This window comes from Lethenteron reissneri, chromosome 65 (genome assembly GCF_015708825.2).
Source record: "Lethenteron reissneri isolate LAM-NWPU_2019-01 chromosome 65, ASM1570882v1, whole genome shotgun sequence".
Lineage (NCBI taxonomy): Eukaryota > Metazoa > Chordata > Hyperoartia > Petromyzontiformes > Petromyzontidae > Lethenteron > Lethenteron reissneri.
Genome location: NC_083843.1, coordinates 13,232,509 through 13,298,224, shown reverse-complemented (window position 1 = coordinate 13,298,224; position 65,716 = coordinate 13,232,509). Strand labels below are relative to the sequence as shown.

Genomic DNA, 65,716 nt, shown 5'->3' with positions numbered 1-65,716 from the left:
GTGAGCGGGAATCGAACCCGGGTCGCCGGGTTCATAGCGCAGCGCGCTAACCGCTACACTACCGCTCCCCATATGCACACGCGTTAACACACGCACACACGTGTGAACACACGGAAATGCATTACACACACACACACGTGTGAACACACCCACACGCGTATTACGCATGCAAACATTTACTCACTCACATATTTACCAAAAAGTCAATGATCTCCCCTGTGCCGCCTTAACAGACTGTTGTCACAGGACAGAACCAGGTGCCATGCCATGGGTTGACTGTTGTGCCAGGCTAGGTGCAGGTCACGAGACGGACCCTGCAGGTGCCATAGGTTTACTGAGATGACTGCCAGATGCACCACCTGTGCCCGCGACTGTGCCACTCGGTCCACAATTAAAAAGATGCCCCGTGTAGCCTTCCACAGACTGTTGCGGTCAAGTGCTGTCAGCAAGCAGCATCTACGAAGGCCAGCACGGCACACGGGGGGATGGGCAGCTAGCAACACGCCCGACCGTCTTTGTCTCCCCAGTTGTGATGTTTACTACACACCACTGCACCGGGGTACTCATCTTTGACGCTGAGTCAACCTAGGAGAGGCTCAGGACCGGTCGGATCGTCGTCACTGGTGTTGGCCGTGAGCGGGCATTAACTTGGTTCCGCTGGTGCTTACAACCAGCTTCATCAAGCGAGTCTACAGGGGTCTCTGCGTGAGTCTACAGGGGGTCGCTGTGTGAGTCTACAGGGGTCTCTGCGTGAGTCTACAGGGGGTCTCTGTGAGTCTACAGGGGTCTCTGTGTGAGTTACAGGGTCTTTGTGTGAGTCTTCAGGGGGTCTCTGTGTGAGTCTCCAGGGGGTTTCTGGTGAGTCTACAGGGGTCTCTGCGTGAGTCTACAGGGGTCTCTGTGGAGTCTACAGGGGGTTCTGTGTGAGTCTACAGGGGGTCTCTGTGTGAGTCTACAGGGGGTCTCTGTGTGAGTCTACAGGGGTCTATGTGAGTCTACAGGGGGTCTCTGTGTGAGTCTACAGGGGTCTCTGCGTGAGTCTACAGGGGGTCTCTGTGTGAGTCTACAGGGGTCTCTGTGTGAGTCTACAGGGGTCTCTGCGTGAGTCTACAGGGGATCTCTGCATGAGTCTACAGGGGGTCTCTGCGTAAGTCTACAGGGGTTCTCTGTGTGAGTCTACAGGGGTCTCTGCGTGAGTCTACAGGGTCTCTGTGTGAGTCTACAGGGGTCTCTGCGTGAGTCCTACAGGGGGTTTCTGTGTGAGTCTACAGGGTCTCTGCGTGAGTCTACAGGGGTCTCTGTGTGAGTCTACAGGGGGTTTCTGTGTGAGTCTACAGGGGTCTCTGTGTGAGTCTACAGGGGTCTCTGTGTGAGTCTACAGGGGGTCTCTGCGTGAGTCTACAGGGGGTCTCTGTGGGAGTCTACAGGGGGTCTCTGTGTGAGTCTACAGGGGGTCTCTGCGTGAGTCTACAGGGGGTCTCTGCGTGAGTCTACAGAGGGTCTCTGTGTGAGTCTACAGGGGGTCTCTGTGTTAGTCTACAGGGGGTATCTGTGTGAGTCTATAGGGGTCTCTGCGTGAGTCTACAGGGGGTCTCTGCGTGAGTCTACAGGGGGTCTCTGCGTGAGTCTACAGGGGGTCTCTGTGTGAGTCTACAGGGGGTCTCTGCGTGAGTCGAGAGGGGGTCTCTGTGTGAGTCTACAGGGGTCTCTGTGTGAGTCTACAGGGGTCTCTGTGTGATTCTACACAGGGTCTCTTTTTGAGTCTTCAGGGGGTTTCTGGTGAGTATACAGGGGGCCTCCTGTGTGAGTCTACAGGGGTCTCTGTGTGAGTCTACAGGGGGTCTCTGTGTGAGTCTACAGGGGGTCTCTGCACGGTCTGCAAGCGCCCCTTTACGTTGCCTCTTCGTCCTCCGTGCATCGCCACCTCCTTCCTCTTCCTCCTCCCCGTCCACTCCTCGTCGGAGTCGCTCGACAGCCCGCACTCCGCTCTATTCCCCCTCGCCCTGCGCTTGCCGCGTGTGCGCGCATGAACTCGGGCTGGGCCGGGTTCATCCCTGCGCAAGGAGGCAGTCGGTCATTGTTATTTGTACCGTATTGGCAGTACACCCGTGCAGCATAGCAACACACCGGGTCCTCGTAACACAGTCCTGACGATGTGATTACTATCAGAGGCTGGTTTGTTTGCGTGTTCAACACAAGTACGCGTGGTTAATGCAGTAACTTGATTCCTTGCAAAAGGAATCATCTATTTGGTGTGTGAACATCTTAACAGCTCCTGTTTTATTGCCAGAAAGGGTAAAACCGATTCCTATTTTTATACTTTGATTCTGGCAAAAAGGTCCAATGATATAGCTACTCACCCCGAGCTATAAATGCTCTTGACACTGCATTGTCTTTGTACTGGTCGCCTTTGGTGTGTTCTCTGGTCTGACACTGGTGAGACTAGGCCATGAAGAAGGCTGTCTCTGGGGTAGACCAATCAGTATCAAAGACAATGATTAAATGTTATCAGAGAGTGTTTGTTTGCGTGTTCAGTACGCGTGGTTAATGCAGTAACCTGATTCCTTGCAAAAGCTATAATCTATCTGGTGTTTGAACATCTTAACACCTCCTGTTTCATTCCCATAAAGAGTAAAACCGATTCTTATTTTTCATAGTCCCGACGATGTCGCCGTTGCCCCTTGAGTGAGCTGCAGGACTCTCCATCAGAAGTTGCACTCAGATTCAGCAGACCGCGTCCCCCATTCCGAACGTGCGGTGGCGACACCACGAGTCGTATCGAGGCACCGTCCGACCGAGTCTCTAGGGGCACGAGGAGTCCAATCTTGCCACTGGAGCACGGAGCAGCCGATCGTCATCAGACTGGGCGCCGCTGTACGGCAACAGACTGCGAAGCTTCGTGTTCAGTGCTGCCTCATGTCACGTTCCGTCTTCCCACCGCTTTGGCATCACGACAACTGATTTTGACGCACCACCACCACCCCAAATATCCTTCTGTCTGGGGTCTCGAATCGCGAGGAAATAAATAACTTTTGCCAAAAATGTGATGATTATTTCATACAGCGCAACGGTGTACCGCTACTACGTTCATTTATATTATTTGGCTGCTACAATAACTCCAAGCAATACAGTAAACACGATAGGAGTGCAAAGTATAGAAAAGGTAAACAAATTACACACACACAAAATACATTTTTTTGTAAATATTCTTTGGTTCTTTCGGCAAAGTCACGTAGATAGAAAAATAAAGTGAATAAAAATAATCAAAAACCACAAAACGTTCATCCTCACTGATGTTGCTGACTGGTATCTTAGCGCTTTTGAGGGTTGCAGCAATTTCAGATCTTGTAACGTCTGCAGCGATGCGCCCCAAACCCTTAAGAGCGACATCGACCTGGGCAATAACGTCATCCACTGGAATGTGTTTGGGGGTGACTGAGAAGTTCAACCCTTTAGCCAAAACCGACTTTAGACCATCGCACATTGGGCTATTACTCAGATTAATAACAACCTTGTCAACGTCTAACCTTTTAACGTGTGGATCTGGTTTCTTGTTAGAAAGGAGGTTGAACTCGAAAATCAGATCTTTACATTTCGCTGACATTGTAGTGGCTGATTAAGCGGTCATGTTATCTACATGTTCCCAATCAGATGTCGACATTTTTCCCGTCAATGTTAAGTGTGATTTCAAGAGTGTCTTGTCTACATGATCTAGTTCAGTATGGAGCAGTCTAATTCTCTCTGAGATCAGGGCCAAGCTCGCCCTGAACAAAATTCGTCTGGCATTGGAAGATGTGACTGCAGCAGAAATCAGTGTCAATGAGATCGGTATTACGTTAGAGTCACGGCATCTCTTCAGAAATGTGAGTGACTCGATCAGATGAACTTTCTTGTCACGGAGATTGTTAAAAGATCTCATGGTTATGTGGAAACCCTCCCAATAGAGGCAGTTCAAATGATACAAATTAAGTGAATAAAAAATTATAAAATAAGACACTAATTAGACTGCTCCATAAAAAAAACACTAATGTATACATTTCAATTTAAAGCTTTCGTGACTGCAGGGATTCATCTTCTTGGTTCTTTCGGTAAAGTCACGTAGAAGGGAAATAATAAAATATTAAAAAGAAAACATTAAAATTGTATTTTAATAATTGTATTTTATGTTTTTTTCCCTTCTATGTGACTTACCGAAAGAACCAAGAAGACTAATTTATAACTCAAAAGTTTTGATTATACATGAGTGCTTTATCATTTTTATTATTCACTTTATTTTTATTTTAGTTTTTCTATCTACGTCACTTTATCGAAAGAACCAAAGAATATGAATTCCTGCAGTCACGAAAGTTTTAAGTCAAAATAAACTATTTTTGTAAATGTTGTGGGTTTACTCTCCAACATTATGAATCCGTAGGTAAAAAATAAAATTTAAATTAATAAAAGTACTTTTATAAATTTTAATTTTACTTTGATTAATTTTAATTTTATTTTTTACCTACGTGACTAGAATTATGAATCCGATGAGCTATGAAGCTCTTTTTCATAGATGTCCCATAGGGGGCACGGGGTCAGAAAGTTACAACACAAAACACAAACACGATAGGCGTGCAAGTAGAGTAAAGGTAAACAAATCATTAAACTAAAACTAAATCTATTTTTACTTCACCAGGTGAAGTCCACTGAGCTATTGGCTCCTTCTTCAGAAGCGACCTGGCTGCCACAATGACAGCTCAACCAAGTGGCTTACCACGTGGACATTTATAGCAGCAGACAAATACTCTAAACGCGTGATGTTGATTCTACAAGTGGAGCAAAACCCGGAGGACCGGGATCTAACCCACGACCTCCTGTAGACCATGAGAGGTAGTTAACATCTCACCGGGGAGAGACACACGCAGACTCCAGATATATGACAGGCATCGTCAGGGTCGCCATCGAACCCACGACCTCCTGTAGACCAGGCGAGGTAGTTAACATCTCGCCACCATGGCGCCCCATGCATGCCACTCTGCTACGACGTCTTGGTCTCATCATTATAATCACTGCGACAATTAGTTGAGTTGCGAAGAGGCTCGGCCTGCCGTACCCCCCGAGGTTCAGCAGGACGGCGTGGTTCTGCTTGATGTTCCTGTAGCGCCGCTTCTCGCACTCGGCCAGATCGCTCCACTCGGCCTTGGTGAAGAAGCCTCTGATGTCTCGGAAGTCGCCCATCTCCTGCTGCTGCTGCTGCTGAGGCGCAGAGACACGGAGGGACGAGACGCGGACGACGGTCAGATGCAGTCACGGAGATGGAGTCACATGGAGACAGAGTCACAGGGATACGAGACTAAGATCCCCCGTGTGGCCTTAACAGACTGTCGGAAGGCGAGGTAACTCTACCTCAAGCGATGTAATATAACGTTAGGTCGAGGTAAAATTACCTCAGGCAGAGGTAAAATTACGTCAGCTAAGGTAACATTACCTCACCTGAGGTAACATCACCTCAGATGAGGTAACATCACCTCAGGTAAATGTAACATTACTTGAGGTAATCCGAACGTGTTCACATCACTTCAGCTAATGTTCATATTTTTACGCTAATATCGTAATATCGTCACGTGGTTAAATCGTTAAACACAACGCTCGCGTGACGTCACCACCTCAGTGTCGAGCCGTCGACACTTCACGCGGCAGCCTCGAAGTGCACCCAGCCTGGCACAGGCGCCGTGGTGACGTCACCGTCACTCAGTGGCCAATGGCGGCGGTTGGTGGTGGGGGGGAGTGGGGGGTGGGAGGGAGGAGGGGGGTGGGGGGGGAATGGCGGTTGGGGGAGTGGGGGGGGGGGCATCGGGGGTGGGGGTGAGTGGGCGGGAAAAGGGGTGGGGGCGGAATTGCGGTTGGTGAGTGGTGGGAGGGGGGAATGGAGGGTGGGAGGGGTGGGGGGTAACGGGGGAGTGGGGGGGGCGAGACGCGTGACGTCACCACGCAGTGACGTCATCAGAGTTTTTAAGTTTAAAATTTTTATTCTGGAGGAATCCGATGAGCTGTGAAGCTCTTTATTATCCACAGATGTCCAGTAGGGGCACGTGGTCAGAACGCCACAACAACAAACACAGCACAATAAACACCGTAGCAGTGCAGAGTAGAGGAAAGGTAGGCACATGACCAAGACAAATCTGTAGGGGCGTGTGAATTGAACTCTGTAGGGGCGTGTGAATTGAACTCTGTAGGGGCGTGTGAATTGAAATCTGTAGGGGCGTGTGAATTGAAATCTGTAGGGCGTGTGAATTGAATTCTGTAGGGGCGTGTGAATTGAAATCTGTAGGGCGTGTGAATTGAAATCTGTAGGGGAGTGTGAATTGAAATCTGTAGGGGCGTGTGAATTGAAATCTGTAGGGCGTGTGAATTGAAATCTGTAGGGGCGTGTGAATTGAAATCTGTAGGGCGTGTGAATTGAAATCTGTAGGGGAGTGTGAATTGAAATCTGTAGGGGCGTGTGAATTGAAATATGTAGGGGCGTGTGAATTGAAATCTGTAGGGCGTGTGAATTGAAATCTGTAGGGCGTGTGAATTGAAATCTGTAGGGGCGTGTGAATTGAAATCTGTAGGGGAGTGTGAATTGAATTCTGTAGGGAGTGTGAATTGAAATCTGTAGGGGAGTGTGAATTGAAATCTGTAGGGAGTGTGAATTGAAATCTGTAGGGCGTGTGAATTAAAATCTGTAGGGGAGTGTGAATTGAATTCTGTAGGGAGTGTGAATTGAAATCTGTAGGGGAGTGTGAATTGAATTCTGTAGGGAGTGTGAATTGAAATCTGTAGGGCGTGTGAATTGAAATCTGTAGGGGAGTGTGAATTGAATTCTGTAGGGAGTGTGAATTGAAATCTGTAGGGGAGTGTGAATTGAAATCTGTAGGGCGTGTGAATTGAAATCTGTAGGGAGTGTGAATTGAAATCTGTAGGGGCGTGTGAATTGAAATCTGTAGGGCGTGTGAATTGAAATCTGTAGGGGAGTGTGAATTGAATTCTGTAGGGCGTGTGAATTGAAATCTGTAGGGGAGTGTGAATTGAAATCTGTAGGGCGTGTGAATTGAAATCTGTAGGGGCGTGTGAATTGAAATCTGTAGGGGCGTGTGAATTGAAATCTGTAGGGAGTGTGAATTGAATTCTGTAGGGCCGTGTGACTTGCAATCTGTCGGACAGTGTGATGTGTAATTTTGTTGGGTCATAGTGTTACCATCCTTGACGTGCAGGGATGACGACTAGGATTGGTGTTGTTAGGATTAGCAGCGAGCAGTTGTGACCAGGTGCTGCTGTGTGTAACGACTACAGATAACGCCAGGGGGGGGGGGGGGGGAGTTTAAGAGCCGGGAGCCGACAGCTTGGGGCTCGCAGTGGCTACAGCGACTATTGGAACGGTCGATGCGGCCTCTGCGTTAAACAGCAGAAGACAACGGCACAGTCTGGTTCTCCTACAACGCCGCGTGTTAGTTTGAACAACGCCGATTGGATGATATAACGCCGTGAATGATGTGTAGGGGAACACGCTGTTTGTAACGCGGATGCGGATTGGATGCAACGCGAGCGAGCGAACGGAACGAGGTCGCAACGCGAGTAGGAACAAGCGGTTCTCCGTGCGGCTGCCTCGGCGTAGCGGCATCACGCGAGGAGGCATTGGGATGCTGCTGGATGCTGCTTCTAGACGCTACCCACGCGCCTCAGTCGTAGTCCGGCCTCTGTCTCACCCATCATCTTGCGTGTTGTCGCGGACCACGCTTCACCCCCTATAGTTTATATTATTTCTCCACAACGCGGTGTTCTTCAGGAACGCAACAATGACCACATCTTCTTGGTTCTTTCGGTAAAGTCACGTAGAATGGAAATAATAAAAGAAATAAAATAAAACATGATAAAGAAAATGTTAATTTTTATTATTTTATTATTAAATAAAAATAATAATTATAAAACAATGACTTTATTGTTTAAATTTTATTATTTTATTATTTCCATAAAAATAAAAAATAATAAAGTAAATGTTTATTTTTATTATTCTATTATTAAATAATAAAATAATAAAAATAAAACAATTACTTTCTTGTTTTATTTTTATTATTTTTATTATTTCCATAAAAATATAACATAATAAAGTAAATGTTTATTTTTATAATTTTATTATTAAATAATAAAACAATACAAATAAAACAATTACTTTATTGTTTTATTTTTATTATTATATTATTTCCATTCTACGTGACTTTACCGAAAGAACCAAGAAGATGAATCCCTGCAGTCACGAAAGAAGATTTAAATCGAAATGACCACCGCGTTACAGGAGAACAACAGATCGTGAACGCGCTTCGACGATTCGTGGCAACGGCAACACAAAGCGCCACGCGCAGTCTCTTGCGACCAGCGGTGTCTGTGATGAAGGTTTTTGTTGTCGTCGCTGCTGCTGCTCCTGGGTTAGATGGCGTTGGATCACAATCCTGGCACATCGCCCGATGAAACCGGTCGCCGTTGTTTGTAATCACCGGCGAAACGTCACCGGCACTCGAATTGTAAATGCTGTTGTGGGTTCACTCTCCCCGACACACAAGCGCTGTGTGTGCTGAAGTTGGTAACCAATTGGCACGTTTCGTTTACGTGACAAACCCTGACTGATTGGCCGTGTCAGGCGATGGTGGTGGGTGGTGGTGGGTTAACGACACAATGTTGATATTTACGAGATCTCTAACCCAACAACAACAACAACAAAAACCAAACCTCTGTCACGGAAAAGTGTTACCGCAGAGCAAGTCGCTCCGACCTCCTGGAGATACCGGTGAAACAGGCTAAAAATTAACCCGTAAAAACAAAGTTTTTCACTATAAATCCTTTATATGCGTGGCGGCTAGAGTCCTCTCGTCCTCTGGCTTGAGATGGCTGCCACCTATGGCTCAGATGGTTGCCTGCCACCATTAAGCAATTGGTAATTAAATACAATTTTTTTTTTCCTAAAAAGTGTAAAATTTTGGTAAAATTTTTTCACGAAAATAAATTGTCACGCACAACGAGTCTGTGTGCAAAATGTCAGCTCGATTGGATCACGGGAAGTCGGTTAAAAAACGACTGAAAGATTTGCACGGTCGTGAGCGCGCAAGCAAGCAAGCAAGTGAACTTAATATAAAGGATTTAAAAATAACCCCTGCCCCGATTAAACCCGGATATAGTTTGGCCCAGGCCAGAGTAGACCCGGGGGATAAAGTGTCCTAGGCTAAACTATACCCGGGGGTTTAAACTAGACTGGTCCAGACCATACCCCCCCTCCAGGGCAGAACATGCCCCATGTGAAAGTTCAAAGGCAATTATCCATACAGAGAACAGCCGACAACGGACTTCAATCGATATCTAAAAAGCGTATAAATGGAAGTAAGAATCTCAATTTGATCAATTGAAGCATTTTTAGGGTTATTATCAGTTTTTCTGGTTGAAGTAATCAAAGTCTATGTGTTTACAGTTTTAAATAAAATGTTGGAAAAATTTAGTAATTCATGTGTATATCACAAATACCAGCTATTAAAGCAAATCCTGGAAGGAAAAATCGAAGGGAAAAAACGACCAGGACGGCCAAAAACGACATGGCTCAGTAACATCAAAACATGGCTACAATTAACAACAGTGTGGGGGTCGCTAGCCCCCGAGATCCCTCCCTCGATAATGCTAACGGCCGGGCTAGCATCATCAATCGCCCCCCCGCTGCTAAGCGAACCGCTGCTAAGTTCCTCACCCATGGGGTGGGAGCCGTCGCCCGAGGATTCCACTCCACCGCGGGTCCGCGTAGCAGGCATGGTTAATTACGTACGCGCACACCCACACACACAGCTCTGTACGGCACTCACTCTTGCGCTTCTCTGCGCCGCGCTGGCCGCTCACGTTACAATCGCGCACCTGGGGTACGCCGATTACGCACGCCGCGAGCTTACGCACACACAGTACCACACGCGTTCCCACACGCAACCCGCGCGCTCAGCTCCGCGCAGCGCTCACTCCCGTGGCGAACCACTGTGCACACAGCGCACCCACACGCTCACACTGCACGACAAGATCACGCGAGACCACGCTTCGCTATTAATGATTTATTATATGCCACCTGCGAATTGATGTTGAATCAGGTGAGTCGACGAGGCTGGCCTATTCCACTAAACCTGTACCTATTCCCTATTTATCGGCTATGATTCTAATTCCCCTTCTTACTCACTGTTAAGTGTCCACGGCGGTCCGCTGATCCTTCTGTTAACCGCGTGCCTCGGTGCGTCGCACGGACGTCCGGGTCGCTGGCTCGAGCTGCGTCTGGTCGCCTGGCGCTGGAGTAAGAGAGCGATTTCCCCTCTGCGCTCCTCTATTTATCCTCCCTACCTCCCAAAGGGGATGCTGCGCTGAACAATGGGCTCGTGCACCCCAAGCCCGCGCACCGCAGTCCCCAGGCGCTGTTGATATGCTAATCAGTGTGCTGCGTGCAAGGCGTAAATCCTAATTACTCCCTTACCCTTCCTACCAATGGGGCTTGCGCGCTCAAGCGCAATTATCCCAACCCTCCATGACTATGCGCAACAGCCCCTGTGACCCCGCTATTCATGCTGTCCCGTGCCTCCCCTGCTCGCCCCGTCGACCCGTGGGAGTGTGTGTGGGGGGAAATGCGCCTCAACCGCGGTGGCCGAATGCCCCACGCCACGACCTACCATATTAAGGCCGGCCGCAGCGCCGCGGTGCCACGTAGCACGGGGAGGTCATCCAATTCCCTGATCGCCGGAAACCGTGAGAATTAATCCCGATAAGGGTCTCTCGGATAAAAACCGGTCGATCAGGTGACCTTCCCTTCCAGCTCTATGGGGGGGGGGGGGATGCGTGCGGGTGTGTGCTTATGTGGGGCGGGTGATGGGGGGCAGTGCGGTGGGGGAAGCCGGGCGGCTCCCTGGTTCGGCAGAGCGGCCCCGTCGTTGTGGCACCACATAGCCCCCCGGGGTGCCAGTCCCCGTCCCGGGTTGACTGGAGCACCTCGCCTGGGTTGCCCCCACGAGGTATCGCCGCGGGGTCCGCGGGATTCGCCCGGCCCTTGTGGCTGGCCTCGGGGGTGGCGGCTCCGTCTCCTGGGGCTCCGGCGGTGGTCTCCTCCTCCATTCCAACGGCTCCCCTCGGCCTCTGGCACCTGCGGGCTGGGGAACAAACTCAGAGGCGGTGGGGTTTAAGGGTCGCCGTCCTCGTCGCCCCCGGCCCCGCCCGGGGCCCCTCGGAGCCCGGGGCTCCGTGGGGCCCATGTACTGCGCGAGGCCCCCGGGCACGGGGGGTGGGGGGACCCCGGGGTTTCGGGGTACTTGGACGGCGGGGCTCCCCCCCTCGGGGGCTGCTCGCCACGGCTTCAGTCGGCGGATGTTGACCACCATCTCCCGGCCCCTCTCTCCTCCCTGAATCAGCACCGTCCATGGTGAGATCTGCCGTCTCACAATCCAGGGTCCTCGCCAGTAGGTGGTCAGCTTCCCCACCTGTCCGGCACCGACGCGGGGAGTGTACAGCCACACCTCGGAGCCCGCAGTGTAGAAGGGGGGCTCCATACGGGGTCGGGCGCCCTGCTCTTGCCGCTGGTGCGCGGCCTCTCCGTGCGGGCCGGCTCGGCCCCTGGCCCCTCGCAGGGTCTCCAGCAAGTGCTCCACGGGGTGGCTCCCTTCCTCCCGTTGCGGCGGAGGAACACCGAACAGCAGATCTGCGGGCAGGCGAGACTCGCGACCAAACATCATTAGGAACGGGGTCTGTCCTGTAGAGGTGTGAACGGCGGTGGTGTAGGCGAACAGGGCATAGGGAAGGTGTTCGTCCCAGTCCTGTTGATTCGCGGCCGCCATGCGTTTAAGCTTCCCGGCCAGAGTCTGGTTCATCCTCTCTACCATCCCGTTCGCCTGGGGGTGATACGCCGTGGTTCGGTCCTTCTGGATCCCGAACTCTCGGCACAGCGCCTGAAATAGTTCGGCCTCGAATTCACTACCCTGGTCGGTAATGACTCGTTCGGGGATCCCGCACTTAAGTACGTAGTTTTCCACGAAGGCCCGGGCCACTACAAGGGCTGTTTTATCCGGGATAGCCACCGCCACGGGGTAGCGGGTGAAGTATTCCACCGCTACGAGAATATATCGGTTGCCCCGGTGGGATCGTGGAAAGGGCCCCTGCAGGTCGATTCCGACCAACTGATTCGTCCGACTGACTCGGAACGGCCTCAGGGGTACCTGGTACCTCGCCGGCTTTTGCCCACACTGCTGACAGGCCCGGCAGCCCTGCACCCAGGCGGCCACATCTTGTGCCAATTTGGGCCAGAGATACTGGCGACGCAGGGTCTCTCGAGTGCGTCGTTCCCCATCGTGGCCCCCGAGTGGGTGGTCATGCACCAGCCGTAGCAGCTGGGGTCGCACCTGGGCAGGAACACAGATGCACCCCGGCTGGCCGGCCTCGGTTAACTCCCGTACCACTCCGTTCCGCACACACAACCGGGCATACAAACCGCTCCAGGGTCCTGGTAGGGCGCTCTTTTCCTCCCGCAGTGCCGCCTCCACTGCCGCCAGATCCGGATCTCGCTGCTGGGTCTGTCTCAGCTGCTCGTCGTTTAGGCCCGGGAAGGCGCAGCCGACGTCCTCCTGGATCCGTCCGATCGGGTCCCGAGCCGCGGGTCCCGCGCTTGCCGGGCGGTCGACGGGATCCTCAGTGCCACCTGTGAGGGTTTCTGTGGCGCACACTGCACTCTCCCTCGCTGGGGGGGGGTCAGTGGCCGCGGCCTCTCGGGGGTCCGTTGCCTGCCGGCAGCGTCCCCCCGTGAAACACGGGCAGGCCTCCTCCGCCCTCGTCTCGGCGTACACCGTGGGTCGCCTCGACAAGGCGTCCGCGTTTGCATGCGTCCGGCCAGCCCGATACTCGATTTGCAGGTTGTACTCCTGCAACTGCGCCAACCACCGGGCCATCTGCCCCCGCGGCTCCTTGAATGTAAGAAGAAACTGCAGAGCATAATGGTCAGTGCGTACGCGACATCTCCTGCCGTACAAATACGGCCGGAACTGCTTACATGCGAAAATCACGGCGTACAACTCTTGGCGGGTCACGCAATAGTTCAGCTCGGCCCCACTCAAGGTCCGGCTGGCGTACGCGATGACTCGTTCCGTCCCATCCTGTACCTGTGACAACACCGCGCCCAGCCCGCTGCTGCAGGCGTCGGTGTCCAAAATAAAATCGGTGGTAAAATCGGGGAAAGCAAGGGTGGGGGCGTGGGTGAGGTGGTCTTTGAGAGTGGTGAATGCCGTCTGGCAGGCCCCCGTCCACTGATAGGGGTGCTTAGGGGAAGTGAGTTGGGTGAGGGGGCGTGCAATCTCGCTGAATCCCTTTACAAATCGACGATAATAGGTGGCAAGCCCCAAAAATGATCTGATCTCCGTCAGATTCCTTGGCCGTGGCCACTCCACTACGGCGCGCACCTTCTCCGGATCGGTGTGCACGCCTGCCTCGCTGACGCGATGCCCGAGGTACCCCACCTCGCGTTGTGCGATGTAACACTTACGTGGCTTGAGCTTGAGATGAGCCGCTCGCAGTCGCTGGAACACCTCTCGAAGCCTGGACCAATGCTCAGACAAAGATCTACTGAACACTATCACATCGTCCAAGTAAATCAGGCACTGTTCCCATTGCAAGCCCCGCATCACCAACTCCATCAGCCGCTGGAACGTCGCGGGCGCATTGGTGAGTCCGAACGGCAACACTCGAAACTCAAACAGGCCCATCGGGGTGGTGAATGCTGTTTTTGGCCGATCCTCCTCCGTCATCTCCACCTGCCAGTAACCGGATGCCAGATCGAGGGTGGAAAAATACCGCGCTCCTGCGAGACTGTCGAAGGTGTCGTCGATGCGAGGTATGGGGAAGGCATCGCCGAGCGTGACTGCGTTTAGTTTACGGTAATCGACGCAGAACCGGGTTGACCCATCCTTTTTCGTTACTAGTACCACCGGGGCTGACCAGGGGCTCGCCGAGGGCTGAATTATGTTATCGCGAAGCATGTCCCCAACTGCCTCTTTGATTTGGGCGCGTTCGGGTGCGCCCACTCGGTACGCAGGGAGTTTGATGGGTCGGGCTGCACCGGTGTCAATTTGATGCTTAACAAGGTCGGTCCGACCCACGTCCGAGTCGTGTTCGCTGAACACGTCGGCATACTCCCGCAGTAACTCGCGCAGCCGATCGGCCTCTCCCTTAGGTAAGTCCGCCCATGGTACATGTAACGCGTCGAGCAGGGGAACGACCTCGGCTCGGGGAGTCGGGCCGACTCGCCAGGCCAGGTCCTGCTCACCCTCAGGACGACCGGGGTCCTCAGCCCAGAGTGCGAACACCGAGTCGTTAGAGTGGCGTGCGTGCAGGGGGTGTACTGTGGCTATCGGGGTGCGCCGTCGCAGTATCGCGGGGGTATTGTGGGGGTTAAACATCCGCATAAACAATCGGTCCCCATCTGCGTTTACCAACGTGGCGGATCCCACAACCCCATACCGTTTTGCCAACTCCGGGTGAGGAGTTAGCATTACCTCCCCTGATGGTCGGAGCGCGGGGTCGGTGGGGGATGTTGCCACCGGCACCAGCATCTCGGTGAGCGGGCCGATGGTGACTGCCGTCGCCAGGATAGCGGCCACAGGTGCAAAGCGGCGGCGCGTTGGTTCTCGTCCCAGGAACGGTATCCGCTCGCCGTTGCTCTCCATGGTGGCGCATCGCTGGCGGGGTTGCACGTTGAGTCCCAACCGTTCTAGGAGGTCGGTGCCTGCGATACACTCGTGACACAACGCACTCGACACGTAGAACTCCTGCGTGCATACCTGGCTGCCTATGCGGACCTCTAGGGTGGCTTTCCCCAGCAGCCCCATTCCGGCTCCGCTCGCAGTGTGCAGCGCGCGGTCCGGGGCCTGCAGGTGACGCACGTCGACCCCGATCGCGCTGCAGTGCGCTGCGCTCACGAGCGAGGCCACCGCCCCCGTGTCCAGTAGGATGCGGGTACGCACTCCGTTTACCTCCCCTTCCACCAGCGACGTGGCCCCCGTGATCCCCGCCACCAGCTCCCGCAGCCAGTCGCCAGGAGTCACCGTTTCCGTGGGCGTTGTTGCTGGAACCTGTGTGGAGATCACTCGCTCGCCATTATTCTCATTATCGTCCATTTGTATCGGGACCGCGTCGATTGCACCCCTAGTTGGTCCGCTCTCTAGGGGGCGTTGGAGTTTAACCCCCGCGCCTGCCTAGCTCGGGTGATTTCAGGACAGTCTCTCACTAGATGCCCTCGGCGATCGCACATATAACATGCCCGGGGAGGGGGGGCGGTTCCGTAGCGGGTCCCCTGTCCGCTCCCTCCCCCCCCATTACGCCGCTGTCCACCCTCTGCCTCTAGTCGGGCTACCCTCCCAGATAACCCTCCCACCGTGGCGCGTAGGTCCCCCATTTCGGATCGGATGGTCTCAACGGAGGATTGCAGTTGGGTCATATTTTATTCGTTTCCTCGCGTACCTGGGTTACCCTCTCACCTACTTGGTTTACCTTGTTGTCTATCTGGGTTACCTGGCCGGAGACATCCTTTATACCCGTTTGTATACCGGCAACCCATCCCGGAGTTGTCTCGCGGGACACTGGAGGCTCTCTTTCCCGGCCCCTTACCGTCCTCGCGAGCTCCTGTTCCTCCTCCTCGTCTTCCGAGAGCAGGCTCGCAATGGCGCGCTCTCGTCCCAGCCCCCGGAGCTGCGCGCGTTCGCTGTGAATTCTTTCACACTTACGTGCGCGCTCGACAAGGGCGTTAAAGGGAAGACGTGGGCAGCTCATGTCTGGCTGCCACCACGCCGTGCGAGACAGGTACCGCTGGATTTTCTCGGCGGCCAGTTCCTCAATAACATCAGTTGCGTACCCCGGGCGTGCGATCTTTGTTAACTCGCGCACATCCTCGGCGTAATCACGTAGATCTTCGCCAGGTTGGCGCCGGCGCGCCTCTAAGGCCGATTTTGCTTCCTCCTCGTCACGCGTGCCAAACCGCTGATCGAGTCGGCGCATCAGCTCCTCTAGCTGTGTCTGTGCGCTCGCGGGTAACGCTTCTACAAAATCGGCTGCCCGCCCATCAAGATTCATATTAAGTTGACGTACTGCCTGCGCGTCCGTCCATCCATTAATTTCCTTGGCCCCTAAGAGATTGCGGGCGAATGCCTTCCACGAAGGGGCCCCCCGGCCGGTAAATATTAGTCTTATTTTAGCGTGAGGTAACGCGGGGGTCCGTACCGCTTCCGACACCAATTTGTGGGGGTCGCTAGCCCCCGAGATCCCTCCCTCGATAATGCTAACGGCCGGGCTAGCATCATCAATCGCCCCCCCGCTGCTAAGCGAACCGCTGCTAAGTTCCTCACCCATGGGGTGGGAGCCGTCGCCCGAGGATTCCACTCCACCGCGGGTCCGCGTAGCAGGCATGGTTAATTACGTACGCGCACACCCACACACACAGCTCTGTACGGCACTCACTCTTGCGCTTCTCTGCGCCGCGCTGGCCGCTCACGTTACAATCGCGCACCTGGGGTACGCCGATTACGCACGCCGCGAGCTTACGCACACACAGTACCACACGCGTTCCCACACGCAACCCGCGCGCTCAGCTCCGCGCAGCGCTCACTCCCGTGGCGAACCACTGTGCACACAGCGCACCCACACGCTCACACTGCACGACAAGATCACGCGAGACCACGCTTCGCTATTAATGATTTATTATATGCCACCTGCGAATTGATGTTGAATCGGTGAGTCGACGAGGCTGGCCTATTCCACTAAACCTGTACCTATTCCCTATTTATCGGCTATGATTCTAATTCCCCTTCTTACTCACTGTTAAGTGTCCACGGCGGTCCGCTGATCCTTCTGTTAACCGCGTGCCTCGGTGCGTCGCACGGACGTCCGGGTCGCTGGCTCGAGCTGCGTCTGGTCGCCTGGCGCTGGAGTAAGAGAGCGATTTCCCCTCTGCGCTCCTCTATTTATCCTCCCTACCTCCCAAAGGGGATGCTGCGCTGAACAATGGGCTCGTGCACCCCAAGCCCGCGCACCGCAGTCCCCAGGCGCTGTTGATATGCTAATCAGTGTGCTGCGTGCAAGGCGTAAATCCTAATTACTCCCTTACCCTTCCTACCAATGGGGCTTGCGCGCTCAAGCGCAATTATCCCAACCCTCCATGACTATGCGCAACAGCCCCTGTGACCCCGCTATTCATGCTGTCCCGTGCCTCCCCTGCTCGCCCCGTCGACCCGTGGGAGTGTGTGTGGGGGGAAATGCGCCTCAACCGCGGTGGCCGAATGCCCCACGCCACGACCTACCATATTAAGGCCGGCCGCAGCGCCGCGGTGCCACGTAGCACGGGGAGGTCATCCAATTCCCTGATCGCCGGAAACCGTGAGAATTAATCCCGATAAGGGTCTCTCGGATAAAAACCGGTCGATCAGGTGACCTTCCCTTCCAGCTCTATGGGGGGGGGGGGGGATGCGTGCGGGTGTGTGCTTATGTGGGGCGGGTGATGGGGGGCAGTGCGGTGGGGGAAGCCGGGCGGCTCCCTGGTTCGGCAGAGCGGCCCCGTCGTTGTGGCACCACAACAGCACAAACTCTACACGCCGTGCTAGACCGGGACCAATATCATCGTGAAGTCGCACACGCCGTTAGGCAGCACTAAACAAGAAGATATCGCTCAACACTATTACTATCATGGGGGTATGATTTGGCCTAGAGGGTTATAATTTGGCCTCGGCCATGATACACCCGGGTACAATGTAGCCTAGGCCGCTTGAACCCCGGGTAGACTACGGCCTGTTGCACCGGCACGGGCTGTGTGAGCTGGGCCGCCTTCACAACCAACGAGACGCCGCCGCTGCCAATTGGGACCAAGACGGCAGCGCTGCCTCCACCGGTCCGGTGAGGTCATTCTCAACAGGAGATTTTTGTTTTTCGATTTGAAGCTTTCGTGACTGCAGGGATTCATATTGTTGGTTCTTTCGGTAGAGTCACGTAGAAGGGAAGTAATAAAATAATAAAAATAAAAGATAATGAAACAAAATATAATAAAATATTTTATTATATTAAATTATTGTTTTATTTTTATTATTTTATTACTTGCCTTATAAGTGACTTATATAATAATATGTTATATTATTATATTATTTTATTATATCATATTATTTTATTATGTTTTATTCTTATTATTTTATTACTTCCCTTCTACGTGCCTTTACCGAAAGAACCAAGAAGAGATTTTTTTTTCGATTTGAAGATTTCGTGACTACAGGGATTCATATTCTTGGTTCTTTCGGTAAAGTCACGTAGAAGGAAAATAATAAAATGATAAAAATAAAACTATACAATTCTCACGACGTTTCGATTGCAACGCAAGCAATCATCATCAGGTGTGAAAACCACAGCAATATTGTTTTTGTTGTTGTGGGTTTTCATAAACTGATGATTGCTTGTGTTGCAATCGAAACGTCGTGTTAATTTGATTCTTACATTTTTATTATTTTATTATTTCCCTTCTACGTGACTTTACCAAAAGAACCAAGAATACAGTAGATTTTTATTAATCATTTTACTTTTCCAGGTAAGGCCCCCACTGAGCTGTGTAGTAGCGACCTGGCTATCACAAATGACAGCAGCGCACCGAAGTGGCTTATCACGTGACATTTACAGCAGCCAAATACTCTGAACACATGTGGAGATGTTAACTACCTCTCCTGGTATACAGGAGATCGTGTGTTTGATTCCGACCCTGACGCCTGCTGTATATTTTGAGTTTGCGCGTCTCTCTCTCTCCCCGTGGTCGTGTGGATTTTCTCCAGGTCCTCCGGTTTTCCCTCGACATTTAGAATCGAGATCACGCAATCAGAGTATTTGGCCGCTATAAATGTCCACACAATGATAAGCCACTTCGTTGAGCTTTCATTTGTGATGGCCAGGTGGTCGCGTCTGATAAAAGAGCTACTACGTATCCAGTTGGACCTTACTTGGTAGAATCCCAAGATAATGTTTGTTAGTTTAAGTATGTATATATATCATTTTAAACAGAATCACAAACTAACGCTCAACTTTCTTAAACGTGCAAGAGTCAACGCGCGCCACCACCGTGCGACATCACGCGAGCAACCGGGACGACGCAGAAAATCTCTCAACCCTTTCCCGCGTCCGAGACGTCTGCAGAGTTGCAGGGTCGGTGGGTGTCACCGTTCACGGGGTGGGTGTCACCGTTCACAGGGTGGGTGTCACAAGGGTGGCACAGTCGGGTTTTTTACAATCGGGTTTAATTGTCTTTTTATATTAAACCCGATCATCTAAGATTGAGAGAAATCCGGTTTCATTGGTTCTAATTGCAGAACCGCACTTCTCAACGATGGGCTTCATCCATTCCAAGCTAAGGAACTCACTGGCGCCCACGATTGTGGAGAAGCTCGTGTTCATTAAGACCAACCTGCCCGCCGCATTCTACGACTACCCCGTGCCCGACGGCCCCGAGTACCATAGCAGCACCGACGAGGAAGCAGCCTAAGCCTATCAGAGTTTCGTATTCATTAAACCAGGTTTTAATTCCCCGAAATCGGGTTTAATTGTGTTAAAGAAAAAACCCGATGCCTGCAGCTGGAAAAATCGGGTTTTTTTCCACCCATGGGGTGTCACCGTTCACGGGGTGAGTGTCACCGTTCACGGGGTGGGGGTCACAGGTCACGGGGTGGCTGTCACCGTTCACCGCAGCAGTGGCAACAGCAGCACTGTTGCTGTTGTTGTTATAAAGACGTCGTTGCTCACCGCAGAGAAGCGTAGCGACACGACCGCCGCCACTCTGCGCTAGCCGGCGCCAAAACTGTGCCACACTCCCTGCCCCGCGTGGCCGTGGGAGCCTCGGTACCGATAAAGTTACTTTAGTTTTTACTGCGTTTTGTTGTTCCGACGACGACGTTCACGCACGGCACGCGGCGTCGTCGCCACAGCAAAGGGTGAAGTTCACGCTGGGAACATTTTCAACGGGGGAGGCAGCAACAACACGCAGGGTGATCCAAGTGCAGATGCCCCACTCATACCTACACCCCCCCTCCCAACGCCCTCTCGGAATATTTTTTCAGACCGCAGGAATCCGATGAGCTATGAAGCTCTTCTTCGCAGATCTCCAGCCGTTCCACAGATGTCCTCTCATAGCAACCCCCCCACCTCCACCCCGTAGCTTTCCTCTCAGCAGCAAAGTGAATAGCGCACAAGCGATGGCTCGGGGCTACGGTACTGAGTCAGAGGTCGCAAACGGGTTTTGATTCCTTACCCGTACCTGGCCGCACCAGCGTCGTAAACAGGTACCCGTACCCGGTATCGGGTACCTGATTGCGACCTCTGGGGTGAAGCCATGTTGCAGGCGCGGGTGGGTTGATTCTAGGAACTTGAATTGTGAGAAGAGACAAGACGTTGGGAAATGAGTGACAGTTACTCACCAGTGACCGTAGGGTACGGGTATCGGGTACCCGGTTGCGACCTCTGGACTGAGTGTTCGGAGATTTGTGAGCGGATGCCACCTTCGTCATCAGCCGCGGTTCAGTCTACCGCTGGATGGGTACGTACTGTAAGTACTGTACGTACGTCGCACGGGGCAGGGCTACGAGACGGCACGCGGTGCGCATGGAGACCGGCGGGAGACGTGCAGACTGGGGTGTCTGTAGGTGGATCGCCCTGCGGTGCCCCCCTCTAGGGTAACAACAGTGCAGCTCTGCACGGGGGACTCTGCACACTCACACACACGGGGACCCCCAGGTGATGGGGAGGGAAGTGCAGTGGTTGGGACCTAGAACTCCGCACTTGCAATCGAGGGGTGGCCGGGTCGGTTTAATCTCCCACCCCCCACAGAGTGTGAGTCAGGTGTAGGAGGATCCGTAGGTTTCCGTGTTCACATTCAAAATCAGTTTCAAGGGTGGCACAGCCTCGGCTAATCACGTGGCCTGTTGTTTAAAACTAATTCACAGCTCGGCGCAGTGCACGTTTTGCTCAGGATGGCTGACTTTTCTGTTTCCACGGGAAGGAGAAAATGCATCCTGGCCGGTGTGTGTTCTCTGGTGCACGCGAAGATTTGATAGGTCTGCAAACGCCTTCTCACACACGGTGCACTTGAACGGCTTCTCTCCCGTGTGTGTTCTCTGGTGGCTGTGAAGATGTGATGAGTCTGCAAACGCCTTCTCACACACGGTGCACTTGAACGGCTTCTCTCCCGTGTGTGTTCTCTGGTGGCTGTGAAGATGTTGTAAATGTGCAAATGCCTTCTCACACACGGTGCACTTGAACGGCTTCTCTCCCGTGTGTGTTCTCTGGTGGCTGTGAAGATTTGGTAGTTGTGAAAACGCCTTCTCACACACGGTGCACTTGAACGGCTTCTCTCCCGTGTGTGTTCTCTGGTGGCTGTGAAGAGTTGGTAGTTGTGAAAACGCCTTCTCACACACGGTGCACTTGAACCGCTTCTCTCCCGTGTGTGTTCTCTGGTGCATCTTCAAGCTACACTTGTAGTCTGTGCTGAATGGACATTGGTCACACTGATGACTTTTGTTACTGGGCTTAGTGGGGTGTCTGCTCTGCACGTGATACTGTAGACTCGAGCGGCAGATGAACTGACGGTTGCAGGCAGGACACGGCAGCCTTGTCACCTCCACACCCACTCCACCTGCGTCATCCCAGAGGCACAAGACACACGCGCACACACCAACACCGATACATGAACACTCTTGCACATGTGTGTGTGTACATACAAAGGTAAAGGTCCCCAACAGCCATATCAGACTGTTGGGCAAGTGCTGTTTGCGAGTACCTATGAAGGCCGGCATGGCACACGAGGGAGTAGGTGGCCAACACCAGGCCCGGCCGCCTTTGTCTCTCCAGTGGCGATGTTTCCACGTTTAAGCTAGGTACTCATTTGAGGCCGAGTCAGCCTAGGGGAGGCCTAAATATTCACCACTGACGTTGGCCGTGAGTGGGAATCGAACTCAGGTGGCCGGGTTCGTAGTGCAGTGGGCTCCATTATATATACACACAAAGACGAAGAACCCCCATATAGCCTGTATATACTTTTGGGACAAGTGCTGTTATCGGGCACCTACAGTGAGGGAAAAAAGTGTTTGATCCCCTGCTGATTTTAAAAAAATGCAAATCAATTTATAACATTTTTGACATGCGTTTTTCTGGATTTTTTGTTGTTGTTATTCTTTCTCTCACGGTTCAAATAAACCTACCATTAAAATTATAGACTGGTCATTTCTTTGCCAGTGGGCAAACGTACAAAATCAGCAGGGGATCAAATCCTTTTTTCCCTCACTGTATGAAAGCCAGCATGGCACATGAGTGGGAGGGTGGCCAGCACCACACATGGCCGCCTTTGTCTCCCCAGTGGCGATGTTTACTACTACACACCACACCAGTTACTCATTTGCACCTTATCAGTGTGGGTGGTGCCTATCATCTCTGGTGAGTGGTGGCTATCATTTCTGGTGAGTGGTGGCTATCATCTGTTGTGAGTGGTGGCTATCATCTCTGGTGAGTGGTGGCTATCATCTCTGGTGAGTGGTGGCTATCATCTCTGGTGAGTGGTGGCTATCATCTCTGGTGAGTGGTGGCTATCATCTCTGGTGAGTGGATGCTATCATCTATGGGGAGTGGTGGCTATTATCTTTGGTGAGCAGTGGCTATCATCTCTGTTGAGTGGTGGCTATCATCTCTGGTGAGTGGTGGCTATCATCTCTGGTGAGTGGTGGCTATCATCTCTGGTGAGTGGATGCTATCATCTATGGGGAGCGGTGGCTATTATCTTTGGTGAGCAGTGGCTATCATCTCTGTTGAGTGGTGGCTATCATCTCTGGTGAGTGGTGGCTATCATCTCTGGTGAGTGGATGCTAGCATCTATGGGGAGTGGTGGCTATTATCTTTGGTGAGCAGTGGCTATCATCTCTGTTGAGTGGTGGCTATCATCTCTAGTGAGTGGTGGCTATCGTCTCTGGTGAGTGGTGGCTATCATCTCTGGTGAGTGGTGGCTATCATCTCTGGTGAGTGGTGGCTATCATCTCTGGTGAGTGGTGGCTATCATCTCTGGTGATGGATGCTATCATCTATGGGGAGTGGTGGCTATTATCTTTGGTGAGCAGTGGCTATCATCTCTGTGAGTGGTGGCTATCATCTCTGGTGAGTGGTGTCTATCATCTCTGGTGAGTGGATGCTATCATCTATGGGGAGTGGTGGCTATTATCTTTGGTGAGCAGTGGCTATCATCTCTGTTGAGTGGTGGCTATCGTCTCTGGTGAGCGGTGGTTATCATCTCTGGTGAGTGGTGGCTATCATCTCTAGTGAGTGGTGCCTATCATCTCTGGTGAGTGGTGGCTATCATCTCTAGTGAGTGGTGGCTATCGTCTCTGGTGAGCGGTGGTTATCATCTCTGGTGAGTGGTGGCTATCATCTCTAGTGAGTGGTGCCTATCATCTCTGGTGAGTGGTGGCTATCATCTCTGGTGAGTGGTGGCTATAGTCTGGTGAGCAGTGGCTATCATCTCTGGTGAGTGGTGGCTATCATCTCTGGTGAGTGGTGGCTATCATCTCTGGTGAGTGGTGGCTATCATCTCTGGTGAGTGGTGGCTATCATCTATGGGGAGTGGTGGCTATTATCTTTGGTGAGCAGTGGCTATCATCTCTGTTGAGTGGTGGCTATCATCTCTAGTGAGTGGTGGCTATCGTCTCTGGTGAGTGGTGGCTATCATCTCTGGTGAGTGGTGGCTATCATCTCTGGTGAGTGGTGGCTATCATCTCTGGTGAGTGGATGCTATCATCTATGGGGAGTGGTGGCTATTATCTTTGGTGAGCAGTGGCTATCATCTCTGTTGAGTGGTGGCTATCATCTCTGGTGAGTGGTGTCTATCATCTCTGGTGAGTGGATGCTATCATCTATGGGGAGTGGTGGCTATTATCTTTGGTGAGCAGTGGCTATCATCTCTGTTGAGTGGTGGCTATCGTCTCTGGTGAGCGGTGGTTATCATCTCTGGTGAGTGGTGGCTATCATCTCTAGTGAGTGGTGCCTATCATCTCTGGTGAGTGGTGGCTATCATCTCTAGTGAGTGGTGGCTATCGTCTCTGGTGAGCGGTGGTTATCATCTCTGGTGAGTGGTGGCTATCATCTCTAGTGAGTGGTGCCTATCATCTCTGGTGAGTGGTGGCTATCATCTCTGGTGAGTGGTGGCTATAGTCTGGTGAGCAGTGGCTATCATCTCTGGTGAGTGGTGGCTATCATCTCTGGTGAGTGGTGGCTATCATCTCTGGTGAGTGGTGGCTATCATCTCTGGTGAGTGGTGGCTATCATCTCTGGTGAGTGGTGGCTATCATCTCTGGTGAGTGGAGGCTATCATCGCTGGTGAGTGGTGGCTATCATCTCTGGTGAGTGGATGCTATCATCTATGGGGAGTGGTGGCTATTATCTTTGGTGAGCAGTGGCTATCATCTCTGTTGAGTGGTGGCTATCATCTCTGGTGAGTGGTGGCTATCATCTCTGGTGAGTGGTGGCTATCATCTCTGGTGAGTGGTGGCTATCATCTCTGGTGAGTGGTGGCTATCATCTATGGTGAGTGGTGGCTATTATCTTTGGTGAGCAGTGGCTATCATCTCTGTTGAGTGGTGGCTATCATCTCTGGTGAGTGGTGGCTATCGTCTCTGGTGAGTGGTGGCTATCATCTCTGGTGAGTGGATGCTATCATCTATGGGGAGTGGTGGCTATTATCTTTGGTGAGCAGTGGCTATCATCTCTGTTGAGTGGTGGCTATCGTCTCTGGTGAGCGGTGGTTATCATCTCTGGTGAGTGGTGGCTATCATCTCTAGTGAGTGGTGCCTATCATCTCTGGTGAGTGGTGGCTATCATCTCTGGTGAGTGGTGGCTATCATCTCTGGTGAGTGGTGGCTATCATCTCTGGTGAGTGGTGGCTATCATCTCTGGTGAGTGGTGGCTATCATCTCTGGTGAGTGGTGGCTATAGTCTGGTGAGCAGTGGCTATCATCTCTGGTGAGTGGTGGCTATCATCTCTGGTGAGTGGTGGCTATCATCTCTGGTGAGTGGTGGCTATCATCTCTGGTGAGTGGTGGCTATCATCCCTGGTGAGTGGTGGCTATCATCTCTGGTGAGTGGTGGCTATCATCTCTGGTGAGTGGTGGCTATCATCTCTGGTGAGTGGTGGCTGTCATTTCTGGTGAGTGGTGGCTATCATCTCTGGCTATCATCACTGGTGAGTGGTGGCTATCATCTCTGGTGAGTGGTGGCTATCATCTCTGGTGAGTGGTGGCTATCATCCCTGGTGAGTGGTGGCTATCATCTCTGGTGAGTGGTGGCTATCATCTCTGGTGAGCGGTGGCTATCATCTCTGGTGAGTGGTGGCTATCATCACTGGTGAGTGGTGGCTATCATCTCTGGTGAGTGGTGGCTATCATCTCTGGTGAGTGGTGGCTATCATCTCTGGTGAGTGGTGGCTATCATCTCTGGTGAGTGGTGGCTATCATATCTGGTGAGTGGTGGCTGTCATCTCTGGTGAGTGGTGGCAATCATCTCTGGTGAGTGGTGGCTATCATCTCTGGTGAGTGGTGGCTATAATCTCTGGTGAGTGGTGGCTATCGTCTCTGGTGAGTGGTGGCTATCATCTCTGGTGAGTGGTGGCTATAATCTCTGGTGAGTGGTGGCTATCATCTCTGGTGAGTGGTGGCTATCATCTCTGGTGAGTGGTGGCTATAATCTCTGGTGAGTGGTGGCTATCATCTCTGGTGAGTGGTGGCTATCATCTCTGGTGAGTGGTGGCTATCATCCCTGGTGAGTGGTGGCTATCATCTCTGGTGAGTGGTGGCTATCATCTCTGGTGAGTGGTGGCTATCATCTCTGGTGAGTGGTGGCTGTCATTTCTGGTGAGTGGTGGCTATCATCTCTGGCTATCATCACTGGTGAGTGGTGGCTATCATCTCTGGTGAGTGGTGGCTATCATCTCTGGTGAGTGGTGGCTATCATCCCTGGTGAGTGGTGGCTATCATCTCTGGTGAGTGGTGGCTATCATCTCTGGTGAGCGGTGGCTATCATCTCTGGTGAGTGGTGGCTATCATCACTGGTGAGTGGTGGCTATCATCTCTGGTGAGTGGTGGCTATCATCTCTGGTGAGTGGTGGCTATCATCTCTGGTGAGTGGTGGCTATCATCTCTGGTGAGTGGTGGCTATCATATCTGGTGAGTGGTGGCTGTCATCTCTGGTGAGTGGTGGCAATCATCTCTGGTGAGTGGTGGCTATCATCTCTGGTGAGTGGTGGCTATAATCTCTGGTGAGTGGTGGCTATCGTCTCTGGTGAGTGGTGGCTATCATCTCTGGTGAGTGGTGGCTATAATCTCTGGTGAGTGGTGGCTATCATCTCTGGTGAGTGGTGGCTATCATCTCTGGTGAGTGGTGGCTATAATCTCTGGTGAGTGGTGGCTATCATCTCTGGTGAGTGGTGGCTATCATCTCTGGTGAGTGGTGGCTATCATCTCTGGTGAGTGGTGGCAATCATCTCTGGTGAGTGGTGGCTATAATCTCTGGTGTGTGGTGGCTATCATCTCCGGTGAGTGGTGGCTATAATCTGTGGTGAGTGGTGGCTATCGTCTCTGGTGAGTGGTGGCTATCATCTCTGGTGAGTGGTGGCTATAATCTCTGGTGAGTGGTGGCAATCATATCTGGTGAGTGGTGGCTATCATCTCTGGTGAGTGGTGGCTATAGTCTGGTGAGCAGTGGCGAGTCTCTGGTGAGCGGTGCTCACAGTGTTCCTCGCTTGGTGGAGGCTGCACGGGCTGCAGGTCTCTGGCGGTGGCCCTGGGAGCCATCTCGTTGCTGCTGCTCCTGCTGCGGCGTCGCGAGGGCCCGGCCTCGCAGGCGATGCCCAGCTCCTGGGCGAACTCCTCGCCGTACCAGACCAGCAGCTCAGAGCCGGGCCCCACGGCACGGAACGTGCGGTAGTAAATCTGCCCCCGGTGCTGGAAGGCCACCAGGTTCTGCTCCTGCTCATTCCTCGCGCAGTTGACGAACCTGCGCGGGCAGACGCGGGGGCGGGGTGGGCGCCGTTAGCGAGCGCCTATTAAGGGCCGGCACTGGGCGCTACGTGGGGGTGGTGTGGCTGGAACCACGCTCCGTACCGGGTGCTCATTTGATGCCGAGTCGACCAAGGGGAGGCCCAGGGTCTCTGTGTGTGGTGGTTCTGGTTTCTGTGTGTAGTGGTTCTGGTCTCTGTGTGTAGTGGTTTTGGTCTCTGTGTGTGGTGGTTCTGGTCTCTGTGTGTAGTGGTTCTGGTCTCTGTGTGTGGTGGTTCTGGTCTCTGTGTGTGGTGGTTCTGGTCTCTGTGTGTGGTGGTTCTGGTCTCTGTGTGTGGTGGTTCTGGTCTCTGTGTGTGGTGGTTCTGGTCTCTGTGTGTGGTGGTTCTGGTCTCTGAGTGTAGTGGTTCTGGTCTCTGTGTGTGGTGGTTCTGGTCTCTGTGTGTGGTGGTTCTGGTCTCTGTGTGTGGTGGTTCTGGTCTCTGTGTGTGGTGGTTCTGGTCTCTGTGTGTGGTGGTTCTGGTCTCTGAGTGTAGTGGTTCTGGTCTCTGTGTGCAGTGGTTCTGGTTTCTGTGTGTAGTGGTTCTGGTCTCTGTGTGTGGTGGTTCTGGTCTCTGTGTGTGGTGGTTCTGGTCTCTGTGTGTAGTGGTTCTGGTCTCTGTGTGTGGTGGTTCTGGTCTCTGTGTGTAGTGGTTCTGGTTTCTGTGTGTAGTGGTTCTGGTCTCTGTGTGTGGTGGTTCTGGTCTCTGTGTGTGGTGGTTCTGGTATCTGTGTGCAATGGTTCTGGTTTCTGTGTGTAGTGGTTCTGGTCTCTGTGTGTGGTGGTTCTGGTCTCTGTGTGTGGTGGTTCTGGTCTCTGTGTGTGGTGGTTCTGGTCTCTGTGTGTAGTGGTTCTGGTTTCTGTGTGTAGTGGTTCTGGTCTCTGTGTGTGGTGGTTCTGGTCTCTGTGTGTGGTGGTTCTGGTCTCTGTGTGTGGTGGTTCTGGTATCTGTGTGCAATGGTTCTGGTTTCTGTGTGTAGTGGTTCTGGTCTCTGTGTGTGGTGGTTCTGGTCTCTGTGTGTGGTGGTTCTGGTCTCTGTGTGTAGTGGTTCTGGTCTCTGTGTGTGGTGGTTATGGTCTCTGTGTGTAGTGGTTCTGGTTTCTGTGTGTAGTGGTTCTGGTCTCTGTGTGTGGTGGTTCTGGTCTCTGTGTGTGGTGGTTCTGGTCGCTGTGTGTGGTGGTTCTGGTCTCTGTGTGCAGTGGTTTCTGGTTTCTGTGTGTAGTGGTTCTGGTCTCTGTGTGTGGTGGTTCTGGTCTCTGTGTGTGGTGGTTCTGGTCTCTGTGTGTAGTGGTTCTGGTCTCTGTGTGTGGTGGTTCTGGTCTCTGTGTGTAGTGGTTCTGGTTTCTGTGTGTAGTGGTTCTGGTCTCTGTGTGTGGTGGTTCTGGTATCTGTGTGCAATGGTTCTGGTTTCTGTGTGTAGTGGTTCTGGTCTCTGTGTGTGGTGGTTCTGGTCTCTGTGTGTGGTGGTTCTGGTCTCTGTGTGTAGTGGTTCTGGTCTCTGTGTGTAGTGGTTCTGGTTTCTGTGTGTAGTGGTTCTGGTCTCTGTGTGTGGTGGTTCTGGTCTCTGTGTGTGGTGGTTCTGGTCTCTGTGTGTGGTGGTTCTGGTCTCTGTGTGTGGTGGTTCTGGTCTCTGTGTGCAGTGGTTTCTGGTTTCTGTGTGTAGTGGTTCTGGTCTCTGTGTGTGCTGGTTCTGGTCTCTGTGTTGTGGTCCTTAAGACAAAAATCACCTCATCCAGTTTGACTTAGATTCATCCTGAGCATCAACATATTCACGATCCTTTTTGTTTTTGTAAATCTGAAACACACAGACGCACACGAGCAGATCCACGGATAATTAACGTGAGTTGGACTGTAAGTTGAACTTCTTTCGTACCGCACGTAGCCAACCGTGCTGATCGGAGGTGCGGGAGAAGGACAACAAACTAAACACCAAAATCAGTTCTAAAGAAATGCGTTTTCAACCTACAAGATTTAAAAGTGCATAGCTCTCAGTGGCTTCTTAACATTGGAAGGAAGAACCTTCCAGACGGCCGCAGAAGTGCATCTGTAAGCGCCACGCCATGCGGTGACCACCGTCTTTGCTGTGTGTTACAAGTTGAAATTAGAATTACGTTAATTTTTGGGTCTCTCTGTGATTCTGGGGGTCTCTCTGAAATTCTTTGGGTGAGTCTCTAGGTCTCTGTACGAGTCTATGGGTTTCTATGCGAGTCTCTGGGTCTCTGTGCAAGTCTCTATGGTCTCTGTGTGAGTCTGTGGGTCTCTCGGTGCGATTCTCTGGGTCTCTGTGCGAGTCTGTGGGTGACTGTGTGGGGCTCTGGGTCTCTGTGCGAATCTCTGGGTCTCTGTGTGAGACTGTGGGTCTCTCTGTGCGATTCTCTGAGCCTCTATGTGAGTATCTGGGTCTCTCTGTGCCAGTCTCTGGGTCTCTGTGTGAGTCTGTGGGTGACTGTGTGAAGCTATGGGTCTCTGTGCGAGTCTATGGGTCTCTGTGTGAATCTATGGGTCTCTGTGCGAGTCTATGGGTCTCTGTGCGAGTCTATGGGTTTCTGTGCGAGTCTATGGGTCTATGTGCGAGTCTATGTGTCTCTGTGTGAGTCTATGGGTATCTGTGAGCATGAACAGAGTTTGCGTGATGATGGTTTATGCTTCTTGACGAGATCAGCGACGAGGTATCATGGTTTATTTGTGTGTAAGGAGTGCGTGAGGCAGAACCACTTGTCTGTGGTTCCTCCTCGCGCATTGAAGTTGTTCTGTCCTTGCGAGCGAGCGGCTACTGTGGGTTACAAGTTTAACTCGTAATTACGTTAATTTTTTGGGTCTCTCTGTGAGTCTGTGGGTCCCTCTGTGAGTCACTGAGTCTCTGTGCAAGTCTCTAAGGCTCTGTGCGAGTCTCTGGGTCTCTGTGTGAGACTGTGGGTCTCTGTGCGATTCTCTGGGTCTCTGTGCGAGTCTCTGTGCAAGTCTCTGGGTCTCTCTGTGAGTCTGTGGGTCTCTGTGCGATTCTCTGAGCCTATGTGTGAGTATCTGGGTCTCTCTGTGCGAGTCTCTGGGTCTCTGTGTGAGTCTGTGTGTCCCACTGTGAGTCTCTGGGTCTCTGTTCAAGTCTCTAGGTCTCTGTGCAAGTCTGTGGGTCTCTCTATGCGAGCCTCTGGGTCTCTGTGCAAAGTCTCTGGGTCTCTCTGTGCCAGTTTCTGGGTGACTGTGTGAGTCTGTGGGGGACTGTGTGAGGCTATGGGTTTCTCTGTATCTCCTTCACGAGCCTCCTCTCCACACACACGATGATGATGTAGGAATAGGAGGAGGCTGCAGCAGTGGCAGTGGCAGCAGCAGCAGCTCACCAGCCAGCAGTACTCGCTCATGGGGTTCTCCTCAGACACCTCTCCCTGGTAGGGCCCAAACATCACCCCCTTGGGCAGCTTCTTCCTGTTGCTCCACACCCCGAGGCCGGCGCCGGCGATGGAGGAGGCGCCGACGGTGAGGCCCTGGGGCAGGCTGAGCCGGGCCCTGTTGGCCACTCCCGGGGCCACGGCCGCGTCCGCGATGAACTCTGGCGGGCCGTGCACGGAGCACTCCCCCAGGTAGAAATCCCTGCACAGCTCGCAGACTGAGAGCCACAGCAGCAGCAGCGGGAGGAGGGTGAACCGCAGTAGCAACAGCAGCAGCAGCAGTGGCACTGTGAGAGGGTGAGAGGGTGAGGAGCGCTCCAGACAGATGCCTCCCTCCCTCCCTCTCTGCATGGGGAACTTCTTTAGCTCGCTCATCGGAGATGTAAACCCTGTCACCTTCCCTGCATCCCTCCCTGCATCCCTGAGTGAGGGAGCAAAAGAGAGAGAGGTAAGTGAGAGTGTGAGAAAGGGAGCGTGTGAGAGGGAGGGAAAGGGGGCAAGAGTGAGAGGGAGCAAGTGGAATATATCGAGTGAGAGTGCGGGAGCAATAGAGAGAGAGATGGGTGAGAGTGTGACAAACTGATGGGTGAGAGTGTGACATTCTAGATTTGAAGCTTTCGTGACTGCAAGGATTCATACTCTTAGTTCTTTCGGTAAAGTCACGTAGGTAAAAAATGAAATTAAAATTAATAAAATAAATAATAAAATAATGCACCAAATCTGGCTGTGACAGTCCCACCTGATGACGGAGACTTGTGTTGCCTCTGAATCGTCGTGATTTTTATTTTATTTTATTTTTTATAAATTTTTATTTCATTTTTTACTTACGTGACTTTACCGAAAGAACTAAGAGTATGAGAGTGTGACAAACTGACATTGTGAGAAAGTGAGAGAGAGGTAGGGGGAGCACGGGGTCTCACAGAAGAAGTCGTCGTCCTGGGGCTCCTCCACCTCTGTGTAGACTTGCCTCTCGCGCGGGCGCAGGCCGTAGCGAGAGCGAGCGCTGCGCGACACCGCCACAGCCTGGGCGGAGGCCGGCGGCACGGAGGAGCCTGCAGGCAAACACGGCGAGATGTTGACTACCTCTCCTGGTATACGGGAGGTCGCAGATTCCATCCCGACCCTGACGAAGCCTGCTGTATATTTGGAGTCTGCGTGTCTCTCTCTCCTCTGTGGCGAGATGTTAACTCCCTCGCCTGGAATACAGGAGGTCGTGGGTGCGATCCCGACCCTGACGACCCACGCTGTATATTTGGAGTTTGCATGTTGTACCTCCCCGTGGTTGCGTGGATTTTTCTCCGGGTCCTCCGGTTTTTCCCCTCGACATTTAGAATCAACGTCACGTGTTGAGAGTATTTGGCTGCTGTAAATGTCCACGTAATGATGATGATGACAAGTCACTTCGTTGAGCTCTCATTTGTGATAGCCAGGTCGCTTCTGAAAAACATCTACACAGCTCAGTGCGGCTTACCCTGGTAAAAGAAACATCGCTTAGTTTATAGGCTGCATCAGTACCAGCAGCAGCACTGACAGGAGCACATGTAGCAGTAGCATCAACAGCAGTGGCGACTTCCATCAGCAGCCACAGAAGAGTGCGGAGTTCCGGTGAGGATAGAGGGGAGTGTGGAGTTCTGGTGAGAATAGAGGGGAGTGTGGAGTTCTGGTGGGAATAGCAGGGAGTGTGACGTTCCAGTGAGAATAGAGGGGAGTGTGGAGTTCTGGTGAGAATAGAGGGGAGTGTGGAGTTCCGGTGAGAATAGATGGGAGTGTGGAGTTCCGGTGGGAATAGAGGGGAGTGTGGAGTTCTGGTGTGAATAGAAATCACCGCTGCAGGCTACGCACCTCCACGTATCCTCTGGAGCGCCACCCTCAGGGCCTCCTTGCAGGCGGTGGCTCTGCGCTCCAGCCTGAACATCGCCATCCTGGCCTTGTGCACCTCCCTCAGCTCAAATCCCCTGAACTCCTCCTCCTGCTGCTGCTCCTCCTCCTCCACGCCCTGCAAGATGCTCCACACGTACTCCAGGGCTTTCGCTTTAGTCTGAGCGGAGGGGGCGGTGGGGTGAGGGGGCGGAGGGGGTGTGGGGGGCGGAGTTGGTGCGGTGACCAGCGGTGGCTAGGAGATGTTAACTCCCTCGCCTAGTACGCAGGAGGTCGCGGGTTCGATCTCGACCCTGACACCTCATCGGATTCCTCCAGTACAATACATATTCTAATTCTGATATTCTGATTCTGTAAATCTGATTCCATACATCAAGCAGAACCATGCCGTCATGCTGAACCTCGGTGGGTATGGCAGGCCAAGCCTCTTCACAACTAAACTAATGAATAAACTAATTATAATAATAAGCCCAGACGTTGTACCAGAGTGCAATGCAGAGGGGGCATGGTAGCTAGGAGATGTTAACTACCTCGCCTGGTACGCAGGAGGTCATGTGTTCGATCCTGACCCTGATGTGGTGGTCGCTGCGTGGATTTTTCTCTGGGTCCTCCGGTTTTTCCCGTCACATTGAGAATCCGGATCGCTCGTTTTAGAGTATTTGACTCCCGCTAGAAATATCCACGTGATGATGATATCAGCCGCTTCGTTGAGCTATGAGTTGTGATAGCCGGGTACCGCTTGTAAAAGAAAGAGCGACTCCGTAGCTCAGTGAACCGTGACTCTGAGCTCCGTAACCTCCGAGTCTGCGATGGGACATCGACGTCTGCCCGTCTCGTGGAGTCTGCGCGCGTTGCAAACCCAGTGGTCATTGTCACCGTGGTCACGGTGTCTACGCTTGTCTACGCCCTTCTCAGGTTCTGTTCTATCACCTCGGATCCTAGAGAGGAGTGGCGAACGTCTCGTGTGTACGTGTTGTGTGTGTGTACGTTAGGTGTTTAGTGTATAGTAGTGTAGTGTATATTAGTGTATAGTGTAGTGTATAGTAGTGTATCATGGTGTAGTGTGTCGTGTAGTATTTAGTCATGAATAGTGTAGTGTATAGTAGTGTATCATGGCGTACGTCTCGTCTGTACGTGAGGCAGCGATAAGCGCGTGCCTGTTCCTATTTCTCTGTAATGATTGGAATTATACAGAAATTACATTTATAACACGGATCAGTGGAACATTTCTTTTTACTTTTCGTAACAGCTATTTTCATTGGAGTATATGACAGGCGAGACTCTGCCTCCCCTGACCGCACGTCCCTGGTATAGCAGTGTTTAGTAGTATGTATGTACGTTGAATTTATTTGGCACCGTACGTAGCTATCCTCGTTCATGGGAGGTGAGGGGGAAGGACAACAAACTAAAGACAACAACAGCAGCAGCTGTAACGAGAGGAGTGCCGTGCGCTGTGCACAGAGACCTTGCGCTTGCTGGGAGCTGCCCTCGCGTGCCACTCTCCCACGGTGGCCCAGCGTGAAGCAGCCCCCTTGCCTCCTCCTGCTTGAACACACGCACACACGTGAACACACACACACACGTGAACACACTCACGCACGTGAACACACTCGCGCACGTGAACACACGCACAAACACGTGAACACACGTGAACACACACACGTGAACACGCGCACGCACGTGAAAATACGCAACAACAACAACAACCGCCATTCGCCACTAATTGGCGGTGACGTCACCACGACGTTTGTGCCAGGCCATGTGCACCTTGAGGCCACGTGAAGTGTAGAACGCCCGCTGGCAGGAGGTCACGGGGCAGACCCAGGTGCCACGGGTCGATTGACTAAGATGACCGAGATGACTGGCTGATGCACCACCTGTGCCCCCTACTGTGCCAACTTGCTGTGCTTTTGCCACCCGGCGCTCCGCTCGTTGTTGTGAGCGTCGCTCCTCCGCCCTCCGTTGTTGTTGGAGGGCGTCCTTCACGAGCCTCCTCCACAGAGCCCGATCTTGACACCGCTGGTACCAGTCATTGGCAAGTCCACTCAGCTCCATGTCCTCCTGTACCACATCACTCCATCTCTTCTCTAGCCCGTGTCACGCCCGTTTAGCCCCCTCGATCCGGCCGAACAAAAGCTGTTTAGGCATGCAGTGGCTGGGCATGCGGGCTACATGACCCAGCCAATGCAGCCTTGCCTGCCGGAGGAGCTCACCGATGGGACTTTGCCCAGATCTTTCAAGGATTTGTGAGCTCCTCACACAATCCAGCCTGGTAAAACCCAGGATGGATCATAGGCAGGCCAGCCTAAATGTTTCTAACCAGCGAAGATGCTCCATTAGGGGGGTCCACGTTTCGCAAGCGTAGAGAAGGAAGGGAATGACTGTGGCCGAGAAAACCTGAAGCTTCGTGCGGAGTGACAGACCAGGTAGCTTCCACACAGCGTTACGCAACCGATGAAAATATATTGCCCCTTGACTGATTCGGAGTGAGACCTCTGCTGTTAAACTGGAGCCGGTCATAAGCACACTGCCCAGGTATGGGAAACTCTCCACTCTCTCCACAACTGCCCCATCACTGATTGGGAGTTGTGTGGGTGGAGTGTCCAATGGTACAAAATACCCAGGCAGGTGCTTAGTTTTTGGTGGGGCTGATGGTAAGGCCCCACCTCCTAGTGGCATTCTCCAGTCTCAGCAGCAGCGTCTCCAACTCCTCCTCTGAATGAGCAGCTATTACTACATCATCGGCATACATAACGTCGTTGACCAATAGGGACCCATCCCTTGATCGCACCCAGGCATCGATCAGCCTCCCATTATATCTACCAAATGGAAATCCCCTCGGTACAGCTATTGAAGGCTTCACGAACTACGTGGTCAAAATTGATGTTAAATAATGTGGGAGCCAGAGGACATCCCTGTCACACCCCAAGGTGTACAGGGAATGGCTCCGACTCCCGGCTACGTAGTTTTACCCGGGCCCGCTCACCATCATTAAGGTCCTTAATGATCATGAGCAGAGGGTCAGGGACTCCGAAAGCACGAAGAACAACCCAGAGCCCAGGCCTACTGATGGTGTCATAGGCCTTGACCAGGTCAATAAAGCAGAGATGTAGGTCTTGTTGGAATTCCCTACACCTCTGCTGTAGCAGACGGACAGAAAATATGGCATCTGTGCAGGACCGCCCTTTCCTGAAACCGCATTGGGGATCCGCAAGCCTCTCCTCAGCGTGCCTAGCAAGGCGATGTTGAATAATCCTTGCCAGCACCTTTCCCGGCACACTGAGGAGTGAGATGCCCTTGTAGTTGTTACAGTCTGTGCGGTCCCCCTTCTTAAAGAGGGGGACCACCAGGGCATCCTTCCAATTCTGCGGTACCCGTCCAGTGGTCCAGACTGTTGTTATGATGTCATATAGGGCAGTATGTGCACAAACGCCACCCTCCCTCATCATTTCGCTTGGGAGATCATCTCTGCCCGGTGCCTTTCCTGGTCTCAGACTCCGGATCGCCTTCAGTACTTCCTCAACAGATGGCATCTCAGCCAGCCACTCACAGAGGGTGACTTCTTCCAATATTTGAGGCACCACAGCCTCAGCAGGGTCATCCCCACTTTGTGCCATGATGTTTTCCTGGCTGAGGGATTTCCCCTCCCCCAGGACCTCACAGAAATGCTCAGCAAATCTGCAAACCTGTTCCTGGGGGTCGAAGATTGGATCACCGTTTTTTCCCCTAATGATGGTAATCGGTGTGGCGCTGGAGGTTACTTTTTTGATGGAGTTAAATAGTGATTTGTGATCGTGGGCCACTGAGGCAGACTCCATCTCCTCAGCAACCCGTGACCACCACCCATCCTTGCAGCGCCTTACGGCTCTTCAACCCTCCGAGCGAAGGTTGCGGTAAGCCTCCTCATTGTCTGAAGTGGGATGCTGGAGCCGATGAGAGTGGGCCTGTCACTTTTTCTCAACTATCCTGAACACCTCCTCTGTCAGCCAGGGTCTCTGGGGAGTTCTGGAACGCGTACCCAAAGCAGCCATTGCAGCTGCATAAGTCACAGTCCTAAACCTCGCCCATTTACCCTCGACATCAGGAAGACTGGGGGATGATGCCAACCCCAGCCGCAAGCGATGATGAAATTCTCACTTGCAACTTTCATCAGCTAACTAAAACCAGGCCACTTTAGGTTGGAATGGGGTCCTGGGTGTACACCCACCACCAGAGTGGAAGAATGGCAGGCGCATCTTACAGATGACTAGTCGATGGTCAGAGGGCAGATCAGCTCCACGGTACAGTAGGTCCTGGTGTCAAAGACATGGGTTCGCATCCGCTGGACCCGGCATGCATCCATGATCTTGTGTGGATGCGCCGATGTCGGAAGAGCGTGTTGGTAATTACAAGCCCATGGGCTGCACAAAAATCTAGCAGCCTCCTACCGTTGTTATTGAGCTGATCTGGCCCATGCCCTCCAATCACTCCAGACCAGGTGCCAGTATCATGACCAACTCGGGCATTGAAGTCACCCAACAAGATGACTCTATCCCGAGTGGCCACTTTAGCCAGTACCTGTGACAGGAGGTCATAGAAGGCATCTGAATCATCGGCTTTGCCTGCATCCCTCCACGGATGTTCGTCTTCGGTGGGGGCATAAGTAACTACGACCACCACTCCTCGCCTCCTGTTGATGGGAAGGCGAGCCCAAAGTAGCCTGGGCCTTACAGCTTCCCACACCTCATCGCCACGCTCCCAAGCCCCCTTCATTCTTTTGTTCATAAGAAGAACACACGCACACACGTGAACACCCGCGAACACACGCACGCACGTGTCCATGTGTGTGAACACATGGATACACGTGAACACACGCACACACGTGTGAACACGCGGACACGCATGAACATATGCAAAGACAAATATCCCCCGTATAGCCTTAGCAGACTGTAGGGGCAAGTGCTGTTAGTGAGCCAGAACGGTACACGAGGGGGTCGGTGGCCAGCACCACGCCCGACCGCCTTTGTCTCCCCAGTGGCGATGTTTACACACTGTACCAGGTACTAATTTGAAGGTGAGTTGACCTAGGGGAGGTCCAGGACCAGTTTAGATAATCGTCACTGGTGTTGACCGTGAGCAGAAATCGAACCCGGGTCGCCAGGTTCATAGCGCAGACTGCTAACCAGTTTAACGTAGGATTTCGCGACCAATATTATTAATTTTTTGGGTTATATCGCGTAAATATGAATGTGTCGTTAAACCCGTCACCACCCGACGCAGCCAATCCGTAAGGTTTGTCAGGTAAACAAAACGTGCCAATTAGTTACTAGTTCAGCACTAACCGGTTGTGTTGGACAGTAAACCCACAAAATTCACAATTCGAGAATGGTACTGTGATGTTCCACTGGTGATTACAACCAGCTTCATCAAGCGAGTCTACAGGGGATCTCTGTGTGAGTCTACAGGGGGTCTCTGTGTGAGTCTACAGGGGGTCACTGTGTGAGTCTACAGGGGGTCTCTGTGTAATTCTACAGGGGGTATCTGTGTGAGTCTACAGGGGGTATCTGCGTGAGTCTACAGGGGGTCTCTGTGTGAGTCTACAGGGGTCTCTGTGTGAATCTACAGGGGGTCTTTGTGTGAGTCTACAGGGGGTCTCTGCGTGAGTCTACAGGGGGTCTCTGTCTGAGTCTACAGGGGGTCTCTGCACGGTCTGCAAGCGCCCTTTTACGTTTGCCTCCTCCGCCTCTTCGTCCTCCGTGAATCGCCACCTCCTTCCTCTTCTTCCTCCCCGTCCACTCCTCGTCGGAGTCGCTCGACCGCCCGCACTCCGCTCCATTCCCCCTCACCCTGCGCTTGCCGCGTGCGCGCATGAACTCGGGCTGGGCCGGGTTCATCCCTGCGCAAGAAGGCAGTCGGTCATTGTTATTTGTACGTATTGGCGGTACACCGGTGCAGCATAGCAACACACCGGGTCCTCGTAACACAGTCCTGACGATGTGATTATTATCAGAGCGTGTTTGTTTGCGTGATCACCACAAGTACGCGTGGTTAATGCAGTAACTTGATTCCTTGCAAAAGGAATAATCTATCTGGTGTTTGAACATCTTATCGCCTCCTGTTTTATTGCCAGAAAGGGTAAAACCGATTCTTATTTTTCATACTTTGATTCTGGCAAAAAGGTCCCATGATATAGCTGCTCACCCCGAGCTATAGATGCTCTTGACACTGCATTGTCTTTGTACCGGTCGCCTTTTGGTGTTGTTCTCTGGTCTGACACTGGTGAGACTAGGCCATGAAGAAGGCTGTCTCTGGGGTAGACCAATCAGTTTCAAAGACAATGATTAAATATTATCAAATACGTTAAACGCGTGATGTTGATTCTACATGTGGAGCGAAAACCCGGAGGACCAGGAGAAAAATCATCGCGACCACGGGGAGAGTGAACATGCAAACTCCAAATACACAGCAGGCGTCAGGGTCAGGATCGAACACACGACCTCCTGTAGACCAGGAAAGGGAATTCACATCTCACCGGGGAGAGACACACGCAGACTCCAGATATATGACAGGCTTCGTCAGCGTCGGCATCGAAACCACGACCTCCTGTAGACTAGGCGAGGTAGTTAACATCTCACCCGGGAGAGACACACGCAGACTCCAGATATATGACAGGCATCGTCAGGGTCTCCATCGAACCCACGACCTCCTGTAGACCATGAGAGGGAGTTAACATCTCGCCACCATGGCGGTCCATGCATGCCACGCTGCTACGACGTTTTGGTCTCATCATTATAATTACTAACACGGTAGAACGAACACCTCAGCCGTGGCAGACCATTGTTATAATTCAGTGGGCTCACATGACATTGACTTCTCCAAGACAGAGGTTCTCTGCAAGCCATCCGGCTACTATGAGAGATTCGTTCATGAGGCCATCCACATATACAAACACAGAGACAATTTCAACTGAGAAGATGGACTCTGGCTCAGCAATCATTGGAAGGACGTAATAAACCATTTCGGATCTTAACTGATTGTGTTCACGTTTTCTCCTCACGAAATGGAGTCTTTGCTCCGCTGCAAGTCTCCTTCTACCACTCTCCCATTGATATATTTCGTTGCTTCCTCTTCGTACCTTTCACGCGACGGTCAATGAGATGGTGTATAGCAGATTGTATAATAATAAATAGTATAACAGTGTAATGTCTAATATAATGTATAAGGTAATATATAGTATCGTAATTGTATAGTGAATATACAGCAGTGTGGTATACAGTAGGGTGTGTAGAATAATACATAGTCTAATATTACAATGCATAGTCTAAGGTAGTGTATAGTAACGCAGTGTATAATTCAATGTTGGGTTGGTCTATGGCAGTGTATAGTACGGGGTATATGCGTGTGATGTAAGAAAAAAGTTTAGCTGGAGGCATATTATTTTTTTTGCGACATAGAAGTGTAATGTATAACTTACTGTTAGTACCTCAGCTTATTGGAGAGTATATTGAGTATATTGATTACATTGATGTATTTTATATTTTAGTTTTTTATCGGTTCACTATATGATAGTCATTATATAGTGTAGCGTATACCCAGTTACTTAATGTTAATAGCTCAGCTTATTGGAGAGTATATTGAGCACATTGATTACACTGGTCAACAAAAAAAAAAGATTTCTGGCCTGGACTTTTGCAGCTGTTTTAGACTAGTTTCAGGGTGCCGATTCCAAATCTGATCTCAGATTTGCTCTATCACATCATTTTTAAATCCTTTATATTAAGTTCGCGTGCTTGCGTGCTTGCTTGCTTAGGACCGTGCAAATCTTTCGGTCGTTTTTTAACCCACTTCCCGTGATCCAATCGAGCTGACATTTTCCACACAGACTCGTTGTGCCAGACAATTATTGTTCGTGAAAAAAAATTCCCAAAATGTTACACTTTTTAGGCAAAAAAAAAAATATTTTACATATATTCAGATAGAACTAATTCATGGCTTTGGCTGAACGTCAGAGTGTAAGAGCCAAGAGCGTAACCCCTCCACAGGCCGTGGCGGAGTAGCGCAGTTGGTAGCGCCCTCGCTTCCCATGCCAAAGGTCGCGGGATCGATCCCCGCGTCCTCCACAGGCGAATATATTTTTAAATCCTTTATATTAAGTTAGCTGCCACGCATATAAAGGATTTATAGTGAAAAACTTTGTTTTTACGGGTTATACTTATATGCTATCGGCATACTCCATTTTCATTGATTTTACCCGAAATTTACTCTGTCACTTATGATTGCAAGTTGTTGCGAGTCAGTGACTGCTTTAGTGTTAAAATATGGTGCTGTATTTTTAGGATAGTGTGTTTATGATATCATTTTATGTAGATATCCACATTTATTTAATATTTTTCTTCTGCAGTTTTCATTGAAAATGCAATATTTCATATCTCAAAAACCTGATGTGATAGACAAAAACTGATGCCAGATTTGGAGTCAGAACCCCAAAATTACCTTAAACCCCTTGGAATACCTTATGCCAGAAAAAGTGTGTTGACCAGTGTTATATTGATAACACTGCTAAATTCCTCTTGATATGTAAATGCCTTTGTCAAGGCGCCCTCCTCCTCTAACCCAGCTTAAATATACGCTGCCAAGCTTGGCGGTGTTCATTGGGACGCTGTTTTTCCGACAGCTCTGTTTCTTCACCTGAGGACGGCTGCTTGTGTTGTAGCCGAAACGTCGTGATAATTATTTTATTATGTTTTATTTTTATTAGTCATGTAGAAGGGAAATAATCAAAATAAAACAAAAAATACAATTATTATGTGTTATTCAATAATAAAAATATAAAAATAAAACATAAAATACAATTATTCTGTTTATTTTTTATTATTTTATTACTTCCCTTCTACGTGACTTTACCGAAAGAACCAAGAAGATTTCGATTTAAAGCTTTCGTGACTGCAGGGATTCATCTTCTTGGTTCTTTCGGTAAAGTCACGTAGAATAATAAAATAATAAAAATAAAACATAATAAAATAATTGTATTATGTTTTATTTTTATTATTTTATTATTTCCATTCTACGTGACTTTACCGAAAGAACCAAGAAGATGAACCAAGAAGATGAATTAGTTTAGTTGCGAAGAGGCTCGGCCTGCCGTACCCACCGAGGTTCAGCAGGACGGCGTGGTTCTGCTTGATGTTCCTGTAGCGCCGCTTCTCGCACTCGGCCAGATCGCTCCACTCGGCCTTGGTGAAGAAGCCTCTGATGTCTCGGAAGTCGCCCATCTCCTGCTGCTGCTGCTGCTGAGGCGCAGAGACACGGAGGGACGAGACGCGGACGACGGTCAGACGCAGTCACGGAGATGGAGTCACATGGAGACAGAGTCACAGGGATACGAGACCAAGATCCCCCGTGTGGCCTTAACAGACTGTCGGGTCAAGCGCTGTGAGCGAGCGGCGCCTATGAAGGCCGGAACGACACACGAGGGGGTGGGTGGCCAGCACCACGCCCGGCCGCCTTTGTCTCCCCAGTGGCGATGTTCACACACCGCTACACCGGGTGCTCATTTGAGGCTGAGTCGACCTAGGGGATGAGGTCCACGACCGGTTCAGATGATCGTCACCGCTGTTGGTGGTGGCCGTGAGCGGGAATGGAACTGGAGTCTCTGACCGGTCCTGGGCCTCTTCCCCTAGGTCGACTCAGCCTCAAATGAGTTCCTGGTGTAGCGGTGTGTAGTGAACATCGCCACTGGGGAGACAAAGGCGGCCGGGCGTGGTGCTGGCCACCCACCCCCTCGTGTGCCACAGCGCCGGTAGCCTTAGTAGGTGCTGCTCGCTAACAGCCTGTTAGAGGCTACACGGGGGATCTTTGTCTTTGTGGTAAAGTGTGTGAACTTGTGGTGCCACAGCGACGGGGCCGCTCTGCCGAGCCAGGGAGCCGCCCGGCTTCCCCCACCGCACTGCCCCCAATCACCCGCCCCACATAAGCACACACCCGCACGCACCCCCCCCCCCCCCCCCATAGAGCTGGAAGGGAAGGTTACCTGATCGACCGGTTTTTATCCGAGAGACCCTTATCGGGATTAATTCTCACGGTTTCCGGCGATCAGGGAATTGGATGACCTCCCCCGTGCTACGTGGTACCGCGGCGCTGCTGCCGGCCTTAATATGGTGTGGTCGCGGCGTGGGGCATTCGGCCACCGCGGTTGAGGCGCATTTCCCCCCACACACACCCCCACGAGTCGACGGGGCAAGCAGGGGAGGCACGGGACAGCATGAATAGCGGGGTCACAGGGGCTGTTGCGCATAGTCATGGAGGGTTGGGATAATTGCGCTTGAGCGCGCAAGCCCCATTGGTAGGAAGGGTAAGGGAGTAATTAGGATTTACGCCTTGCACGCAGCACACTGATTAGCATATCAACAGCGCCTGGGGACTGCCGTGCGCGGGCTTGGGGTGCACGAGCCCATTGTTCAGCGCAGCATCCCCTTTGGGAGGTAGGGAGGATAAATAGAGGAGCGCAGAGGGGAAATCGCTCTCTTACTCCAGCGCCAGGCGACCAGACGCAGCTCGAGCCAGCGACCCGGACGTCCGTGCGACGCACCGAGGCACGCGGTTAACAGAAGGATCAGCGGACCGCCGTGGACACTTAACAGTGAGTAAGAAGGGGAATTAGAATCATAGCCGATAAATAGGGAATAGGTACAGGTTTAGTGGAATAGGCCAGCCTCGTCGACTCACTGATTCAACATCAATTCGCAGGTGGCATATAATAAATCATTAATAGCGAAGCGTGGTCTCGCGTGATCTTGTCGTGCAGTGTGAGCGTGTGGGTGCGCTGTGTGCACAGTGGTTCGCCACGTGAGTGAGCGCTGCGCGGAGCTGAGCGCGCGGGTTGCGTGTGGGAACGCGTGTGGTACTGTGTGTGCGTAAGCTCGCGGCGTGCGTAATCGGCGTACCCCAGGTGCGCGATTGTAACGTGAGCGGCCAGCGCGGCGCAGAGAAGCGCAAGAGTGAGTGCCGTACAGAGCTGTGTGTGTGGGTGTGCGCGTACGTAATTAACCATGCCTGCTACGCGGACCCGCAGGGGAGTGGAACCCTCGGGCGACGGCTCCCACACCATGGGTGAGGAACTTAGCAGCGGTTCGCTTAGCAGCGGGGGGGCGATTGATGATGCTAGCCCGGCCGTTAGCATTATCGAGGGAGGGATTTCGGGGGCTAGCGACCCCCACAAATTGGTGTCAGAAGCGGTACGGACCCCCGCGTTACCTCACGCTAAAATAAGACTAATATTTACCGGCCGGGGGCCCCTTCGTGGAAGGCATTCGCCCGCAATCTCTTAGGGGCCAAGGAAATTAATGGATGGACGGACGCGCAGGCAGTACGTCAACTTAATATGAATCTTGATGGGCGGGCAGCCGATTTTGTAGAAGCGTTACCCGCGAGCGCACAGACACAGCTAGAGGAGCTGATGCGCCGACTCGATCAGCGTTTTGGCACGCGTGACGAGGAGGAAGCAAAATCGGCCTTAGAGGCGCGCCGGCGCCAACCTGGCGAAGATCTACGTGATTACGCCGAGGATGTGCGTGAGTTAACAAAGATCGCACGCCCGGGGTACGCAACTGATGTTATTGAGGAACTGGCCGCCGAGAAAATCCAGCGGTACCTGTCTCGCACGGCGTGGTGGCAGCCAGACATGAGCTGCCCACGTCTTCCGTTTAACACCCTTGTCGAGCGCGCACGTAAGTGTGAAAGAATTCACAGCGAACGCGCGCAGCTCCGGGGGCTGGGACGAGAGCGCGCCATTGCGAGCCTGCTCTCGGAAGACGAGGAGGAGGGACAGGAGCTCGCGAGGACGGTAAGGGGCCGGGAAAGAGAGCCACAGAGACCCAACGAGACGACCCCGGGGTGGGTAGCCGGGTTACAGGCCGGCATGGGAGATATGATAACCCAAGTAGGTGAAAGGGTAACCCAGGTACGCGAGGAAGCAAATAAAAATATGACCAAACTGCAATCCTCCGTTGAGACCATCCGATCCGAAATGGGGGACCTACGCGCCACGGTGGGAGGGTTATCTGGGAGGGTAGCCCGACTAGAGGCGGAGGGTGGACAGCGGTGTAATGGGGGGGGAGGGAGCGGACAGGGGACCCGCTACGGAACCGCCCCCCCTCCCCGGGCATGTTATATGTGCGATCGCCGAGGGCATCTAGTGAGGGACTGTCCTGAAATCACCCGAGCGAGACAGACGCGGGGGGTTAAACTCCAACGCCCCCTAGAGAGCGGACCAACTAGGGGTGCAATCGACGCGGTCCCGATACAAATGGACGATAATGAGAATAATGGCGAGCGAGTGATCTCCACACAGGTTCCAGCAACAACGCCCACAGAAACGGTGACTCCTGGCGACTGGCTGCGGGAGCTGGTGGCGGGGATCACGGGGGCCACGTCGCTGGTGGAAGGGGAGGTTAACGGAGTGCGTACCCGAATCCTGCTGGACACGGGGGCGGTGGTCTCGCTCGTGAGCGCAGCGCACTGCAGCGCGATCGGGGTCGACGTGCGTCACCTGCAGGCACCGGACCGCGCGCTGCACACTGCGAGCGGAGCCGGAATGGGGCTGCTGGGGAGAGCCACCCTAGAGGTCCGCATAGGCAGTCAGGTGTGCACCCAGGAGTTCTACGTGTCGAGTGCGTTGTGTCACGAGTGTATCGCAGGTACCGACCTCTTAGAACGGCTGGGACTCAACGTGCAACCCCGCCAGCGATGCGCCACCATGGAGAGCAACGGCGAGCGGATACCGTTCCTGGGACGAGAACCGACGCGCCGCCGCTTTGCACCTGTGGCCGCTATCCTGACGACGGCAGTCACCATCGGCCCGCTCACCGAGATGCTGGTGCCGGTGGCAACATCCCCCACCGACCCCGCGCTCCGACCATCAGGGGAGGTAATGCTAACTCCTCACCCGGAGTTGGCAAAACGGTATGGGGTTGTGGGATCCGCCACGTTGGTAAACGCAGATGGGGACCGATTGTTTATGCGGATGTTTAACCCCCACAATACCCCCGCGATACTGCGACGGCGCACCCCGATAGCCACAGTACACCCCCTGCACGCACGCCACTCTAACGACTCGGTGTTCGCACTCTGGGCTGAGGACCCCGGTCGTCCTGAGGGTGAGCAGGACCTGGCCTGGCGAGTCGGCCCGACTCCCCGAGCCGAGGTCGTTCCCCTGCTCGACGCGTTACATGTACCATGGGCGGACTTACCTAAGGGAGAGGCCGATCGGCTGCGCGAGTTACTGCGGGAGTATGCCGACGTGTTCAGCGAACACGACTCGGACGTGGGTCGGACCGACCTTGTTAAGCATCAAATTGACACCGGTGCAGCCCGACCCATCAAACTCCCTGCGTACCGAGTGGGCGCACCCGAACGCGCCCAAATCAAAGAGGCAGTTGGGGACATGCTTCGCGATAACATAATTCAGCCCTCGGCGAGCCCCTGGTCAGCCCCGGTGGTACTAGTAACGAAAAAGGATGGGTCAACCCGATTCTGCGTCGATTACCGTAAACTAAACGCAGTCACGCTCGGCGATGCCTTCCCCATACCTCGCATCGACGACACCTTCGACAGTCTCGCAGGAGCGCGGTATTTTTCCACCCTCGATCTGGCGTCCGGTTACTGGCAGGTGGAGATGACGGAGGAGGATCGGCCAAAAACAGCATTCACCACCCCGATGGGCCTGTTTGAGTTTCGAGTGTTGCCGTTCGGACTCACTAACGCGCCCGCGACGTTCCAGCGGTTGATGGAGTTGGTGATGCGGGGCTTGCAGTGGGAACAGTGCCTGATTTACTTGGACGATGTGATAGTGTTCAGTAGATCTTTGTCTGAGCATTGGTCCAGGCTTCGAGAGGTGTTCCAGCGGCTGCGAGCGGCTCATCTCAAGCTCAAGCCACGTAAGTGTTACATCGCACAACGCGAGGTGGGGTACCTCGGGCATCGCGTCAGCGAGGCAGGCGTGCGCACCGATCCGGAGAAGGTACGCGCCGTAGTGGAGTGGCCACGGCCAAGGAATCTGACGGAGATCAGATCATTTTTGGGGCTCGCCACCTATTATCGTCGATTTGTAAAGGGATTCAGCGAGATTGCACGCCCCCTCACCCAACTCACCTCCCCTAAGCACCCCTACCAGTGGACGGGGGCCTGCCAGACGGCCTTCACCACTCTCAAAGACCACCTCACCCACGCCCCCACCCTCGCTTTCCCCGATTTTACCACCGATTTTATTTTGGACACCGACGCCTGCAGCAGCGGGCTGGGCGCGGTGTTGTCACAGGTACAGGATGGGGCGGAACGAGTCATCGCGTACGCCAGCCGGACCTTGAGTGGGGCCGAGCTGAACTATTGCGTGACCCGCCAAGAGTTGTACGCCGTGATTTTCGCATGCAAACAGTTCCGACCGTATTTGTACGGCAGGAGATGTCGCGTACGCACTGACCATTATGCTCTGCAGTTTCTTCTTACATTCAAGGAGCCGCGGGGGCAGATGGCCCGGTGGTTGGCGCAGTTGCAGGAGTACAACCTGCAAATCGAGTATCGGGCTGGCCGGACGCATGCAAACGCGGACGCCTTATCGAGGCGACCCACGGTGTACGCCGAGACGAGGGCGGAGGAGGCCTGCCCGTGTTTCACGGGGGGACGCTGCCGGCAGGCAACGGACCCCCGAGAGGCCGCGGCCACTGACCCCCCCCCAGCGAGGGAGAGTGCAGTGTGCGCCACAGAAACCCTCACAGGTGGCACTGAGGATCCCGTCGACCGCCCGGCAAGCGCGGGACCCGCGGCTCGGGACCCGATCGGACGGATCCAGGAGGACGTCGGCTGCGCCTTCCCGGGCCTAAACGACGAGCAGCTGAGACAGACCCAGCAGCGAGATCCGGATCTGGCGGCAGTGGAGGCGGCACTGCGGGAGGAAAAGAGCGCCCTACCAGGACCCTGGAGCGGTTTGTATGCCCGGTTGTGTGTGCGGAACGGAGTGGTACGGGAGTTAACCGAGGCCGGCCAGCCGGGGGGCATCTGTGTTCCTGCCCAGGTGCGACCCCAGCTGCTACGGCTGGTGCATGACCACCCACTCGGGGGCCATGATGGGGAACGGCGCACCCGGGAGACCCTGCGTCGCCAGTATCTCTGGCCCAAATTGGCACAAGATGTGGCCGCCTGGGTGCAGGGCTGCCGGGCCTGTCAGCAGTGTGGGCAAAAGCCGGCGAGGTACCAGGTACCCCTGAGGCCGTTCCGAGTCAGTCGGACGAATCAGTTGGTCGGAATCGACCTGCAGGGGCCCTTTCCACGATCCCACCGGGGCAACCGATATATTCTCGTAGCGGTGGAATACTTCACCCGCTACCCCGTGGCGGTGGCTATCCCAGATAAAACAGCCCTTGTAGTGGCCCGGGCCTTCGTGGAAAACTATGTACTTAAGTGCGGGATCCCCGAACGAGTCATTACCGACCAGGGTAGTGAATTCGAGGCCGAATTATTTCAGGCGCTGTGCCGAGAGTTCGGGATCCAGAAGGACCGAACCACGGCGTATCACCCCCAGGCGAACGGGATGGTAGAGAGGATGAACCAGACTCTGGCCGGGAAGCTTAAACGCATGGCGGCCGCGAATCAACAGGACTGGGACGAACACCTTCCCTATGCCCTGTTCGCCTACACCACCGCCGTTCACACCTCTACAGGACAGACCCCGTTCCTAATGATGTTTGGTCGCGAGTCTCGCCTGCCCGCAGATCTGCTGTTCGGTGTTCCTCCGCCGCAACGGGAGGAAGGGAGCCACCCCGTGGAGCACTTGCTGGAGACCCTGCGAGGGGCCAGGGGCCGAGCCTGCCCGCACGGAGAGGCCGCGCACCAGCGGCAAGAGCAGGGCGCCCGACCCCGTATGGAGCCCCCCTTCTACACTGCGGGCTCCGAGGTGTGGCTGTACACTCCCCGCGTCGGTGCCGGACAGGTGGGGAAGCTGACCACCTACTGGCGAGGACCCTGGATTGTGAGACGGCAGATCTCACCATGGACGGTGCTGATTCAGGGAGGAGAGAGGGGCCGGGAGATGGTGGTCAACATCCGCCGACTGAAGCCGTGGCGAGCAGCCCCCGAGGGGGGGAGCCCCGCCGTCCAAGTACCCCGAAACCCCGGGGTCCCCCCACCCCCCGTGCCCGGGGGCCTCGCGCAGTACATGGGCCCCACGGAGCCCCGGGCTCCGAGGGGCCCCGGGCGGGGCCGGGGGCGACGAGGACGGCGACCCTTAAACCCCACCGCCTCTGAGTTTGTTCCCCAGCCCGCAGGTGCCAGAGGCCGAGGGGAGCCGTTGGAATGGAGGAGGAGACCCCCGCCGGAGCCCCAGGAGACGGAGCCGCCACCCCCGAGGCCAACCACAAGGGCCGGGCGAATCCCGCGGACCCCGCGGCGATACCTCGTGGGGGCAACCCAGGCGAGGTGCTCAAGTCAACCCGGGACGGGGACTGGCACCCCGGGGGGCTATGTGGTGCCACAGCGACGGGGCCGCTCTGCCGAGCCAGGGAGCCGCCCGGCTTCCCCCACCGCACTGCCCCCAATCACCCGCCCCACATAAGCACACACCCGCACGCATCCCCCCCCCCCCCCCCATAGAGCTGGAAGGGAAGGTTACCTGATCGACCGGTTTTTATCCGAGAGACCCTTATCGGGATTAATTCTCACGGTTTCCGGCGATCAGGGAATTGGATGACCTCCCCCGTGCTACGTGGTACCGCGGCGCTGCTGCCGGCCTTAATATGGTGTGGTCGCGGCGTGGGGCATTCGGCCACCGCGGTTGAGGCGCATTTCCCCCCACACACACCCCCACGAGTCGACGGGGCAAGCAGGGGAGGCACGGGACAGCATGAATAGCGGGGTCACAGGGGCTGTTGCGCATAGTCATGGAGGGTTGGGATAATTGCGCTTGAGCGCGCAAGCCCCATTGGTAGGAAGGGTAAGGGAGTAATTAGGATTTACGCCTTGCACGCAGCACACTGATTAGCATATCAACAGCGCCTGGGGACTGCCGTGCGCGGGCTTGGGGTGCACGAGCCCATTGTTCAGCGCAGCATCCCCTTTGGGAGGTAGGGAGGATAAATAGAGGAGCGCAGAGGGGAAATCGCTCTCTTACTCCAGCGCCAGGCGACCAGACGCAGCTCGAGCCAGCGACCCGGACGTCCGTGCGACGCACCGAGGCACGCGGTTAACAGAAGGATCAGCGGACCGCCGTGGACACTTAACAGTGAGTAAGAAGGGGAATTAGAATCATAGCCGATAAATAGGGAATAGGTACAGGTTTAGTGGAATAGGCCAGCCTCGTCGACTCACTGATTCAACATCAATTCGCAGGTGGCATATAATAAATCATTAATAGCGAAGCGTGGTCTCGCGTGATCTTGTCGTGCAGTGTGAGCGTGTGGGTGCGCTGTGTGCACAGTGGTTCGCCACGTGAGTGAGCGCTGCGCAGGAGCTGAGCGCGCGGGTTGCGTGTGGGAACGCGTGTGGTACTGTGTGTGCGTAAGCTCGCGGCGTGCGTAATCGGCGTACCCCAGGTGCGCGATTGTAACGTGAGCGGCCAGCGCGGCGCAGAGAAGCGCAAGAGTGAGTGCCGTACAGAGCTGTGTGTGTGGGTGTGCGCGTACGTAATTAACCATGCCTGCTACGCGGACCCGCGGTGGAGTGGAACCCTCGGGCGACGGCTCCCACACCATGGGTGAGGAACTTAGCAGCGGTTCGCTTAGCAGCGGGGGGGCGATTGATGATGCTAGCCCGGCCGTTAGCATTATCGAGGGAGGGATTTCGGGGGCTAGCGACCCCCACAAACTCCCACCTCTACCATGACGTACTAGCTCCAGCTTTACCTCCACCTGAGGTAACCTCAGGTTACCTAAGATAGAGGTAACCTTTACCTCAGATGAGGTAACATTACCTCAGGTGAGGTAACTTTACCTTAGGTAGAGGTAAAGTTACCTCTATCCGAGGTAAAGTAACATTACCTCAGGTGAAGTAACTTTACCTCATGTGAGGTAACATGAACTCAGGTAAATGTAACATTTGAGGTAAACCGAACGTATTCACATCACTTCAGCTAATGCCCATATTGTAATATTCTCACGTAGTTAAATCATTAAACACAATTATCGCGTGATTATTACCTCAGGGTAAGGTAATCGGAATGCAATGGAAGGTGAGGTAACTTTACCTCAGGCGACGTAACTTTACCTCGCGGGAGGTAACATCACCTCAGGTAAATGTAACATTACTTGAGGTAATCCGAACGTATTCACATCACTTCAGCTAATGCTCATATTTTTACGCTAATATCGTAATATCGTCACGTGGTTAAATCGTTAAACACAACGCTCGCGTGACGTCACCACCTCAGTGTCGAGCCGTCGACACTTCACGCGGCAGCCTCGAAGTGCACCCAGCCTGGCACAGGCGCCGTGGTGACGTCACCGTCACTCAGTGGCCAATGGCGGCGGTTGGTGGTGGTGGGGAGTGGGGTGGGGGGGGGTGGGAGGTGGGGGGGAGGAGGGGAGTGGGGAGTGGGGGGGCGAGACGCGTGACGTCACCACGCAGTGACGTCATCAGTTTTAAGAGTTTAAATTTTTATTCTGGAAGAATCCGATGAGCTGTGAAGCTCTTTGTCCAGTAGGGGCACGTGGTCAGAACGCCACAACAACAAACACAACACAATAAACACCGTAGCAGTGCAGAGTATAGGAAAGGTAGGCACATGACCAAAACACATCTTTAGGGGCGTGTGAATTGAAGTCTGTAGGGGCGTGTGAATTGAAGTCTGTAGGGGCGTGTGAATTGAAGTCTGTAGGGGCGTGTGAATTGAAGTCTGTAGGACAGTGTGATGTGTAATTTTGTTGGGTCATAGTTTTACCATCCTTGAGGTGCAGGGTTGACGACTGGGATTGGTGTTGTTAGGATTAGCAGTGAGCAGTTGTGACCAGGTGCTGCTGTGTGTAACGACTTACAGATAACGCCGGGGGGGGGGGGGCAGTTTAAGAGCCGGGAGCCGACAGCTTGGGGCTCGCAGTGGCTACAGCGACTATTGGAACGGTCGATGCGGCCTCTGCGTTAAACAGCAGAAGACAACGGCACAGTCTGGTTCTCCTACAACGCCGCGTGTTAGTTTGAACAACGCCGATTGGATGATATAACGCCATGAATGATGTGTAGGGGAACACGCTGTTTGTGACGCGGATGCGGATTGGATGCAACGCGAGCGAGCGAACGGAACGAGGTCGCAACGCGAGTAGGAACAAGCGGTTCTCCGTGCGGCTGCCTCGGCGTAGCGGCATCACGCGAGGAGGCATTGGGATGCTGCTGGATGCTGCTTCTAGACGCTACCCACGCGCCTCAGTCGTAGTCCGGCCTCTGTCTTACCCATCATCTCGCGTGTTGTCGCGGACCACGCTTCACCCCCCATAGTTTATATTATTTCTCCACAACGCGGTGTTCTTCAGGAACGCAACAATGACCACCTCTTCTTGGTTCTTTCGGTAAAGTCACGTAGAATGGAAATAATAAAATAAATAAAATAAAACATGATAAAGAAAATGTTAATTTTTATTATTTTATTATTAAATAAAATAATAATTATAAAACAATGACTTTATTGTTTAAATTTTATTATTTTATTATTTCCATAAAAATAAAACATAATAAAGTAAATGTTTATTTTTATTATTCTATTATTAAATAATAAAATAATAAAAATAAAACAATTACTTTCTTGTTTTATTTTTATTATTTTTATTATTTCCATAAAAATATAACATAATAAAGTAAATGTTTATTTTTATTATTAAATAATAAAACAATAAAAATAAAACTTACTTTATTGCTTTATTTTTATTATTTAATTATTTCCATTCTACGTGACTTTACCGAAAGAACCAAGAAGATGAATCCCTGCAGTCACGAAAGAAGCTTTAAATCGAAATGACCACCGCGTTACAGGAGAACAACAGATCGTGAACGCCCTTCGACGATTCGTGGCAACGGCAACACAAAGCGCCACGCGCAGTCTCTTGCGACCAGCGGTGTCTGTGATGAAGGTTTTTGTTGTCGTCGCTGCTGCTGCTCCTGGGTTAGATGGCGTTGGATCACAATCCTGGCACATCGCCCGATGAAACCGGTCGCCGTTGTTTGTAATCACCGGCGAAACGTCACCGGCACTCGAATTGTAAATGCTGTTGTGGGTTCACTCTCCCCGACACACAAGCGCTGTGTGTGCTGAAGTTGGTAACCAATTGGCACGTTTCGTTTACGTGACAAACCCTGACTGATTGGCCGTGTCAGGCGATGGTGGTGGGTGGTGGTGGGTTAACGACACAATGTTGATATTTACGAGATCTCTAACCCAACAACAACAACAACAAAAACCAAACCTCTGTCACGGAAAAGTGTTACCGCAGAGCAAGTCGCTCCGACCTCCTGGAGATACCGGTGAAACAGGCTAAAAATTAACCCGTAAAAACAAAGTTTTTCACTATAAATCCTTTATATGCGTGGCGGCTAGAGTCCTCTCGTCCTCTGGCTTGATATGGCTGCCACCTATGGCTCAGATGGTTGCCTGCCACCATTAAGCAATTGGTAATTAAATACAATTTTTTTTTTCCTAAAAAGTGTAAAATTTTTGGGAAAATTTTTTCACGAAAATAAATTGTCACGCACAACGAGTCTGTGTGCAAAATGTCAGCTCGATTGGATCACGGGAAGTCGGTTAAAAAACGACTGAAAGATTTGCACGGTCGTGAGCGCGCAAGCAAGCAAGCAAGTGAACTTAATATAAAGGATTTAAAAATAACCCCTGCCCCGATTAAACCCGGATATAGTTTGGCCCAGGCCAGAGTAGACCCGGGGGATAAAGTGTCCTAGGCTAAACTATACCCGGGGGTTTAAACTAGACTGGTCCAGACCATACCCCCCCTCCAGGGCAGAACATGCCCCATGTGAAAGTTCAAAGGCAATTATCCATACAGAGAACAGCCGACAACGGACTTCAATCGATATCTAAAAAGCGTATAAATGGAAGTAAGAATCTCAATTTGATCAATTGAAGCATTTTTAGGGTTATTATCAGTTTTTCTGGTTGAAGTAATCAAAGTCTATGTGTTTACAGTTTTAAATAAAATGTTGGAAAAATTTAGTAATTCATGTGTATATCACAAATACCAGCTATTAAAGCAAATCCTGGAAGGAAAAATCGAAGGGAAAAAACGACCAGGACGGCCAAAAACGACATGGCTCAGTAACATCAAAACATGGCTACAATTAACAACAGCACAAACTCTACACGCCGTGCTAGACCGGGACCAATATCATCGTGAAGTCGCACACGCCGTTAGGCAGCACTAAACAAGAAGATATCGCTCAACACTATTACTATCATGGGGGTATGATTTGGCCTAGAGGGGTATAATTTGGCCTCGGCCATGATACACCCGGGTACAATGTAGCCTAGGCCGCTTGAACCCCGGGTAGACTACGGCCTGTTGCACCGGCACGGGCTGTGTGAGCTGGGCCGCCTTCACAACCAACGAGACGCCGCCGCTGCCAATTGGGACCAAGACGGCAGCGCTGCCTCCACCGGTCCGGTGAGGTCATTCTCAACAGGAGATTTTTGTTTTTCGATTTGAAGCTTTCGTGACTGCAGGGATTCATATTGTTGGTTCTTTCGGTAGAGTCACGTAGAAGGGAAGTAATAAAATAATAAAAATAAAAGATAATGAAACAAAATATAATAAAATATTTTATTATATTAAATTATTGTTTTATTTTTATTATTTTATTACTTGCTTATAAGTGACTTATATAATAATATGTTATATTATTATATTATTTTATTATATCATATTATTTTATTATGTTTTATTCTTATTATTTTATTACTTCCCTTCTACGTGCCTTTACCGAAAGAACCAAGAAGAGATTTTTTTTTCGATTTGAAGATTTCGTGACTACAGGGATTCATATTCTTGGTTCTTTCGGTAAAGTCACGTAGAAGGAAAATAATAAAATGATAAAAATAAAACTATACAATTCTCACGACGTTTCGATTGCAACGCAAGCAATCATCATCAGGTGTGAAAACCACAGCAATATTGTTTTTGTTGTTGTGGGTTTTCATAAACTGATGATTGCTTGTGTTGCAATCGAAACGTCGTGTTAATTTGATTCTTACATTTTTATTATTTTATTATTTCCCTTCTACGTGACTTTACCAAAAGAACCAAGAATACAGTAGATTTTTATTAATCATTTTACTTTTCCAGGTAAGGCCCCCACTGAGCTGTGTAGTAGCGACCTGGCTATCACAAATGACAGCAGCGCACCGAAGTGGCTTATCACGTGACATTTACAGCAGCCAAATACTCTGAACACATGTGGAGATGTTAACTACCTCTCCTGGTATACAGGAGATCGTGTGTTTGATTCCGACCCTGACGCCTGCTGTATATTTTGAGTTTGCGCGTCTCTCTCTCTCTCTCCCCGTGGTCGTGTGGATTTTCTCCAGGTCCTCCGGTTTTCCCTCGACATTTAGAATCGAGATCACGCAATCAGAGTATTTGGCCGCTATAAATGTCCACACAATGATAAGCCACTTCGTTGAGCTTTCATTTGTGATGGCCAGGTGGTCGCGTCTGATAAAAGAGCTACTACGTATCCAGTTGGACCTTACTTGGTAGAATCCCAAGATAATGTTTGTTAGTTTATGTATATATATCATTTTAAACAGAATCACAAACTAACGCTCAACTTTCTTAAACGTGCAAGAGTCAACGCGCGCCACCACCGTGCGACATCACGCGAGCAACCGGGACGACGCAGAAAATCTCTCAACCCTTTCCCGCGTCCGAGACGTCTGCAGAGTTGCAGGGTCGGTGGGTGTCACCGTTCACGGGGTGGGTGTCACCGTTCACAGGGTGGGTGTCACAAGGGTGGCACAGTCGGGTTTTTTACAATCGGGTTTAATTGTCTTTTTATATTAAACCCGATCATCTAAGATTGAGAGAAATCCGGTTTCATTGGTTCTAATTGCAGAACCGCACTTCTCAACGATGGGCTTCATCCATTCCAAGCTAAGGAACTCACTGGCGCCCACGATTGTGGAGAAGCTCGTGTTCATTAAGACCAACCTGCCCGCCGCATTCTACGACTACCCCGTGCCCGACGGCCCCGAGTACCATAGCAGCACCGACGAGGAAGCAGCCTAAGCCTATCAGAGTTTCGTATTCATTAAACCAGGTTTTAATTCCCCGAAATCGGGTTTAATTGTGTTAAAGAAAAAACCCGATGCCTGCAGCTGGAAAAATCGGGTTTTTTCCACCCATGGGGTGTCACCGTTCACGGGGTGGGTGTCACCGTTCACGGGGTGGGTGTCACCGTTCACGGGGTGGGGGTCACAGGTCACGGGGTGGCTGTCACCGTTCACCGCAGCAGTGGCAGCAGCAGCAGCAGCACTGCTGTTGTTGTTATAAAGACGTCGTTGCTCACCGCAGAGAAGCGTAGCGACACGACCGCCGCCACTCTGCGCTAGCCGGCGCGAAAACTGTGCCACACTCCCTGCCCCGCGTGGCCCTGTGGGAGCCTCGGTACCGATAATGTTGCTTTAGTTTTTACTGCGTTTTGTTATTCCGACGACGACGTTCACGCACGGCGCGCGGCGTCGTCGCGACGGCAAAGGGTTAAGTTCACGCTGGGAACATTTTCAACGGGGGAGGCAGCAACAACACGCAGGGTGATCCAAGTGCAGATGCCCCAATCATACCTACACCCCCCTCCCCCAACGCCCTCTCGGAATATTTTTTCAGACCGCAGGAATCCGATGAGCTATGAAGCTCTTCTTCGCAGATCTCCAGCCGTTCCACAGATGTCCTCTCCTAACACCCCCCCCCACCTCCTCCCCGTAGCTTTCCTCTCAGCGGCAAAGTGAATATCGCGCAAGCGATGGCTCAGGGCTACGGGACTGAGTGCACGGAGATTTGTGAGCGGATGCCACCTTCGTCATCGGCCGCGGTTCAGTCTACCGCTGGATGGGTACGTACTGTACGTACTGTACGTACGTCGCACGGGGCAGGGCTACGAGACGGCACGCGGTGCGCATGGAGACCGGCGGGAGACGTGCAGACTGGGGTATCTGTAGGTGGATCGCCCTGCGGTGTCCCCCTCTAGGGTAACAACAGTGCAGCTCTGCACGGGGGACTCTGCACACTCACACACACAGGGACCCCCAGGTGATGGGGGTGGGGGGGGACACGTGCAGTGGTTGGGACCTAGAACTCCGCACTTGCAATCGAGGGGTGGCCAGGTCGGTTTAATCTCCCACCCCCCACAGAGTGTGAGGCAGGTGTAGGAGGGTCCGTAGGTTTCCGTGTTCACATTCAAAATCAGTTTCAAGAGTGGCACAGCCTCGGCTAGTCACGTGGCCTGTTGTTTAAAACTAATTCACAGCTCGGCGCTGTGCGCGTTTTGCTCAGGATGGCTGACTTTTCTGTTTCCACGGGAATGAGAAAATGCATTCTGGCCGGTGTGTGTTCTCTGGTGCCGGCAAAGACTGGATGGGTCTGCAAACACCTTCTCACACACGGTGCACTTGAACGGCTTTTCTCCCGTGTGTGTTCTCTGGTGCCTGTGAAGATCTGATAGCTGTGCAAACGCCTTCTCACACACAGTGCACTTGAACGGCTTCTCTCCCGTGTGTGTTCTCTGGTGGCTGTGAAGATGTTGTAAATGTGCAAATGCCTTCTCACACACGGTGCACTTGAACGGCTTCTCTCCCGTGTGTGTTCTCTGGTGGCTGTGAAGATGTTGTAAATGTGCAAATGCCTTCTCACACACGGTGCACTTGAACGGCTTCTCTCCCGTGTGTGTTCTCTGGTGGCTGTGAAGATGTGATAGCCGTGCAAACGCCTTCTCACACACGGTGCACTTGAACGGCTTCTCTCCCGTGTGTGTTCTCTGGTGCTTCTTCAAGGTACTCTTGTAGTCTGTGCTGTATGGACATTGGTCACACTGATGACTTTTGTTACTGGGCTTAGTGGGGTGTCTGCTCTGCACGTGATACTGTAGACTCGAGCGGCAGATGAACTGACGGTTGCAGGCAGGACACGGCAGCCTTGTGACCTCCACACCCACTCCACCTGCGTCATCCCAGAGGAACAAGACACACGCGCACACACCAACATCTAGACATGAACACTCTTGCACACGTGTGTGTATACACAAAGGTAAAGGTTTCCCACAGCCATATCAGACTGTTGGGCAAGTGCTGTTTGCGAGTACCTATGAAGGCCGGCATGGCACACGAGGGAGTAGGTGGCCAACACCAGGCCCGGCCGCCTTTGTCTCTCCAGTGGCGATGTTTCCACGTTTAAGCTAGGTACTCATTTGAGGCTGAGTCAGCCTAGGGGAGGCCTAAATATTCACCACTGACGTTGGCCGTGAGTGGGAATCGAACTCAGGTGGCCGGGTTCGTAGTGCAGTGGGCTCCATTATATATACACACAAAGACAAAGAACCCCCATATAGCCTGTATATACTTTTGGGACAAGTGCTGTTATGGGCACCAATGAAAGCCAACACGGCACACGAGTGGGAGGGTGGCCAGCACCACACATAGCCGCCTTGTCTCCCCAGTGGCGATGTTTACTACTACACACCACACCAGTTACTCACTTCCACCTTATCAGTGTGGCTGGTGCCTATCATCTCTGGTGAGTGGTGGCTGTCATCTCTGGTGAGTGGTGGCTACCAACTCTGGTGAGATGTGGCTATCATCTCTGGTGAGTGGTGGCTATCATCTCTAGTGAGTGGTGGCTATCATCTCTGGTGAGTGGTAGCTACATCCACATCTCTGGTGAGATGTCGCTATCATCTCTGGTGAATGGTAGCTATCATCTCTACTGAGTGGTGGCTATCGTCTCTGGTGAGTAGTGGCTATCGTCTCTCGTAAGTGGTGGCTGCCATCTCTGGTGAGTGGTGGCTATCATTTCTGGTGCGTGGTGGCTATCATCTCTGGTGAGTGGTGGCTATCATCTCTGGTGAGTGGTGGCTATCGTCTCTCGTGAGTGGTGGCTATCATCTCTGGTGAGTGGTGGCTATAGTCTGGTGAGCAGTGGTGAGTCTCTGGTGAGCAGTGCTCACGGTGTTCCTCGCTTGGTGGAGGCTGCACGGGCTGCAGGTCTCTGGCGGTGGCCCTAGGAGCCATCTCGCTGCTGCTGCTGCTGCGGCGTCGCGAGGGCCCGGCCTCGCAGGCGATGCCCAGCTCCTGGGCGAACTCCTCGCCGTACCAGACCAGCAGCTCAGAGCCGGGCCCCACGGCACGGAATGTGCGGTAGTAAATCTGCCCCCGGTGCTGGAAGGCCACCAGGTTCTGCTCCTGCTCATTCCTCGCGCAGTTGACGAACCTGCGCGGGCAGACGCGGGGGCGGGGTGGGCGCCGTTAGCGAGCGCCTATTAAGGGCCGGCACTGGGCGCTACGTGGGGGTGGTGTGGCTGGAACCACGCTCCGTACCGGGTGCTCATTTGATGCCGAGTCGACCAAGGGGAGGCCCAGGGTTGGTCTCTGTGTGTAGTGGGTCTGGTCTCTGTGTGTAGTGGTTCTTGTCTCTGTGTGTGGTGGTTCTGGTCTCTATGTGTAGTGGTTCTGGTCTCTGTGTGTGGTGGTTCTTGTCTCTGTGTGTGGTGGTTCTGGTTTCTGTGTGTGGTGGTTCTGGTCTCTGTGTGTGGTGGTTCTGGTCTCTGTGTGTAGTGGTTCTGGTCTCTGTGTGTGCTGGTTCTTGTCTCTGTGTGTAGTGGTTCTGGTCTCTGTGTGTGCTGGTTCTGGTCTCTGTGTGTAGTGGTTCTGGTCTCTGTGTGTGGTGTTTCTGGTCTCTGTGTGTAGTGGTTCTGGTCTGTGTGTGCTGGTTCTTGTCTCTGTGTGTGGTGGTTCTGGTCTCTGTGTGTAGTGGTTCTGGTTTCTGTGTGTAGTGGTTCTGGTCTCTGTGTGTAGTGGTTCTGGTCTCTGTGTGAAGTGGTTCTTGTCTCTGTGTGTAGTGGTTCTGGTCTCTGTGTGTAGTGGTTCTGGTCTCTGTGTGTAGTGGTTCTGGTCTCTGTGTGTAGTGGTTCTGGTCTCTGTGTGTGGTGGTTCTGGTCTCTGTGTGTGGTGGTTCTGGTCTCTGTGTGTAGTGGTTCTGGTCTCTGTGTAGTGGTCCTTCAGACAATAATCACCTCATCCAGTTTGATTTAGATTCATCCTGAGCATCAACATATTCACGATCCTTTTTGTTTTTGTAAATCTGAAACACACACGCACACGAGCGGATCCACGGATAATTAATGTCAGTTGGACTGTAAGTTGAACTTCTTTCGTACCGCACGTAGCCAACCATGCTGATCGGAGGTGCGGGGGAAGGACAACAAACTAAACACTAAAAGCAGTTCTAAAGAAATGCATTTTCAATCTACAAGATTTTAAAGTGCATAGCTCCCAGTGGCTTCCTAACATTGGAAGGAAGAACCTTCCAGACGGCCGCAGAAGTGCATCTGTAAGCGCCGCGCCATGCGGTGACCACCGTCTTTGCTGTGTGTTACAAGTTCAAATAATTACGTTAATTTTTGGGTCTCTCTGTGATTCTGGGGGTCTTTGGGTGAGTCTCTAGGTCTCTGTACGAGTCTCTGGGTCTCTGTGCGAGTCTCTAGGGTATCTGTGCGACTCTGGGTCTCTGTGTGAGACTGTGGGTCTCTGTGCGATTCTCTTGGTCTCTGTGCGAGTCTCTGGGTCTCTGTGTGAGACTGTGGATCTCTCTGTGCGATTCTCTGAGCATCTGTGTGAGTATCTGGGTCTCTCTGTGTGAGTCTCTGGGTCTCTGTGTGAGTCTGTGTGTCCCACTGTGAGTCTCTGGGTCTCTGTTCAAGTCTCTAGGTCTCTGTGCAAGTCTGTGGGTCTCTCTATGCGAGTCTCTGGGTCTCTGTGCAAAGTCTCTGGGTCTCTCTGTGCCAGTCTCTGGGTCTCTGTGTGAGTCTGTGGGTGACTGTGTGAGGCTATGGGTCTCTGTGCGAGTCTATGGGTCTCTGTGTGAATCTATGGGTCTCTGTGCGAGTCTATAGGTCTCTGTGCGAGTCTATGGGTCTCTGTGCGAGTCTATGGGTCTCTGTGTGAGTCTATGGGTTTCTGTGCGAGTCTATGGGTCTCTGTGTGAGTCTATGGGTCTCTGTGAGTCTCTGGGTCTCTCTGTGCCAGTCTCTAGATCTCTGTGTAAGTCTGTGGGTGACTGTGTGAGGCTATGGGTTTCTCTGCATCTCCTTCACGAGCCTCCTCTCCACACACACGATGATGATGTAGGAATAGGAGGAGGCTGCAGCAGTAGCAGCAGCAGCTCACCAGCCAGCAGTACTCGCTCACGGGGTTCTCCTCAGACACCTCTCCCTGGTAGGGCCCAAAATCACCCCCTTGGGCAGCTTCTTCCTGTTGCTCCACACCCCGAGGCCGGCGCCGGCGATGGAGGAGGCGCCGACGGTGAGGCCCTGGGGCAGGCTGAGCCGGGCCCTGTTGGCCACTCCCGGGGCCACGGCCGCGTCTGCAATGAACTCTGGCGGGCCGTGCACGGAGCACTCCCCCAGGTAGAAATCCCTGCACAGCTCGCAGACTGAGAGCCACAGCAGCAGCAGCAGGAGGAGGGCGAACCGCAGTAGCAACAGCAGCAGCAGCAGTGGCACTGTGAGAGAGTGAGAGGGTGAGGAGCGCTCCAGACAGATGCCTCCTTTCCTCCCTCTCTGCATTGTGAACTTCTTTAGCTCGCTCATCGGAGATGTAAACCCTGTCACCCTCCCTGCTCCCTCCCTGCATCCCTGAGTGAGGGAGCAAAAGACAGGGAGGTAAGTGAGAGTGCGAGAAAGGGAGCGTGTGAGAGGGAGGGAAAGGGAGAGAGAGTGAGAGGGAGCAGGTGGAATATATCGAGTGAGAGCGCGGGAGCAATAGAGAGAGATAGGAGAGAGTGTGAGAAAGTTAGAGTAAGGGGCCGTCCATAAATGACTTCATGCACCTAGGGGGGTGGGGGGTCAGACATTTGTGACGATGTGTGAGGAACCACAGACAACACGTTCTACTTAATTAAATACTTTTTAATAAATGTTTTCTCCTACAACATCAGACTGCAGTGCCACATTAAATATGCACTACAATGACAATAGTTTGAAGCGATTTTAAGCATATTAATGAGCTTTGTGACGTCACATTTGAGGGGGGGGTCTGACTTTTTGTGATGTCGTGTGATGGGGGGGAGGGGGGTCCAAAATCGCGTGACGCCCATAATGGACGGCCCTAAGAGGAGTGTGAGAAAGTGACAGTGTGAGAGAGAGTGTGGAAAAGGACAGTGTGAGGGAGTGGGAGAGAGTGTGAGAAAGTGACAGTGTGAGAGAGAGTGTGAGAAAGTGACAGTGTGAGAGAGAGTGTGAGAAAGTGACAGTGTGAGAGAGAGTGTGAGAAAGTGACAGTGTGAGAGAGAGTGTGAGAAAGTGACAGTGTGAGAGAGAGTGTGAGAAAGTGACAGTGTGAGAGAGAGTGTGAGAAAGTGACAGTGTGAGAGAGAGAGAGTGAGAAAGTGACAGTGTGAGAGAGAGTGTGAGAAAGTGACAGTGTGAGAGAGAGTGTGAGAAAGTGACAGTGAGAGAGAGAGAGTGAGAAAGTGACGGTGTGAGAGAGAGTGTGAGAAAGTGACAGTGAGAGAGAGAGTGTGAGAAAGTGACAGTGTGAGAGAGAGAGTGAGAAAGTGAGAGAGAGTGAGAGGGAGCAGGGGGTCTCACAGAAGAAGTCGTCGTCCTGGGGCTCCTCCACCTCTGTGTAGACTTTCCTCTCGCGCGGGCGCAGGCCGTAGCGAGAGCGAGCGCTGCGCGACACCGCCACAGCCTGGGCGGAGGCCGGCGGCACGGAGGAGCCTGCAGGCAAACACGGCGAGATGTTGACTACCTCTCGTGGTATACGGGAGGTCGTGGGTTCCATCCCGACCCTGACGAAGCCTGCTGTATATTTGGAGTCTGCGTGTCTCTCTCTCCTCCGTGGCGAGATGTTAACTCCCTCGCATGGTCTACAGGAGGTCGTGGGTTCCATCCCGACTGTATAGTTTACAACATGTTACCCTATTTGTATTTTTGTATTTTTAGATTGTATATTATGGCTAGTTTACATTTATATGTACACTTATTCACAATTTTACATACTTTAGCCCCTTAGTATTAGTTAGACTTTGTAATTTTAGTATAGTTTGACTGTATACCACTCATTTCAGTTTTAAGATTCCTACATGTTGAATGTATGCACCTTCCGGCCATAGTAAATTCCTTGTCTGTGCAAACTTTCATGGCGAATACCTCCCCGTGGTTGCGTGGATTTTTCTCCGGGTCCTTCGTTTTTTTTCCCTCGACATATAGAACCAACGTCATGCGTTGAGAATATTTGGCTGCTATAAATGTCCACGTAATGACGATGATGACAAGTCCACTTCGTTGAGCTCTTATTTGTGATAGCCAGTCGCTTCTGAAAAACAGCTACACAGCTCAGTGGGGCACACCCTGGTTGCTAATCCTGCATAATGCACGGGCATAAGTAGTATTAATCACATACCTGCATTTCCCATATCCCCTCCCTTTGATGCTGCTAGTCCTGCATAATGCAGGGCATAAGTAGTACTAATCACATACCTGCATTTCCCATATCCCCTCCCTTTGATGCTGCTAATCCTGCATAATGCACGGGCATGAGTAGTACTAATCACATACCTGCATTTCCCATAAATATGCTAAATGCCTCTTGATATGCATATTCTTTTGTCAAGGCGCTCTTTTCCCCCCTTCCAACCCAGCTTATATATATGCTCCAAGCACGTGTGCTGTATCATTCAGACGCTGTCGCCTCGACAGACCTGGTTTTCACCTGAGGACGGCTGCTTGCGTTGTGGCCGAAACGTCGTGAGAATTGTTTTGTTATGTTTTATTTTTATTATTTTATTACTTCCCTTCTACGTGACTTTACCGAAAGAACCAATAAGAAAATAAACATCGTTTAGTTCATAGGCTGCATCAGTACCAGCAGCAGCCCTGACAGGAGCACATGTAGCAGTAGCATCAACAGCAGTGGCGACTTCCATCAGCACTAACAGAAGATTGCGGAGTTCCGGTGAGAATAGAGGGGAGCGTGGAGTTCCGGTGAGAATAGAGGGGAGTGTGGAGTTCCGGTGGGAATAGAGGGGAGTGTGGAGTTCCGGTGGGAATAGAGGGGAGTGTGGAGTTCTGGTGAGAATAGAGGGGAGTGTGGAGTTCTGGTGGGTATAGAGGGGAGTGTAGAATTCCGGTGAGAATAGAGGGGAGTGTGGGGTTCCGGTGAGAATAGAGGGAGCGTGGAGTTCTGGTGAGAATAGAGGGGAGTGTGGAGTTCCGGTGAGAATAGAGGGGAGTGTGGAGTTGCGGTGGGAATAGAAATCACCGCTGCAGGCTACGCACCTCCACGTATCCTCTGGAGCGCCACCCTCAGGGCCTCCTTGCAGGCGGTGGCTCTGCGCTCCAGCCTGAACATCGCCATCCTGGCCTTGTGCACCTCCCTCAGCTCAAATCCCCTGAACTCCTCCTCCTGCTGCTCCTCCTCCTCCACGCCCTGCAAGATGCTCCACACGTACTCCAGGGCTTCCGCTTTAGTCTGAGCGGAGGGGGCGGTGGGGTGAGGGGGCGGAGGGGGTGTGGGGGCGGAGTTGGTGCGGTGACCAGCGGTGGCTAGGAGATGTTAACTCCCTCGCCTGGTACGCAGGAGGTCGCGGGTTCCATCTCGACCCTGACACCTCATCGGATTCCTCCAGTACAATACATATTTTAATTCTGATATTCTGAATCTGTAAATCTGATTCCATACATCAAGCAGAACCATGCCGTCATGCTGAACCTCGGTGGGTATGGCAGGCCATGCCTCTCACAACTCAACTAATTAATAAACTAATTATAATAATGTAGTGGACACCGTGACGACAGAGACAGTTGAAGTAGAGGCAACCCATATTTATTACTCTGAGCCCGTTACAGCTTCACACTTGAAGAGGTAACGGCCTCTTCACCCGTTCTCTCAAGGGAGCTAACTCCCCAAGCTAACTCACCGACTCCCCACCAATACTACGACCCTCCTCTCAAGGAGACTACCTGACCTGGCCCAGCCAAGGCACAGGTCCCGACCACCAGCCACACGAATCCGGCCCTTACAAGGACATCAGCCTACGCGGCTCTGGGGTCGCACCACTGGCTTGCTCTGCCGGCCTTTAGAAGGACAGCGGGTCAGAGGAGTCCCAGGGTCTAGCTAGCTGGACTTCAGCTGGTTCTTCGTCCTTGGCTTGTTCGAACTAACTCTCTCCTCTCAGAGTCTCGCCTTTTATACGATTCCCCACTGAGGGGCGGGGTTCTGTGGGATCACACACACCCCACAGCCCCCTCCCCTCGGGAGGGGCCCCGGCTAGGGATATCACAACCGCCCCGCACAGGTAAGTAATGGGAGTTAACCGGAGCTGGTGTGCGCGCGTTCCAATACCACCACCACCACAATAATGACGCACGTCTCTGGTATAATTATATAGAAATTACTTTTATAACACAGACCAGTGGAACATTTTTTTGTACTTTTCGTAACAGCTATTTTCATTGGAGTAATGACAGGTGAGGCTCTGCCTCGCCCGTCTCCCCTGACCGCACGTCCCTGGTATAGCAGTGTCTAGTAGTAGTATGTACGTTGAATGTCTTTGTCACCGTACGTAGCCAACCTCGCTAATGGGAGGTGCGGGGGAAGGACAACAAACTAAAGACAACAGCAGCAGCAGCTGTAACGAGAGGAGTGCCGTGCGCTGTGCACAGAGACCTTGCGCTTGCTGGAAGCTGCCCTCGCGTGAGACTCTCCCACGGTGGCCCAGCGTGAAGCAGCCCCCTTGCCTCCTCCTGCGTGAACACACGCACCACGTGAACACACGCACACACGTGAACACACGCACACACGTGAACACACGCACACACGTGAACACACGTGTGAACACACGGACACGCATGAACATATGCAAGGACAAAGCTCCCCCGTATAGCCTTAACAGACTGTAGGGGCAAGTGCTGTTAGTGAGCACCTATGAAGGCCAGAACGGTACACGAGGGGGTGGGTGGCCAGCACCACGCCCGACCGTCTTTGTCTCCCCAGTGGTGATGTTTACACACGCACCAGGTACTCAGTTGAGGCTGAGCCGACATAGGGGAGGCACAGGACCGGTTCAAATAATCGTCACTGGTGTTGACC

The 65,716-nt window shown here is 52.6% G+C and overlaps 1 protein-coding gene and 1 pseudogene across 1 annotated transcript; both read right to left on the bottom strand.

The window, feature by feature from the left end:
• Positions 1-20,180: 20,180 nt before the first annotated feature.
• On the bottom strand, positions 20,181-32,063 carry LOC133359485 (histone-lysine N-methyltransferase PRDM9-like). The gene is made up of 6 exons (XM_061577901.1): positions 32,054-32,063; positions 31,443-31,574; positions 30,475-30,740; positions 28,864-28,931; positions 26,828-27,093; positions 20,181-21,700 (listed from the first exon to the last, which is right to left on the bottom strand). The coding sequence occupies exons 1-6, from the start codon at positions 32,061-32,063 to the stop codon at positions 21,006-21,008; spliced, it is 1,437 nt and encodes a 478-aa protein (XP_061433885.1). The 3' UTR covers positions 20,181-21,005.
• A 26,015-nt stretch (positions 32,064-58,078) lies between these two features.
• On the bottom strand, positions 58,079-64,335 carry LOC133359484 (histone-lysine N-methyltransferase PRDM7-like; annotated as a pseudogene).
• Between the last annotated feature and the right edge of the window lie 1,381 nt (positions 64,336-65,716).

What these genes read in the sequence shown, in the direction of transcription:
- LOC133359485 (XM_061577901.1), bottom strand. An exon ending in CCAGGACGACGACTTCTTCT is followed by an intron (nt 30,741 to 31,442) that starts GTGAGACCCCGT and finishes TGTGGCTCTCAG; the next exon opens with TCTGCGAGCTGTGCAGGGAT. An exon ending in TCCACCAAGCGAGGAACACT is followed by an intron (nt 21,701 to 26,827) that starts GTGAGCACCGCT and finishes GGGATGACGCAG; the next exon opens with GTGGAGTGGGTGTGGAGGTG.